This window comes from Theobroma cacao, chromosome 5 (genome assembly GCF_000208745.1).
Source record: "Theobroma cacao cultivar B97-61/B2 chromosome 5, Criollo_cocoa_genome_V2, whole genome shotgun sequence".
NCBI lineage: Eukaryota > Viridiplantae > Streptophyta > Magnoliopsida > Malvales > Malvaceae > Theobroma > Theobroma cacao.
In genome coordinates this window covers 22,131,205-22,189,554 of record NC_030854.1, presented here as the reverse complement: position 1 = coordinate 22,189,554, position 58,350 = coordinate 22,131,205, and the positions used below count along the sequence as shown (strand labels likewise).

Sequence of the window (58,350 nt, the reverse complement as noted above, 5' to 3'; positions counted from 1 at the left end):
CTTCCTTTCCTCTCTATTCCTCTCTTGTTCTTCCTTATGGCCGGCCAGCACTTAAAATGGGGTTTAAATGGGCTGACGTTTTATTAAAATAATATTATTTCATTAAAAAAAATACCATGTGTCACTTTCCCATTAGCCCATTTTTAAAATTTCATCCATTTGTTTCCAAATTTTCACCATACACTTGTCCCACATATCCATAGCTTAGATAAAATTCTCAGACTTATCCAAAGTCTGGGTGGAGTAATTTTTGAAATTTACACTTTTGCCCCCGTAAAAGTGAAAAATTACATTTTTGCTAAAAAAACTAAAAAATTGCCCATAGTCATATTTTTCATCCCTTATACTCATACCATTCTCCAATTTGTCAAATTTGATCTAAATTCTCTCAAAATCTCAAATTTTTTCCGTAGGTGGTAAAATTACGATTTTGCCCCTACACTCCAAAAATCACCAGAATTAAACTTTTTCACTTCCTATCATTAAATTATACTCCAAATAGTTAATCTTGATCAAAAATTTCACTCCGTGATCAAATTATTATCTTGGGTGGTAAAATGACGATTTTGCCCTTGAACATCAAAATTTTCAATTTTACCCCAAATGAACCCTCGAACTCCGAACAATCATTTTTAGTCATTCCTGGACTATAAAATATTAAATTTCATCCTACAATTCCTATTTGAACTAGTTCGAGGTTAAATCAACTCAAGTGTACTGTTAGGTACGATATCGGGGTTTCGTCTTTTCTTAAGTGCTTTCCTAGTATAATAACATGCCACTCAGTGCATGTATGTCATGACATGTATTTATAGGGTCGGGTTTTACACATACCATCCCGCCACACTCAGCTCATGTGCACTCTCTACACGCACAATGCAATATCATCATCATCAGCTCATGTGCACTCCCACACCGCACATAATTGGGTCATCATTAGCTCATGTGCACTCCCACACCGCACATAGCTGGGTTCTCATTATCACACAAAAGGAGCATCCAAAGCATAATATACCTATCAATATAATGTGAGAACGCATGAACTATTCATATTACACATTTCACAAGATAGAAACATTTCATCAAGGGCTTGTTCCCCAAGTATATTTTTAAAGCAAAAACAAATGAAACTTTCAAATTATTTATTTAAACATGTAGGCATTTCTCAAAACATTTTGAAATGCAAGTTCACTCACCAGTCTTTGTTGATGTTTTGGTGGGCTTTAACTTTGATTAATGTTTCGAATGGAGGTGTGGGGTTTCGTTGGAACCTATCACACACAACAACATTGCTATCAACCCAACTAGGCATTAATACCATTCCAAAAGCTATTTCCTAAATCAAGTTCTACTAGTCATCCCTAACTAATTTCCAACTACTACTAAATGGCTATTATTTGCACTACTCTAGTCACACTAAAAATAAATAAACAGCCTCAACAATAAAACACTCACAAATCTAATTACTAGACATTATCAACAACTAAAGAGATTAACCCTAACTCATACTCATCTTGATGGTCTTTGTAGTTGAATTCTCTTTCAAAATTCTTCAAGCTAATAAGGGAAATCACACACACTCTCTCTACACGTCTAGCTGGTGAGTGAATGTACTAAAGAAAGACCTTTGAAGGCTGTTGAGGTGTAAAAGTGGAACAGCATGATAAGCCCTATGAAGGAGTGGGCAAAAACATGAAACTTGGACTTTCTATGAGAGATTTATGGAGGATTCAAGGTTTTCTTCCCATGGAGGGTAAAGAAAACATGAAATGGAAAGAAGAGATGGATGGAAGAAGAAGCTGCTGGAACTTAGATATTTATATCTAAAGTTTATCCAATTCCTCATGTAAATTACCAAAATGCCCTTAACAAGGTCACTTTGTCTTCCTCCCATCCTTTGTGTAACCTTTTTACTCTTTTGACATTGAAATAAAGTCCATAATAGTCTAGAAATACTCGGGTTCATGAAAACCTAAAAATTTAGACCCGAGATGTAAAATGACCATTTTACCCTTATTGTGGAAATTATCAATGTTTCTATCTTCTTCATTTATTTTTTCATCATTCATTTATTCCTTAGGCTTACTTAGACCGTAATAACATTAAAAAACTACTTCCAAGAGCTCACCATGAGAAATAATGAAATTACCCTTGGTTCATGTTATCGCGTCTACTTCTAGTTACAAGTCTATGAAGGTCGAGATTTCACAATTCAAGGGTACTAGGTGTCACAAAATATTATCTCAATTTTCATCTAATTTATCTCAATACCATTGACCTATTTAATTAATTATTTCAATCATAATCATCAAATATTATATACACCATAAAGAAGTTAAGAATGAATAAACATCACATAATTGTCATATCAAACAATAAATTGAGAAATATCAACTAATAAAGAGAGTTTTCAAAGTACAAAAAAAATGATAGAAAATAAAATGAAAAACAAAATAGAAAGGAAAAAAGAAATAATACCTTAATGTAGTTTTGAATTTTGGATTTTTTTTTAATTTTTGTAAGAACAAAAAAAATCTTAGAATGATGATTTACAGAAAGGGAGAGAGGGAGGGAGTATTTGTTGAGAGGAAGGATCTTTTTGGGAAAAAATAACTCTCTTAATAAGCTGGTGTGTTTTTTTAAAAAAAAAAAAAGAGAAGAGAAAGCACCTAATTAGAGCTTATTTTTAAGCTTTTTTTAGATTTTATTCTTTAAAAAAAAGTTACTTTTTTTAAGAGCTTTTTACGAAATCCTATTTGGCTCAGCTTTTGCTTTAAGCAGTAAACAAGCTAAAAATAAGTCAAGCCAAATAGGCACTTAATATGTTGATAATAAATATGCACTATAATCCTAGTCCAATAAGAATTAAATGAATTAAACAATTTTCATTCATCATGAATTCCATAATTGATTAATCCATATTTATAAATAATATTGACATCTAGCAATGTGTCATAACTACCTAAATATTAAGAAAAGTTAAAGAGATTCAACTTAACCTTTTAGTGCTTAATCTATCAATGTAATTTAATACTTCATCATCCAATATACCTAATAAGACATAAAGCATGGTGTAGTGTCTATTCTATGTTTGTTTTCCTCTTTCTTTTTGTAAATGTAATGCATATCATCGATTGGGTTTTTTTTTTACTTATATCTCTTGCCATTAGATTTTGCTTTTTGTGTTTTTAGCCTTCTTTGTTCTGCTTCTAGTTTTTGCAGTTTGAAGATGTGAATTCTACCCAACTCACAAAAGGTGAGATTTGATTTATTTAGAAAAGCTTCAATTTTTTGTTCTTTTTTGCTATTTGTTTTCTTTATCTAAGAATTGTGAGATTGGTTTTAGTTAGTGGAGTTTCGACATAACTGGGTTTGTTTCTATTTGGATTTTAACAGTGGCTTAGTAGTTGTGGGTGGTGGAGGTAACAGTGAATGATTTTTTTTTGGTGATTTTTTGGTCTTTTGATAAAAAAAAAGAAAAAAAAATTAATCCACCAATTTTTTTTTCTAAGATTTATATATGGTGGCAAGTAGAGTTTGGGTGTGATTTTGGACAAATGGTTTAAGAGTGGTTTTAGGAAAAAAGGGTTTCAGTGTGGAAACAAACATAGGGCTCAAGAATGATTGATTGATAGAGAGATGTACACGTCAATCACATTTTTCTTTCATTTTCCCCCCTTTACTCAAAATTAAAAAATATGAAATAAATTAAAACACTAAAATATGTATGTGTTGGAGATAGGGGTGAGCAAATAGGACCCGAATCGAATAACTGAACCGAATCGAAATGAGTTTGATTTTCTCTGTTCGGTTTATTCGGTTAAAGTAATCCGGTTAATGTAATTACTTCGGTTCAGTTTTGATTAGAAAAATGTCTAACCAAACTAACTGAAAGATATTTTTGAAATTTTACCTAAAAAATTCTTAAACTAAATCCCCACTTCCTCTTTCTAATTTCTGACGTCTTGTCTCTCGTGACTCCCAATCTCCCATCTCCAGTTCTCCACTCTCCACTATCGTCTCTAGCCTTTTCTGGTTTCTGCCAGCTGTCATCCGTCAACGTCCGATCTTCACTTTCGCCCAATCTAGTTTCTGCCGATTGCCCTTTCTGGTTTCTGGTTTTTGCCTTCATCTTGAGCAAGTCCAAGTTTGTCTCTAATTTTTGGTTCGGTTTCTTGTTGCTACCGACTGCCTTTCCCTCATCAAGTGACTAGTAAGTTTTATTTATTCTGCTGCCACCATCAATAAAATTTGTTTATGTATCCAATGATTATTTATGTATTCTTGTGTTTCAAATGTGAGATGGTTGACATTAATTGTTTGTAGTTGTCGAGGAACGAAATGAGAGTTTTTGTTGCTTCAAGTTTGTTTAAATTGTTGCCAATTTAGCTCATTTTCTGAGTTCTTTTTTTATTTCTTCTTTTTCATATTTCTTGATGATAGTTTAATTTGGTTTTGAACAGATGGGGACCACAGCTTGAACAAGTTACTTACAAGAATCGCTAGCATCTCTACCTCTTTGAACAGGCAAACGTGTTTCCTTCATAGGGAATTTCTTTGTCTACCGAAACATGGCTTAGACTGAACGAAAGAACCCCCTCTTGTTTCATTTTGTCTGTTGTTTGATGTTCAGCTGTGTGGTTGTGATGTCTGTCAACCTGGATGAGCTGAAATTCATCGCACCCTCCCATTCATGGCGCTCTCCTTTGAGAAAAGGTTACTGAATTGATTATCCTATCATTATAAGTAAATGCCTTTGTGTTGTTGCGTATAGGTTTACAATTTTGTACTTGTATACATTCTAGATCATTAATATCTTATTATTTTGGAAGCAATTACGGTGTTGTAAATCATCCTATCACAATCCTATTTTATTATTTGTTTGTTTTTTCTTAACCCAATTGTGAATCAATGCATAACTCTGTTTTAGCACATCAAGCTTAAAAGCCATTGTCTTAAAACCTTAGACTTATAAATTGTATAGCTTTGTGGTAGCCTGTCCATTCAAAAGTAAAATGGGCCTGAAAATTCATAAGGCAAACAGAAATTAAAAAAAAATTATTAAGTTCGATTTTTGGTAATCGAACCGAACTAACCAAGTTAGCTCGATTTCGATTAGTTCGGTTAGTAATTTACTTCGATTCGGTTTCGGTTAGTTTTATATAAGAGTTCAGTTAGTTCGGTTATTAGATATTCAGTAACCGAATTAACCGAACTGCTCGTTTGCACAACCCTAGCCAGAGAGATTGTATGTCACATACATGCTTATCACTATTAGAATCATCATATTAATATATTATATAAACTCATCACTATAATACAACAAAATTATTATACTATGATGAAAGTATGGCATGTCATTTTGTCATGACTTACACCATCATGAAAAATGTAGTACCATACAATATTTACCATAAACGTGTTGTTTACCTATATAGATAATTTTTTTCTTATTTGATATTTCATGTAATGTAGGGACATTTTCATAATGTTATACATATTATTGGATTCAATATTATATAATAAAAATACTATAGCTAATTTACTAGTTTGGTTTTCAAACCTCAACTCCAACTGTTTTTTTTTTTTACATTATTTCTACTTACTATTGATCAAATACAAATTAGAGTTAGCTTCTTATATATTTACTATTTTATTTTGAGGTAGGATGGTGTCCAAGAAAATCTATTGAGATCCACTCAGGCTTGCCAAAAAATTTTTTGTTTAAGAATGATTATCAATTCAATACTATGCACAGTTCTTTTTGTAGACATCTATTGTTTTCTCAAATAATAAATAAAATATATAAATCACAATTAAAAAAAATTGAGACGCATGGTCTCCATAATCAACACTTCAGGTAACAAGCTTGCACAAAGCATTCAATGCCTTTCGGGGAGCCGGATTTAGGTTACCTCCGTAAATTTTCTTTGACTTGAAGGCCCTCATCTATGAAAACATGCTCAGAAAATGAGCATGACTTCACCTTTGATTGTCCAAAAATTTAGACAATCGAGTTCTTTAAAAACCCTCAAAATTTCAAATTTTGAAAAATGTCAGATTTAAAGAAAAACTAGAGAGACCAGATTTCAACAAAAAAAATCTCCATTTTCTAAAAAAAAAATCTAGCAACCAACCTAAAAAAAATCCCTAGTAGCCAAAAATCCAAACCAAAAACCCTAAAAATGTTTCTTATTTTTTGAAAACCTATAACAAAAAAAAATCCTAGTCTTTACCAACCAAAATTCCTAGCCATAATAAAAAACTAAACACAAAAAAAAAAAACCAAAGAAAAGAAAAAACAATAAAAAAATAACAAAAAAAAGAAAAAAAAACAAATAGGACATTGGGGGGGGGGGAGGGGGAAGGTTTTAAGGTTCGGCATTCTTTATTTTTTATTTTTTATCGTAAGGGAGAGAGGAAGTTTTGGGGGAGAAAAGGGAGGTTTTTTCTATGTTGTTAGTAGAGATCCGGCTTAGGGGGAGAGAGGGAAAGAAAAAGTTTTAGGGTTTGGTTTTAGGGAGAAGGTGGAGGAGTCGCAACTAGAGAGAGAAAAAATAAGAGAGAAAATGGAAAAGAGGAAGAAAATAGGGCTTTTATGCTAATGGTTTAGGTGTTTTAGTGTAAAAATGATGTCATTTTGGGGGGTATTCTGAAGCTATTACAACAAGCACCAAACGATGTGTTTTGAAGGCTCGATGATTTGCAACCAATGGGCCTCATTCTTAGACCAAGCCCATGTGTTTTTGAGCCTATTGTTTATGGGGTTCTTGTCAAGCCTAGATAAGGTAAATCTCTTGGGCCATTTTATTTCATGTATTTGGGTTATTGTTTTGGACTTTAATAGTTAGATTTTATGTGACTTGTTGTATTTGGAGACAGAATTGGAAGATGCTAAATGGATCCAATCTCGTTATGAACAATTGAATTTGATTGAGAGAAAAAGACTCGCGGCACTTTGTCATGGCCACATATTCCAACGAAGGATGATGCGAGCATACGAGAAAAAGGTTCATCCTAAGCATTTTCGAGAAGGGGAGTTAGTCGTCAAAAGGATACTCCATAACCAAAATGATTCTTGTGGAAAATGAATGTCGAACTAGGAAGGATTGTATATGGTGAAAAAGGCTTTTTCAAGAGAAGCATTAATTTTAATTGACATGGATGAAGGAGACTTGGTTAATCCAATAAATGCGGATGTGGTAAAGAAATATTATGCCTAAAAAAAGGTAAAAAAAAAGGGAGGGATTTGTGTTGAAAATTCGAAAAGGGCGACTCGAATCCAAAAGAGGTGGCTCATATTGAAAACCTGCAAAGGGCGGCTTGAAACCAAAAGGAGAAATGTAGAATGTAGATCTAAAGATGCTTGCTCAGATGAAGTACAAATTGAGTATGAAAAACACATTGATGATGGAGTCCGTCAACCTTGCAAAACAAAGAGAAGTCATGGAATCCATAATCTTCGGATTTGCTCAAGACATCAATCAAGGATAATTTTTGAAGTTAAAGGATCATACTGTTTACTCTAAATGGTCTTCTTGTTCATTATTTGAAAGATCTAATGATTGCTTTGTAAATTCTCCTTCTTTTAAGTTATTTACACTTTTATATATATGAAACTATCCTTTCCTTCTTTATTTCAAGCCTTGCTTTCCACCATTACATAATTCCACATGATGATTGTCATGGAAATGAATGATGATTGGTAAGGAAATGAACTAATTAAGCAAGAAACTACATTTGTTGTTCAATAAAAGACTTAATGATGAGGTAAAAAGAAAAAAGAACCTCAACATGAAAAAAGGTCAATTGTCAAAAGAAAGTGCGCCTAAGAGAAATTAAGAATTTCAACCAATGAAAAAAAGCACAAAAAAAGATGATTGAAAGTTGTAGTGGAAAGGTTGGATGAAGCGAGAGAAGGTTCAAGGAACCTTAATGAATCATAAACATGAAAGCATTCTATCATTTCAATTATGCATACATGCATAGCCATGCACATGATCATTTTCAAAACAAGAATCAAAATTAATGCATGTTCCAAGCTTCAAAAGTGAAAATTGACCCAACCTAAAGTGTTAAGGTTGTAAAACTTTGATGGAAGGATTTGAGTCTTTCATTTTCATAAAACAACCAATGAAGAAAGGATTTAAGCCTAATTAAGTTGGCACATGAGATTCCAAGCCAAATTTAGTTGACACCAATATGAGTTTAAAAATGATGTTAATCCAATTAAGTTGGCATTAGAGATTTTTAAATCGAACTTGTTTTGAGATAGGTCGAACCTAGATTAAATTTTGGAATTTCAAGTTTTAAATCGAACCTGTTTTAACATAGTCAAGCCTAGGTCAAGTCTAGGAATTTCAATTTTTAAATTGAACCTATTTTGATATAGGTTGAGCCTAAGTCAAGTTTAGGAATTTCAATTTTTAAATCGAACTTGTTTTGATAAAGTCTAGCCTAGGTCAAGTTTAGGAATTTCAATTTTTAAATCAAACTTGTTTTGATTTAGGTAGAGCCTAAGTCAAGTCTAGGAATTTCAATTTTAAATTGAACCTGTTTTGATATAAGTCGAATCTAGATCAAGTCTAAAAATTTCAATTTTAAATTGAACCTACTTTGAGATAGGTCGAACCTAGATTCAATCTAGGAATTCTAAGATTTTTTAAATTGATCCTGTTCTGATATAGGTCAAGCTTAGGTCAAGTTTAGAAATTTTAATTTTTAAATCGAACCAGTTTTGATATAGGTCAAACCTAGATTAAGTCTAGAAATTTCAATTTTTACGTTGAGCCTATTTGATATAGGTCGAACTTAGATTAAGTTTAAGAATTTCAATTTTTAAATCAAACATGTTTTGATATGGGTCGAACTTGGATCAAGTCTAGAAATATCAATTTTTAAGTTGGACTTATTTTGAGATAGGACGAACGTAGATTTAGTCTAGGAATTCTAAAATTTTTTAAATTGAACCTTTTTTGAGATAGGTCAAACCTAAATTAAGTTTAGGAACTTCAATTGCTTAAATCGAACTTACTTTAAGATAGGTCGAATACGATGTCTACGTCTTTGCATTATTCCTAATTCTCAAGAATATGCAAAGAAAGGCAATTGTAAACACCTATTTTTCTTTCTCAAATAAAAAATAATAATAAATAATAAATAAAATGAATAAATCACAATGAAAAAAAAATTGAGAAGCATTGCTTCCATAGTCAACACTTCAAGAAACATGCTTGCACAGAGCATTCAATGCCCCTTAAGGAGTAGAATTTGGGTCACCTCCATAGATTTTCTTTGACTTGAAGGCCTTTATCTGTGATATCATGCTCAGAAGAAGCATAATTTCACCTTCTGATTGTCCAAAAATTTAGACAATCGAGTTATTTAAGAACCCTCAAAATTTTAGATTTCAAAGAAGGCCAGATTGAAAGAAAAACTAGAGAGGCTAGATTTCAACAAAAAAATCCTCATTTTCTAAAGAAACAAATCTAGCAACCAACCTAAAAAAAAAAAAATTCTTAGCAACCAAGAACCCAAAACAAAAACCCTAAAAACGATTCTTATTTTCTGAAAACTTAGAACCAAAAAAAAAAAACAGATCCTACTCTCTATCAGCAGAAATTTCTAGCCACAATAAAAAACTAAACACAAAAACAAAAACCAAAAGAAAAGAGCAAAAACATCGAAAAAAAAAAAAAGAAAACAAGGAGGACAACTGAGGGAAGGTTTTAGGGTTTGGCATTCTTTATTTTTTATTTTTGATCGGAAGGGAAAGAAGAAGTTTTGGGGGAGAAAAAGGAGGTTTTTTCTAGGCGACGGTAGAGATATGGCTTAGGGGAGAAAGGGAAATGAGAGGTTTTAGGGTTTGGTTTTAGAGCGAAGGTGGAGGAATCGTACCTAGAGAGAGAAAAAATAAGAAAAAAAAATGGGAAAGAGGGCTTTTATACTTAAGGATTAAGTGTGTTAGTGCCAAAACAATACTATTTTTTGGGGTATTCTAAAGCTATTACAAAAGCACCAACCGCTGTGTTTTGAAGGCTTGGTGGTTTGCAATTGATGGGCCTTATTCTCAAACTTAGCCCACTTGTTTTTGAGCCTATTGTTTTTGGGTTTCTTGTCAAGCCTAGAGAAGGTAATCCTTTGGGCCATTTCATTTCATGTATTTAAGTTATTGTTTTAGACTTTGATGGTTGGATTTTGTGTGACTTGTTGTATTTGGTTAGGCCTATTATGTACCTTCATTAAAAAAAGATATAAAAATATGTATATTTTCTGAAAATATGATGAAGTACAAAAAAATATACTTTTTAGGTCCAAAGATTAGGATTTGCATTTACGAAAATATTGTCTTTACTTGTAAACGACTACCTTGATGATGAGATTTATTCGTTAAACTTGCGAATGTGAGTTTTTTGAGTAATTCTCTAGGTGAGAGAATATTTTCGGATCCCACCCATATGACAGGCAGATTCAAGAAATATCCTCAATAAAAGTTTTTTGTTTGGCATTATCCGGATTTTATGCCATGCATTTCATAATTGTATCACGTACACTTCACACTCGTAAAATCAAATAAACTGTTTAATTTGCTAATAAAATAAAGAATAAAGTAAATAAATAATAATTAAGAAAACATAAGAATAAAATCAATGGTTTAGGCTATAATAGGATAACATATAATTAAATGGTACCGTTCATGGAACAGGCATCACGAGGGTGCTAATCCTTCCCTATGTGTAACCGTACTCTTGAACCTAACTCTAAAAATTCACAGATCAGTTTATTTTCTTTAAATACACCTAAAATCAATTTAACACTCTGTCAAATAGAACAAATTTAATAGATGGTCAATCACACCTAGATAAAAAAGATTGATGGCAACTCCTTAAATTTTTCATTTCTAGCGGTCAGGTTCTGGACCCGCACGTTACGTACACTTTTTTGTAGCTTTTAGCTAGATACACTTAATGTGACTTATCCAATCACACTGCCTTTAATTTTTCTTAACAAGAGCAGCACTGCAAAACAAACAAGTAATACCCAACAAACAATTTATGGCAATTTTTTGTAACATTAATGTGCATATATTCAAACACTTCATTTGTCTATAAGCTTGAAATATGTTATTCTATTTTTTGTGAACATTACTTACTACTTTGGTAGTTTAAACCATTTTGTACTCATATTCCAACTTTTTATTTAACTTCTATAACTATTAATATAAAAAGTTCTTTACATCACTTCAAATAGTTCTCACAATTAGTACTCATAAAATAACATTTTTTTGAAGCAATGCACAGGTAACACACTAGTTTCAAAGTGTAAAAATCTCCACATAAAATAACCTAGTGATCTCAAGTCTAAGGATCACTAACATGACTAACATATGAGAATATTTTCATAAATACTTGAATGATATACTAAATGAAATTCTCATGATGGGTCATGTTCAATGAACTTTTTCTTGTAACAAGCATCCATTTGTTAATTCCAAATATCCCAATACTTTAATCTATGTAATCGATTGTTTACTTCACAAGTAAGAAACATAACATATGTTAGTCTCATGGTTTAGGAATAATACCCTATCATATTCCTTATAAGATAAAGTCTTTGGAGTAAATATGCTTTGCATAATAAAATGTGTTATAATTATGAAATCCTCACTGCATTAAAGCATTACTCCTAAATAGTTCCTATTTGATGCTTTATCAAGACAAGACATTGTTTCCTCATATTCAATAAGCTCATCTTCTCTGAGTAGTAAATTCTTAGTTCACAAAAAATCTCATTCCTCTAAATCTTTATGTATCTTACTTGATATTTGGAGTTTTACTATAAGTTTTTGACTGAGCATTTGATGCACTACTCATATGCTTAAGTTCCATAGGATTTTGATTTTATGACTCTTAAACCTGTCAAGCATTGCATTACTCCTACCATTTTTTCCTAGCAAGAACTCTTTCTTCTAAAAAATAGCATGTTTTAAGACAAAGAATCTTTACTTTTGTGCAGGGTGATATCTAATAGACATTTGAGGATATGCCACAAATTTTATGCATATAAACTATGCAATCCCAAACCATTAAAGTGTGACAAAATCATTTTTTGTATCTATCATATCCTATATGACATTTTGTCAACTTAATTTGCTTGGAACCATATTTAGGAGTATTATAACAATTTTTAAGAAATCAATATTTGTTCGTCATTGATAGATTGTCTATCAATAAATAACTTTAATATTAAGCATATTCAATTCCAACTTATGAGATATGTACAATTTTCAAATATAATTTAGAGAATAACAATCATTGTTCTAAATTCTAAATTGAAAACTTCATAAAACATCAACATGTAAATAAAGTTTCAAAATAACTAGTATGAAAACAACCTCATGGTTCCCAAAACAAAATAGCCCAATTCTTAAAGAAGATGGTCCCTGCAAGCTCATGCACCAACCTTTACACGTTATGCGATTTGAATGAGGATATCATTTTTGCTATCTACTATTCCTTAGCCTTTGTAATTTATCATATAAATGGGAGCTATGTTAGGTATCTCATACCTACAATAGATGTCATATGCTTAATCATTAATTTTACTTTAAGTTGAGGATTTAGTAATCTTCTTTTCCTTCAAGGTAGGTAAATTAACTTTATGGTTTCTTTTCCAATGACCCTTTTAACTGTAATAATGGCAAATATTTTTCCTTTTATCCTTCTCAATATCGCCAATAGGTTTTTTGGCCTTGGCAATATATCTTTTGCTTTCTTCCCTTTTTTTTCCTTATTGGCTTATTCTTTGATTTGAAAGATGAATGGACCAATGACACACTATTTTCTTTCTTGATGGATTTGTTAGTTGTGTATTGCACATTCAACAATTTGGGCAACATAGCTTACAATCTATTCATATGAAAGTTCATCACAAATTGTGAAATGTTGTTTGGTAAAGACTATAAAACTAAGTCAACACAAAGTTCAAAAAAAATGACAAAATCTAGACACCTTAGCTTTTCAATATAGCCTAGCATCTTCAAGCCATGAGCACTAATAGAACTACCTTTTACCATTTTACTGCAAAATAAATCTTTTGATGTCTCATACCTTTCAATATGACTTTGCTTATCAAACAATTCTTTTAAGAGCAAAATCATAGTTTGAGCATCCATGTTTTCATGATGTTTCTGTTATTCAAGGGTCATGCTAGCAAGCATGACATATGTTTCTTGATCATCATCATCTTTCTGAGTTTGATAGGCGTCCCAAGCTTCATCGCGAGTGTCCTTAGAAAGGACTAAAGAATAACATTTTCAAAGACATACGATTTCTTTTCGTGCTCGAGAACTATTCTCACATTGCAATACCAATCCAAAAAGTTCAATTTAATGAGCATATTAGCATCTATTATGCTATGAAGTAATAAGTTGTTACTCATTTTTTACAAGCTAAATTTCAAAGATTGAATGTATATAAATATTAAGCATTTGCACAATAGTAAGACAAGGCAATAATCTTATTAGTTACTCCCACTATTTTACTCAAAATAATATCCCATACTATTAAATCAAGAAATTCCTAATTCTTAGTGGGATAAGATCCCATTTAATATACCACAACCTTGAGTGACTTAACAAATATGATATACAATTTGATGCCTAGATTTGTTAGGTGACAACCCCTTGTCAAAACATATCCTATATGTTTCATCTAACGCTTGCCTCTAACATTATATGATTATGAGTGACTCATTCTATTCATATAAGTTAGTTAAGTAAGACCAACTATCATAGCATAAACATATTCTTGTTAAAGTCGACCTTGAGTGACTTAACAAACTAACGATAAAAGAACTTTGATTTTTGCAATGAACATGGAAGGTAGCTAATCCATGTTTGCAACGTGTACTTAATATAATTTATGAGGGATTTAAGTATGTATATTGATTTATTGGTGTTAGACTTGAACTACATCGTGTTTTGATTTGACAAAAATCACATGTCTTCTTGAACTTAATGTCAAGCATTAAAATTGTCTCAATTACATTTTTAGTCCCCTAAGGTTAAAAAATTGTTTGAAAAGCCATGCATCCTTATAAAACATCTTACAAGCTTTCAAACAATGCATTTTCAGTTAAGAAATCAAGAGCAAACATGCCTTGAAATGTTTATTTGAATATAAGTACAAGGCAATGAGAAAGTAGCTGGAGAGAAGCACCAAAAGGCTAAGGAAACCTCAAGATACAAGTCAAGAATCCATTCTAATGAAGCTCAAGTCAATCTAAAGGCTGAAAGAATGCGAAACTTGAAGATTATGAAGTTATAGTCAACCCTAAAGTGTTTATAGTTGACCCTACTTTAGAAAGATCAAGAAAATCAAGTTTTGAATAGACATGGTCGACCCTAGACCAAGAATAGTTGACCCTTATGAGTCAAAAGTAAAAAAAAAAAAAAAGTCAACTTTACACAGCTATAATTGACTATAAAGAAAGTATAGTTGACCCTAGCAAGTCAAAGGTAAAAAAAAGTCAAGATCACACAGCCATAGTCAATCCTGAGTGAGTGGTAGTCGACTATAGAAGGCTAGAATTGCAAAACACACATTCTCAAGAAATGGATCAACTAGAGAAAGCTTATACTCGACTATGGAAGCCTTTATTGAGAAATTTGAAGAACATAATCAACTCTAGGAGCATTGTAGTTAACCATCAAGCTTCAGCAACTACCAGATTTGATTTAAACTTGTGTCTAACGGCTTAAAATCTTACCTCAGCTATAAATAGATTCATTTGAGCCCTTTTGAAGTAGAGAAGACCTAAACCAAAGTTTCAAACCCTAGAAAGACTACCCATAAGCTTATCTTCACTCTCTAGCATTTTTTTATTCCATCAAGCTTTCAAAGTCGAATCTTTGCTCTACTCATGCTGCAATTTCTTCTCTCACTACACTCAAGCTAAAATCTTTAGCATCCAACCTTTGTGAGGCAAATCCTTGCTATTATTCCTTTGTACACACATCTTGTAAAGGTCCTAGCTTAACCTTGAAAAGCTATTTTGTAAGGGTATTGCTTCCCATTTAAAAAGTAAGAATCTTTTGTGGATTGTGTGGGTTATCACTTGATCCCATAAAAAGCCATTGTAAAGGTTATCGCTTAATCTTGTGAAAAAGTAAGAATCTCTTTATGGATTGTGTAAAGGTTATTACTTCCCAATAAAAAGCAAGTATCCTTGATAGTGGATTGAAATTCCTTGATTACCAAAGGAGTAGATGTAGGCATCGAAAAAGCCAAACCACTATAAATTGTTTGTGTCTCTTTTTAGTTTTCGCATTATTATTTATTGTTTATTCTTGACTTAGGAAAATAAATTTATATTGATTTATTGTTTTTCTTTTAGGAAAATATTTTTCCTTTACCTTTCATAGCTAGCATTTATTTCAAGAAAAATATTTTACTTTGATTCATTATTTTCATACTTAGTGATTTATTGTTGGAAATTTGTTTTTGGTGTTAAAAAACATTTTTGAATGAAAAAGGTTTGATTTTGATAAATAGATTTTTTAAAAAAAATTTTATAAATACTAATTCACCCCCTCTTAGTATATTGTTATTGAGACTTCTACACTAACAATTAGGTTTTAACATATTCATATTATTGGTTTCATCATCATGCATGCATAACTTTTAAAAATTGCATAAAATAAGTCTATTAAATGCATATACTACTGAATGATTGTGAACTTTTATCTAAATTAGTTTTCTCGAGCCATCAAAAGAAAACTAGTTGGTCATATCTTAGGTAATTGCATTCATAGGTTTTCATAAACCTTGGTCATAACTCCCTTGGTTTCTCCATTTTGCCTTCGTCTTCTATCTTTGGGATTTACATAAAATTATATCCTAATCTAATCTTTTATAAACTATATAACTTTTACATAATTTAGAAAAAAAATTTTGAGTTACATTTGAGAGGAGTAAGATGAGAAGAGAATTTTAGAAACTTGTAAAATATAACTATTTCAAAAATACCATAAAAAATATAACTATACATTCATTTACATCCAATAGGCCTAAGTTCATAATCATCACATATGACCATCCATACATCCATAATCAAACAATGAAATAAAACATATGTTCAATTCAAGTTATTGATCTTATATGTTTGTTTAAACTATTATTAGGCAAATAATTTGAAAATAGTGATTCAAAACCTTTAGTGCTAAAAGTTCTCTCTTCAAATTAGGTAAGTTACTAAAATCATTTTAGTAAAGTTTTATTTCTTTAAGAGATCAAGTCTTAATATCTTGGGACCATTAGCATGTTTGGTTGGGGAATGAAATAGTCATTCCACCTATTCTTAATCTTTCTTTAATATGTTATTTGGTTGGAAGGAATGACCATTCCTTCAAATAGTCATTGAGGGAGATGGGGGAATAGCTACTACCAAGGTTTTCTTGGTATTGGCTATTTCAAGATGTAAGGAATAAAGTAAAAAATTTAGTGAACAAAAATGGCCTTAATTAATTTTAATAAAATACAATTTATTCATTTTTTTTAATTTCTTTCTCTCTATCCAACTACCTTTCTCCTTCTCTCATTAAATTAAAATGAATTTGAAATTAAAAAGATTAAGTTTTAATTATAAATTATAAAAAGCTAATATTTTAAACTTAAAAATTAAATTAAAATTTTAATAATAAAATATCTTACAAATAAAGAATAAAATAAAATAATAAAATTAATGTTTTTATTATAAATTATTAACATTTTAAATGAAATATAGATTATTAATATTTTGTAAATTAAAATAAATAATCATATAAACATTTAAATAACAATGTTTTTAGTATTTTTAATAAAATATTAAAATAATAAATATTTTTAATTTAAAAATTAAATATTATAATAAATTATATTTTTTTCATTTATCACTTATTCCTTAGTTATTTTTAAAATTATTCCTGCCAACCAAACAATAGAATAATTTATAATAATAATAATAATTTATATCCTATTTCATTCTTATAAATCAAACTACATAATAACTATTCATTTCTTATTCTATTCTTACAGAATAATTATTCCATTCTCACTTTATTTTTTTTGTGAACCAAACACACCCTATGTGTTACTTGAAGTTGTCAATTTACTACTATTTGCCGCAAATGACATTATTCCTCCATTTAAATCATTTAAGGTTTCTTTATTCTCTTATTATCACGTGGAATGAATTTTATTTCATACCCCAAAGAAAAAAAAAACTTCATTCCAAGTATAAGAAATCTTGTGTTCTAACAATTGAGTTGGTTTATTGGTTTAACACGTCAAAACTCTGTACAAAATTTAAGTTAAAACATGCTCTGTGTCATTTATTATTATATAAAATGAATGCAATTGAGCTACTTCAAAAAGAGATTATACATCAAGGATTAAGCACTTATAAAAAAAAAAAAGTACTTCCTATCAAAGGTATTATCAAAAATAGAGTTCAAACCAAATACTATTGTTTTCAAGACCAGCCTTGAAACCTCTAAATTGAAATGTCAAGCATAAACGCAATTCCGCCAAATAGCATAAAAGGAATAAATGTAAAAGATTGATTTACCCTTTTATAAAAATAATCATAATTTATTATAAAAAAATTATATTCATTATAATTAAATTTTTTATTTTTATTTTATTTTAATTAATTGAAGTTTTAATAATGTTTTCATTATAATTTTTTCTTTTTTCTTTCTTTTTCGTTCTTCCTCACCAACTAATCAGGGACAGCTCAATAATCTTAAAAGCGTAAAGCAAAATATTCAAATGAGGTCTTTTTTATTGAAGTTAAGAAAAAAAATTATTAAAATTTTATTCTTCTAGTTTTTTGAGATGCAAAATTTCTAATTAAACTTTTATAATCGAATTCTTCTAATATTTCTTTAATAATTTCTAATTAATTATTTTTATTACTTGTAAAAAATTTATCTAAGTGCTCTTTTTGAGATTGTATTAAACTTTCAATTTTTCTTTTTTAAGCTTTGAATAACCAGATTCATATTTTCGATTTGATATATTCAAATATTTATTATGAAGTATATAAAATATTTAGTTATTGTAATTATCTTATATTTTTTACATGTCTAATATAAAATCAACAATCAAAATTTTTAATTTAAATAAATCAACTATCACATAAAATAAAGACAATATGACAATATAACAATATAATACAAACTCTAACTTAAAGTAAAAAACTATGCAAAGATTAGAATAATAATACTTAATTGTTGAATGTTTATTGCAAGCCGCAAATGAGGCTCATTGCTTTATGAAAATTATAGCATAACAAACTTTCTACGTATTTTTTGGAGGAAAATTGAAATTAAAGGATGAAAGTGCAAATGAGCAAGAAGAATTCAAAAATGGATATTATAAATTGAAAAAAAAAATTAGTTTTATATATAAGGAAAAATAATTGTTGAAAATATTAAATACATATTACGTTAGTTGATTGGAATAACAAAAATAGGTGAGAAAAAAATAACAGGTTGAAGATCATTAAATAAATATTACCATTAGTTGATTAGAAATAGAAAAAATAGTTGAGAATTAATAGCATTGTAAGAATTGGAAAGTGATAAACAAAGTGGAGATTTATTAGGCATATAATTTGAGAAATGAGAGAATGTCATTTTATTAATTATCTTTGACTTTTACATATTTTTAATAAAAAATAAAATAATTAGTTGAGAATTAATAGGGGTGTGAAAGTGACAAAAAATAAAAATATATTAGGCATTAGAGAATAAGTAAATATTTTATTAATTATCTTAATTTTTATATATTTTTTATATAATTAATTATATTATATTATATTATAAAAATATTAGGCTTTTTCAAATTTGAAGCCTAAAGCCTTTTGCTTGAGTGGCCTTACCCAAGGACCAGCCCTACAACTAATTGATGATGGGTGAATGACGCAATCTAGTCTCCGACCAAGCAACGCTACTAATGACTAGATTTGGCTAGTGGCGCTCCATAACATCCTTGCAACAAAGAGATTGAGTTGCTTAGACTTGAGCCAATGACGCGTCATTCTATGCAATGACGGAGTCAAGATTTCACGTTTAGAGAGGCGAAAACAATGTCTATAAAATAGTTTAATGCAAGTAACTTAAATAAAAAAAATTATATGAAAATTACACAAATAATTTCAATTATGTATTAAGTACAAAATAAAGATATTTTTTAATAATTATTGTATGTTGAGATTGTGCATCATTAATTGAGCTCAACTGTTTTTCATAGAAATAGAGTTGAAGGCATCTATCACCGAATCAATGTCAAAGCTTCGAATGATTTTCTTTGCAATGAGAATAATCAACAAATTTTTAAGAAAATCATTTGATATTTTATTACGAGTTTTGTTCTTAATGAGTTTTATAGCAAAAAATGCACACTTTAATCTTACAGTGGAAACTAGAAGAATTAAGACAAACCGGATTAATCTGTTAACAATGAAGTAAACTTTTGATATTGCTGTCTTCATCAACACTTGACATAGCTCAAAAAGTGCAAATATATTTTTTAAAGCCTGCTTATGAAAAATGTCAAGCTTGAATAAATTCAATTGATAGCTTAAATACATTTTATCATGATTAGTACAATCATCAAGTAATATTTATTTTCAAGGTTGCAAATACTTTCAATATCAAATGATTCGAAATCATTCTAAGGGTCCAAAGATGTGCTAAGAGTGAATAAACCAAACTTACCAATTATAATGATATGAAAATTGAGTTTTGTTTCTATTTGATAAAAAGAAAAGAAAACAAAAAAGGGTGGTTGTGAGGTTTTGGGGAAGTGGGGTTTGGAAATAATTCTAGTGCAATAGGTTTTTTTTAAGTTCTAAGTCTATTAAAATTAGTTGTTGACTAATTGTTGTAGGATATCTCACCAAACAAAAAATTATTATAGAGGTAAAATTATAAAATTCCAAAAATTAAAGGTACAATATAAAAATTTTAAAATTTTTGTAGAGGCAAAATATAAAATTTCAAAAAATAAAGATATGTTTTAAAATTTTAAAATTTTTGGAGGGTGGGGGCATTACTAGCCCTTTCCTCTCTGCCTCTAATTCTATGGCTAACGGTAGTAGATCTAGTTGTTTGGCTCCTTTTACCAGTCTTTCTTAATTGAATTTGGCCATTGGAAGTTCATTTTGTCACTTTCGACAATCATAGCTTTCTGTCAATATAATTTAGTAATCTTTTTAACCATGTGGTCGAATCTAATTGTCAACTATATACTTTCTCGTATGCTTAGGACAAAGTAATTGGATAATAAAATTTAAACAATAATTTAAATTTAAATTTAAATAATAAAAAACAAATATCTCAAACATCAACTTAAATAATTAAAAATAAATACTGAAATAACAACTTAAACAACATTACAAATTTACAATAACAAGGCAACAACATTACAAGTTTAATTGTCCTTAATTACATGAAGTTAAAAAAAATAATTAGTTTCCAAAACTATTTTAATCGTACAACTTCTTTTTAGGTATATATATCATGAGTTTATATAAACAAAAGTATATATATTATAATTAATAATTTTATAAGTTATAATTTTTTTTAATATTAACACAAAATAAAAAGTAAATATGTTTATATTTAAAGTATATATACTAAAAGTATATATATAATAATTATTATTATTATATTCTTTATAAATTAACACAATATATAAAGCATATATCTTAAAAGACATTGCAAGTTAATTAATAATAATAGTTTTATGAATTAATTTAATTACATATATAAGTTTGCCCTTAATTACATGAAATTAAAAAAAAAACTATATTCCAAAACTATAGTAAAACCTCTATAAATTAATACTTTTTGGACTATGAAAATTTATTAATTAATCAAGACATTATTTAATCAATAAATTAATAATTTATTAATTTATACATAAATTAATAAATAATTAGTTTATCAAGGTTTTTTTTATTTTTTCCAAAATATTGAACTTAATACATATATTGTGTATTGTGAATTGTGATTATACGAATATTATTTAATTACTAAATTACGAATTATTATTATTTGTAACGAGCAAATTAATAAGAACGCCATGAGAAATAACAGAAAAGATGAAATTAAAGACGATAATTCTATACTGGAACCTATCTTACACAAAGATGAAATCAAAGCAATAATCACATTGCATAATTTTTCTTACAATACGAGAACATTACGTCAGAGCTTCTTAATACACTAAGAAAAATTAGAGATAAAGTCTAAGAAGACATCAATTTTAAGAAGAAACAAGTAACATTGAAATTATATTTTATAAAAGTCTCTTAATTGAGTCATGTATATGTATAATTTTGATATATAAGGAGATTATTAAATTATATATCAAGTGAGACCTATGTGTTTTTTTCAAATGCATTATCTTATAAATTTAGTCAATTATTAATTTACTACATTGGTCCCAAGTCAGAATCGACTAAAAATATTATATAATTGAGATTATTAACTTATCGAGTATTAATTTATAGAGGTTTTATTGTATTCTAATCTCACAACTTCTCTTTAGGTATATATATTATAAGCTTATCTAAACAAAGACATATATATTATTAATTAATAATTTTATAAGTTATAATTTTGTTAAAGTTAACACAAAATAGAAATATGTTTATATTTAAATTGTATATACTAAAAGTATATATATAATAATAGTAATTATATTTTTTTTATAAATTAATACAATATATAGAGTATATATATTAAAAGACATTACAAGTTAATTAATAATTATAATTTTATAAATTAATTTAATTAATTATATGAGTTTATCCTTAATTACATGAAATTAAAAAAATAGTTAAGTTCTCACAATTGACAACTTCTCTTTAATATATATATTATAAGTTTATATAAATAACGATATATATATTATAATTATTAATTTTATAAATTATAATTTTTTAACATTAACATAAAATAAAAAATAAATATGTTTTTATTAAAAGTATACATATATATATATAATAATTATATTATTTTGTAATGTAATATAATATTTATATTATTTAAACATAATTAATAATTTAATAATTTTTTAATTTAAATATATTAATGACATCACATTAATAATTTGACAGACTATATTTCTTATCTATCCGTGAATTTCTAACAAAATGAATTGTTTGTAAAGTTTTAAATATTAATTTAATTATCTATTATATGTTATATAAATAATAATAACAAATTTATAAATAAGTATAGGTTCGGGTATCTAAGAAACTCAAAAATCAACATAATCGAATTTGAATATCGAGTATTTAAGAGATGGTATCCAACTCGATGCGGATAATAAAATTACCACTTGAATCTAGCTTAAATTTAATTATAAAATATCTTAATTCTATATAACTAGATCAGATATCCACAAGTATCCTATAATAGATACCCGTTGCCATCCATTCCCACGAAAAGAGGATACTATTTTTTGAAGTGTGATGGATTTTAGAGATTCAGAGGAGACAGGTGAAAAAACATTTTATGGTCAACAATATAATTTTTTTTTGAAAAAAAATAAAAACTTTTGTGAAAAAAATTTTGAACTTCGCATACCGAACCTTTCTTTTTCCCTACATTTCCCAGCCAGTAATGTCTAGCCGTCGAGCCGCGTGGCAAAGGGGAAATCAGGCCTCTCCCAGGTTTCTTTCTCCCTCGCACGTTTCGTTGTTTTCCTTCGTTTGGTCTCTGCCTCATTCCAAGTCCCTCTCCCATTGTTTTTTCTCATAATTTCTTTTTCTTTTTCCTCATAGACTATTTCCATGATCAAACAGAGATGATTACTAGGCGATGCTTTTGTAGCGGTGCTCCACGGCCATGGCTGTTTTTGGGTTTAGGTAACCCTGGCGATAAATATAAAGGAACTAGACACAATGTACGGCACATTGCCAAGTTTCTCATAGTTCTTTCTTTTCTTTTTTTAGCATTTTTAACAGTATTTAACTTCCCATTTTACTTGAAGCAGGTGGGTTTCGAGATGATTGACAAATTTGCTGAAACTCAAGGGGTTGAAATGAATACCCTTCACTGCAAGGCTATCTTTGGACAAGGTCTTTCATCTTCTTCAATTTCTTTTCTTTTTTTTTTTTTTTAAAAGAATTTCTGTTTTTTTGTGTATGTGAAATATCATTGCTCTTTGATGACTATCAGGTTTTGTGGGTGATTCAGCTGTTCTCCTTGCTAAGCCTCAAACTTACATGAACTTGAGTGGTGAATCCGTGAGCGCTTTGAACATATTATTTCTTAGTTTAGCATGTTCAAAGCATTTTCATTCCTGCGATTATTGGTTTCTTAAAATCACAATACAGAACCATATAACAATGATTAAATTTGTTTGCTACTGTTAACTTGCTTTTTTCATGTTTGATATATGAAGAAACAATCAAAAAATGCCTTCTGCACTAGCAATATTTCATAATTTATAAGACAGGGCTGGAATCGAGGATAATCATTGAACATTCTTATTTTCCATTGTTTTTAATTGAAGATTTTCAATGGCTTACTTTTGTTTGCCTATTGGTTTCTTTAATGCCTAACATTTCAGTGTCACAATCTTGATTTTTATAGAGACACAAGGCTTCTTGTTTGGTCATTTGACATGTTTAGCTTTTAACTCTGCACAACAAATTGGAAAAGTATTTGGCTTTTGCAGCCTTTCCACCTATATCCGGTTTTTGATGGATCAGTAGCCAATCCCTTTGCAATCAAGTTTTTCAATTTTTGTTTTCTAAGGAGGAGCTCTCGTATTTTGAGCTGCAACGTTCATGGCTTATTTGGTGCATCGCTGCATCATTGCACCTTTTATGTGCTTCTTTGTTTTATCATTGAGTTTTGGGGAAATTACAAATAATTCAACAAGTAAGACCTTATTTAGAAGTGTGAAATTTATTCCATTGTGTTGTAGAATAAGTGAGCAATAGAATTCTATGATGTTACCAGTTAACAAATAATCTTCCTTAAAAGTTAAGCTGGAAAGGGCAAACAATAACAATTCATCACTTTAATAAAGTGATGTCAACTTATATGGGTTAAACATCCTGATTAAAGATTGTAATTTAAAGAGGCTTATTTATTTAAAAGAAAAAGAGTTTGTGGGGGAGGTGGAGTGGTTAATGTAGTGGGAATTGAAAAAACTCCTCCATTCCTTGTAAATCTCTATCTTTTTTGCGGAAACTTGTAAATTAGTTTGGTCAGGATCTCAGTAGATTGTTTTGTATCATTTGTTTGGAGGATAAATGTCTAATAATTTTGTGGTTAAAAAGTTATTGACTGTAGTTCGATGATACGTGTGTGAAATTTCATTAATAGACATCATACTAGCAATAACTTGTGCTCTCTTTTGCAAATTAATTGTAGACTGGACCACTTGCAGCTTACTACAAGCTACCCCTTAATCGAGTGATTGTGGTAAGTTTTCCATTCCCTGGCATTTATGTCTCTCCAAGGTTTTGATACTTCATTATGGTTTTGTTTATCACAAAAGATAATTGATAACATTTCGTAGTTGCTCGTGTAATGTTTTCCTGTTGTAGTTTCATGATGACATGGACTTACCATGTGGAGTGCTTCGTCTTCAAAACAAAGGTGGTCATGGAAGCCATAATGGGTAAGAATAGAGAATATTATGTACTTAACCCTAAGAAAACATTATATATAGAGTTGCATTGAATTTCTTGAGTCCTCTCCTTATCTCTTTACAAAATGCTTTGTTGCAGCACAAGCAATGTTTCAACCTCTACTATTTCTTTTGCTAAACATTTGCTCCCCACCTCAAGTGGTTAAGAGGAAAGGAACAAGAGGGGGCAAAGACATTGATGTCTATGGTATATATCATTAGGTGAATCATATCGAGTAAAAAAAAAAAAAACTTGTTAGTTAAAAGTGGTTCTCTCTTTGAGGTAATTAGTTCTGAGCCTAGGCCTCAGCCATCAGTCTGTTCTTTGCCCTAGTTAGCATTGGTCTTGAGGTTTTCAACATTCTTCTCCACAACCATAGCGTAGCTAGACGGTAACAGGCTGCAAGATAGTGAAGTTCTGCCCTGTTCTCAGTCTCCAATACCTAGTATGTCAATACTGTTTAAGCCATTTCTTTAATTGCTGAATTGGTTACTGCTGATGTTTTTGTGCCGCTGGACCTAAAGTAGTGGTGCAAAATCAGTATGTTGCTTTTTGAATGAAATGATGCTTGTCATTTCCTCAACATGGTTCAAACATGTGTTTGTGCAGATAGATGTCTATAGCCACTGCTGGTGCATGTGCATGCTTCTTTGATTTTGTTGTTTATTAAAATCTTTGTAATACGAGTCTTTAAGATCTGTGTCTAATATTCACTGTAATGATCTTGATTCAAAGTTTGTTGTTGAATCTAACCGTTCTAGTTTTGCAACTAGTTTATTAACTGCAAGGTATCATTCATTTTAGCATCAAAAGGTGTGCTTGTTTGGTATTAGTTGTAACGGTAAGGTTTCAAATGTCAAGCAAATCAATGTGACTTAACACCCTTATATCAACAAAATATTCTTGGATACTGGATTGATATGTAATGAATATGAACGATTTTTTGAAAAGTTATGTCATGTTCAATTAAAGAAAAATAAAGGAGGAGAAAGAGGAGTAAATTTCTGAATGTATGAGCCACTATATTGGTATATGTCCATGTTCTCTTAGTTTGCAAGATGTGGGCTATTCTTGTATATTTATTTATGTATTTGTGGTGTGTTTTGTTTTTCTTTATTTTAGAAATGCTTTTCTTTTGCTTGTGGAAACTAGCTCAGTATTGATTATTTTACTAGGTTGAAGAGTGTAATCTATCATTTTCGTGGGAACAGAGAGTTTGCACAGCTACGAATTGGTCAGTTTGAAATCCAATATTACTTGATCTAGTTCATCTCTGCTCTATTTCTTCATTGAATAGTTTAATTGTCATGATTTGTTTGTTAGGTATTGGTAGGCCGCCTGGTCAAATGGATCCTAAGGCATTTTTGCTGCAAAAGTTTAATGCATCAGCTCGAGAACGAGTAAGATTTAATACACTGCTTGATCATGCTTGACTATAATTAACTTATTTTTAAGGTGTTCACATCTTGTTCTGAAAAAGTTTTATTATAATACCTGATTTTGCACTTAAACTTTATAAAAAAAATATAATTAATCCCACCTACTTTTATTGCTTTTTTAGTAAAGGCTATGTGCTCTAAATTTAGTGCAGTCAAGCCATGGGGGTTACAGGATTTGGAATATTCCCTTAAAAATTTGTTTTACTTGGCAAAATAATTAGTTAAATATGCTGAATAAAGTTAATATGCGCAAGAGGTAATTCATTTAAAAAACATCTTTTTTTCAGTTCTTCTATTTTTCTTTTTGTACTTCCTTGCTTTTCTTCTTCCTTGTCGCCAGTGAGCTCACCACTGCCAGACTTTGCTAACTGGCCAGCTCTCCCTTGCCAATGCTTTATTTGGCGGCAGCTTGGCCAAATATGTTCAAATTGAGGCCATTTGGCTGGTCTGCTCTGGATTGAATGCAGCGCCAGCCAGCTTAATCCGGTCTGTTGGGGCCATTTTGGCCCCAGCAGGTCGAATCTGGATCTAATCTGGTGAAAACAAAGGTTTATTCCAAAAATTATGAACTCAAGGACAATAGTCCTATACATTGAAAATTCTTGGCATAAATTTGCAGGAAAAGTATTTCCTTATAATTGAAACAAGTATTTTGAGTTAAATATGTATCTGCAATGCGAACTGATATTCCAGAGCTTTTTTTTCCATTCAAAGTGTGAGAATATAATTTTGATACTGATGAAGGAAAAGGGTTCTAGCATTGTGAGAATATAATTTTGATACTGATGAAGGAAAAGGGTTCTAGCATTGTGATGTGTCACCCTGTTGATGTGAAGTATGCCTTCTTTATTGACATGTAGATTAGGGGAAGAAACCATTTAGACGTATGCACACATAGATTCTCATATATAGGTTTACATGATCCTTGGTGTGTATCTCCTTTTGCATATGCATCCTTGCTTTGTAACATATTTTGGGTTTGAATCATTCCGCCTGTTATTCGTTGATCCCTTGGTCTTTAATTTGATTCCTAGTTTTCCAAAGGCATTGCTTTTAGGATAAAGACATTGTTTAAAACTTAAATGGATTAAGCTTAATAATAATTTGGAGTGTCATTTTCATTGTGTACTTTGCCTTTGTTTTCGGACAAGATTGATACTGCTTTGCAAGAGGGAGTCGATGCACTGAAGCTTCTGTTATCAAAAGAGTTTACAGAAAGTGCAAGACGCTTCAACGCGGAACAAAAGTATAAGCATATAAGATTGCAAACGATGTCAACTTGAGTAACATTGGGTATTATTGTCAGCTTTTGGGATCATCTGTACAAGCATGTCTTACATTATGATGGGAACGTGGTAGATCGTGAGACAGTTTTGTGAATCAGCTATTTTTCTTTGCTTTGAAAGTGAAGTTTGGGGCATATTCTTGTTTTGATCACAAAGCTGGCAATGTAAATAAAATTTAATGTAGGAAAATGTTGGACCTTTTAGTAGCAACGTTGAATGTCTTAGAAGTGAATGTAAAAATGCAATAAATATGAAAGCTAAAATGTAAATATCGCTTTCTCTAAATTCTCTTATGTTTTGTTGATTAGGGTCTAAATCATTTACGAGTCTTTACATTGAGAGCCAACACTTGCTAAGGAACCATTGCTAGGCGAAGTGTTAAACACTGAGATTATATTTTGGAATAAGTTTTTGCATTCTATTTCTACTTACTTGATGGGAACAGTAAAGTAAAAATAAAAATTTCATCCAATAATGATTTAAGGATTACTCGAGATTAGCATCATAAATCAAGTGAAAACAACTCAAAACATGATAAAGAACTAAAAATATGTATGTTCTTTCATATTACTAGGGAGATAGAATTTGGGTCCCACATGCATTTAGGAGGTAAACCACCCATGTTTTGATCACCTAATCTCTTTCCCACTCACGTAATAAGTGTGCCACAATTGTAACATGATACTTAGGAAAAATCTTGTATTCTTAACCATCTTCATTAACACCGTATTTACGTCACATGAGTACATATAAAATAACAAATGACATTTAAATAATTAATAATTAATCAATTCTTAAATTATATATATATTTTTACAAGGTCGTGGCATTCGACGGTTTGATCTTTTTTGCCTTTATCATGAGCACTAGAGATTCAAACTCTGCTTTATTAGAGATCATCACCCGGTGCATTCTTTCCCTCCTTGCATATTGGAAAATGAGACTTGCATTGATAGAATTATCTGACCTTTTACCAGAAGCATCCCCTATTGGCTATTATTGTAAGGGAGACAGAAATGGGAGTTATTCCAGTCCAATGCCTAATTAACAACCAGGAATCAGTTGATACAAGTGATTCAGCAAATTATTGCACATAGCAAGAACCTGGACCTTCAGGGGCAGCACGGCCTTGTCCGGCTAATGGAGCAGCTGCAACTCCTCTTTGATTCAGTAAACACCTGAAGTGTGCCAACCTTCCTGTTACTTGCCTTGGATCCTTTGCCAGCTCGTCATAGGGTGTCCACAGCCGCTCTTCAATTTCGATAGGGAAAGGAAGAATGTGGTTAGGGGGATGAAAATCAAGACAATACTTCAGCTTCGGTTTAGGTTTCTGAATTTTCAATAGAATTTAAAACTAAAGTTAATAAGGAGTCTCTATGCCATGTTACTAAGGGCATTCTTTCAAAAAATAAAGCATAATTTCATCCCGTGTTAAACAATAAAATTTAAAGGTGCTTCTAACCAGAAATAATTTCTGATAATAAAGGACTAATTACAATTACCTTTAAGCACAACAGAGACAAAAGCCAGTGAAATTAACTTCATATGCAGACATAACAAGCAACATATGACGATGACTCTACTAAAATGGATTCAGCCCCACCATATATTCCCACCCATGACTCCTACAGCCTATTTAACTGTCCAGAAGTCGTTGAAGTTGGTTGCCTGGAAGCTTATGACATAAATCACATCCCCAAACCATTTTAAATATTTTCTATTTTTTCAGAATTTCAAACAACTCAAGGCAGCATTTTTAGTCATAATTTAAAAAACAAAGAGTGCATGTTAAAAATTGCACTAGCTATATAGGGGTAAAAAGAAGAGAACAGAAGGATGGAAAGACCTATCATACTTGGCAGTTACTTTCCTGCGTAAACCTTAATGTACTGGTAGTTTTTCATTTTCCTGTAGTCTAAACAACAAGTATTTCCCCAATCTAATAAAATTCATCCTGTTCATGGAATAAGAAAGAAAGTATGTAAAATGTTTTTCAAAAACATTTTTTCCCTCTGAGAACTGAAGATACTCAATATTGCATAGGGGAGCTCCAGGTGCTGACCTAATAATTCCACCTTAGAATGGTGGAATCTAGGGTATTTGTATTTCTTGTATAGCAAGAACAACATAGTATGCAAGAAATCTAATGTTAAGATATTATATTAAATACCTGCAGCTGCTGCAGCACGTGGCCATATGGTTTGTTCAATATCGGAACCATCAATGCGTTCACCCCACATGCATACCTCCCCTCCAATAACTAATTTCTGTTGCTTCAAGTTTGTAATATTTGTGAGAGGCTCATTTGCATAGAATTCTTGCCATGTAGTGTCCAAGTGGTCCAAGTACCATTTGTCCTGGTTGCTTACAATGCACCTTAACCCAGATGCAACCACTTGTTGAGCAACACCACCACCAAGCCTGCCAAAGAAACCTTAAGCAAAAGTTTAACCCACCTGAAATCTTCGATCAAGCAATATATATTACAGCATTGACATGCCATCACTCCAAGTAAATTATACGCAGTATAAACAAGGAATCTAAAATTTTAAATGTTTCTAAAGTTAGACTGGACAAATAACCATTTGGGAGACCATTTCTAGATCCAATAGGTTTGACAAGAACATTGAGAGTAATGCTTTTTTAGCTCGAATGTTTTAACTGTTCTTTAAAAATTGAATGAGGTAAGAGTTCACACCTTACAACTTATAAAATTTCTAAAAAGCAGTTTAAATTTGATTTTTGTAAATCAAACCAATCCAGTCCGGTTCAACCTTTTACAGATTTTGGACCATATATAAGGTGATGGTTGTGTTCCAAACAGGACAAGCAATTGATCCCAATTCAACTGATAGAACCAGCTCGTCCAATCCTTTTTTTAAACAACTGCTGTATAAGAATGCAAAATATAATGCATGCACAAAGGCTCCACCTTTTACTAGACCCTTTTTAATGTCAATGGATGGGGGTACAACTAAAAATTAAGTTATCTAGTAGTACCCTGTCCTAGGAACAAGATGACATAGGTATTAACATGTTAAAAGCTAACAATAAAAATGATTGTTTAGCTCAAGTTTTAATTGTTTTATAACAATTAAGAGGATCATAGTTCAAATGACCCAACTTCCAAAAAAATTTCAGAAGTAAAATTGTAATCAAATTTGATTTTTATAAATTAAAACCAGTCCGTTAATTTGACCATGCCAATTCCAACAGGCCCTTGACCTAATCTAGTCGGCAGGTGTGCTTTGAACTGGATAAGTAACTGATTCCTGATGAACCAGTTGATACAATCCATAGTTTTAAACAGTTGCTGGAAATAATGAAAATAAAATGCACGCAGAAAGTCTTTTTAATTTTATTGTTATTATTATTTTTCTTTTTTTTTTTGTTAAGAAGAAAATGCACATGCACAGAAGCTTCAACTACCATCTACCAGACCCTTTTTAACAATCACTAGAGGGCACAAATAAGAATTGAGGCTTCCAGTACCATCCTGCCCCAAGAAACAAGTCATGGCTCAAAAAACATGCCCATGCTTTGCTCAGTCTACAAGATACCCTACATGCAATTGCACATGAATCATATTACACAAGCAACATTACTAACTTCTAATAACTTTTTGTATTTGGAAAACAATATTTCAACTTTATTAATTTTAAATGAAATTTTAAAACCATAAAAGTAGGAGTGTCAGCAAATTGAGCTACTCATGAGCTATTCAAGCTCAATTTGATGAATACTTGAGTTTGATTTGTTCACTATCAAGCCAAGCTCAAGCTGGTACCACTGAAGTAATAGCTCAAGCCAAATTCGAGCACAATATACAACTCATGTGACTTGCAAAACTCATCAAGTTTTCATGTTTTTTAATATGCACTCCATTTTAAATTAAATGTCTACTTTACTATTTTAGGATATGTCAAAATAATATCCATTTTCCAAAATGAAAAACACTTTTCCAATGCTTCCCTTCTTTGAATACTAATTCCAGGTGATCCCCTCTAACGTTTACAACTTTTAAGGACAAAAGCAGCAAATAAAAGAACATGTTTTATTCCTAAAATTTTGCGCCATTTGAAAAGTGGATATTCAATTTGAAATAGGAAGAGTATTATATATGTATAGATAAAATATGATATTATTTATTAAATTTTAACTTTTTTTGTGTTTTGAATTTAAACTTGAGCCCTAGTCAAGTTTTAAGTTTCTTACTTTATGTTAATGATAGTCAAGACTAATGGAGTTGAGTCTAAGTAGCTCAATCAGTAATTGAGTCGAACTCAAGGGAAAAAATTATAACTTGATCAAGATTGAGCCGAGCTCAAGCTTGGCATTGTAACGACTTCGCTCAACTCAATTACAACCCCACATAAAAGTGTAGTAAGACATACTTATTGTAATTCATACACATTTGTTGTTAGTGGTGCACAAGATTTTATCAATTAAACTGTCAATGCTATTTTTCCTACATGGTATTATTAGATAATAGAAAATTTTTAACACCGTTAACAATTGTCAATTGGAAAGTACAAAGACTCAATTTTTACAAATTATTATACAGGGGCTCAATTTTTACAAATTATTGTACAGGGATTAAATCCACCACTTTGATAGAGTAAAAGGACTAATTGCATAATTTTACCCTTATAAAATGATAAATTCCATTTGGTAGATTTAAGTTGCAATATGGTATTCTGTCTTCAAAAACTTCTCAACTTAAAACTACTTTTATATACAGTATAGAACTATAGAGTACTTCTCTGCAACGAAGGGGAAGAAAAACAGACAACATGCTTTGAATCTTTTTTTTTTTTGAAAAAAGCTCTCTTTGCAAAAAGAAGCCGCACCAGGTCTATAGAATGACATAATGCATAAAAAATTCTCCAGGTTTGAGTTATAAAGAGTATGACATACCAATTGTGAACCACAGTCTTCCTGCTCAATTTATTGCCAAAGTTGTTGAAGGTCTCCTCCCTGTTATATTCTATACGTGAATAGGATGTAAAAAATTGTTGTCTGACTAAATAGTCTTGAGGATGAATACCAGTTAACAATTTCATATCCATGGGACAAAGCTAAATTTTGTGCTCGCAAGACAAAGTACTGATATGCTTGAGATTCATTCATACCATTCTTTTTTAACCTGCAAACCAACCAGCAAAGAGAGTAAGAGGCCTTCTAGATGATATAGATTTTGGGAACACAATAAATATCATGCCACGATGAATCATATGGAATTAAATAAAAGAAGTTAAGAAGTATGACGTTCATGTACTAATTACAACAACAACAACAGAACAAGTATGAAGTAATTTAAGCAATGGCAGCTTTAGGTGGTACTGAATGCATCAAAGGAACGCAAAGGAAATTGATGAAATAGATAATGTTATAACGACAACAAACTAAGACTCTTCCCACGAGTTGAGGTAGGCTAAAATAATGTTACATCAAAAACTACTAAAAGATATGGACAGAAAACCTTCTCTTTCAACCATTCAATGGCATCACAAATTTTCCTAGGTGGACAATCTGAGAACAACAATAAGCAAGATAAATCTTTGAAAAAGAACAGTAGTAACATCTAATATAAATATATATATAAGACAACTTTTTGGCAAAAACAAAAAGTGTTATGTGCATGCCCTACCTTTCTGACATGAAAATAGCTTGAATATGTGCTATATGTCCTCTCATTAGCGAATTTGATTTAACTTGATCATATTAAATAAAAATAAAATATTCCAACTAAATTAGTTATATTTATTCCGTTTTAAATCTTCAATATTCTTACCGTGTACACTTATTTTGACTACTATATATTGGACTCCACTATGTGGGTTAGAATATGGGTTTGAAGGTATGCTTCACTATTTTTTCTGCATTTTATTTCTCTTTTTTTTTTTGTTTCTGTGAATAAATATTTGCTCCATTTATTTGTTTCATAAAGCATTCCATTTGGCTTTATTTGTACTACTGTTACATTTAGATTTGCTGTGAGTTTTGTTTTTTCATTTGGTTTATGCTTTTTTTCCATTTAGCTGTGCTGGATATTAGTTATGCTTAGGTCCAAAAGAGTGTGACCTCAATACATTTTTTTTTATGCTCTTATTCAAATATTTTTTTTATTTGATCAATTTCTTTGTTTCTTCGTTGGTCAATTACTTTTTAATTGTGTTTAAGGTTACTTTTCAATAAAAAATTTGTGTTTAAGGTTGATTAATTAATTTTTTTCTAATATTTGTGTTTAATTCAATTGTTTAATGTTTACTTTTCAAGTTTTTATCTTTTCTATTAGTTTCATCAACATATTTGTCAAATTATTATGTATTATATTAATCTTGACAATAAAGTTTCTTTTTCAATTATGAACTATAAACTATGAACTAAAGGTGTCCATGGGCCAAGCTACTCACCTAGGCCTGCAGGCCAAGCCGGCCCAACTTGACTGTTTTATTTTATTAATAAACATTAAATTTTTGTTTGAAAAGGGAGACCCAACATGACACATGGACATTTTCAAACTATAAATTATAAACTATGAATAAAGGTGTTTATGAGCTGAACTGCTCATCAAGCCCATGAGCAGGCCCAACCCGACCCAACACGAGTATATAATTATATTAATAAGTATTATATTTTTATATAATTTTAATTATAAAAATATTTTAGAATATTAAAATAATAATATAACATAATGTTTTATTCATTAATAATAAAGTAGTATATAAATGGACGAGTCAGACCAACCTTGGGCTTGATACTTGAAAAGTGAGGCTTGATTGATGGACACCTCTAATATGGACTACGTTAGCTATTAAACTAAAATACTACATGAAAATTAATTATGGTTTGTTATGAAAAAAATATTTAAAAAAGTATTTACAAAAATGTTTCTACTTTTCAAGTTTTTAGTCTTTTATGTTAGTTGATCAAGTTTTTCTCCATTTCGTTTTGAAAAGAAATTAATTTACATTTTTATCTTTCATCTTCACATCTAAATTAATTTTTGGTTTTATTTTCACATGATGGCACATATACTTTAAAAAAAAAAAAATTGAACAAACTTGAACAAAGCATACTTTCAAGTGTCATTATCAACTTGAACCAAAATATACTTTTAAAAGACTTAATCAACATTGAACTAGTTTTTCCAAAACCCTAAACCCCAATTTTTTGCGAAAGAAATGGTTTCAAAATTTTCAATTGAAGAAATGCAAAAGATGCATGAAAACTTATCAAAACCCAACGAAAATCACGTGGAATGTTCTTCTCAATGAAAACCCAGAAGAGTATGAGACCTAATGGAACCAAGTTTATGTTAATTTAAAAGAATCGATTGTTGAAAAAAGTTTGAGATTCATGACATTTACTTGATTTTATAAATAATAAATAAGATAAAAGTTACATATTTATCTTCAGTGTCAATTTTTTCACTTACTTAATTGAGATATACCAAATTGAAAAAAAAAATTGAGATATATAAATTATGGTTTCTTTATAAATTTGATAACTTATATTCTAAATGAAATTATTGATATATATATTTGAATTTTCATGCATCGCACCAGTTTAAAACTAGTTTCCATAAAGTTTGTAATGCAGAATAAACAAATAATCAGAATAAATAGTCATTTTCATTCAATGGCGCAATATTAAACTTCTTACCATTTGCTTATATGAGGAGTTGTGGTCCAACAACCTGAAATTAGAAATACAAGTGGTCCGATCAATAAACTATTAACCTGAAATTGTTAAGATATAAATGTAAAATGACAAACTTAAAATTATATAAAACATATTGTGAAGAATAATGTTTAGAAAATGATGAATAAGTCCATAAGATATGTGCCTCTTGCCCTCTTTCATAAGCTATGTTCTGGAGACAACTTGTTTGATATTGATATGATGAACCAGAGACCATTCTATGAAGACGAGAGTGCTAGCAACAATTTTTTACCTCTTAAGAGGTTACCTTAGAGCTTAGTCTAGAGAGAGTTTAGAATTTCAGTTAATTGTCATGTTACTCAATAGAGGTCTAGGTGATAAAGCCGTTGAAGTTAATATATTTTGCATAAGAATTATAATAGGGTAAAATACGCTGACCTACCCAAGTTTTGACCGTAATTACATGCAAGTCCATTAATATTCAAAATGGACAGTCCACCCCAAACGTGTAAACAGCGTTAATGGGTAAAAGTGAAATGTCTAAAATACCCTTCTTCTTCTTTTTTCCCTTTTTCACTATATTTTTTATTCTTAAGCCAGCCAACAGTGCTCACTTATACCAGTCAGCCACCTTGCCGCAGGATCAAGCTGTGGAATGCCAGATCCAGCTATATCTCCCCAGTTCACACTCCCTTAGGGGAGTGCGATCTTGGATCTGGCTGTGCTCCCCTCTCCCCCGATCGGCACTCCCATAAGGGAGGGGAAGTGTGGCTACAGCCTGAGAGATGCTCCCCTAGGGGAGGGGGAGCATTGAGATTGCGCTCCACCAAAGGAGCGTGATCTGCAGATATTCAGTTGGGTCTGGCATTCCACGGCCAAATCCGACCATTGGGTGACCGGCCAGCATAAGGGAAAGCCGCTGACTTGCCTAAGAGAAAGGAAAGGTAGGGTAGAGAGATTTTTTTTTTTTGAAAAAAAAATGAAAAATTAGTTTATATACTTTGGTAATTTTTAAAATTAATGAAGAGAAAAATTGTCCTCAAAATATTTCCCCATCATTAAATTAACAGAAACATCAACAGTTGACTAACAGCAAGACTTATGTGTCTAGCAAAAACATTCTTTTGGGGAGGACTGTCCATTTTTAATACTAATGAACCTGCGTGTAATTATGGTCAAAAACGTAAGGAGGTCAATGTAGTTTATCCGCTATAATATGTTCTAATTATGAAATACTCACTGTATCAAAGCATTGCTCCTAAACGATTCTTAGTCAATACTTTATCAAGACATAGCAATAATATAACCTAAGAAATTAGCATATATTATGTCTCTTACTTATGAAGTAAACAATTAATTTCATAGGTTGAAGTATTGGGATATTTGAAACTAATATAAAGATGCTTGTTACAATAATAAGTTCATTGAACATGACCCACTATGAGAATTCTATTTGATATATCACTCAAGTGTTTATGAAAACATTATCATGTGTTAGTTTTGAAAGTAATCCTTAGACTTAAAATTTTCAAGTTATCTTATGTGGGGATTAATATTTTGTGATATTAACCTAGGTAGTCCTAACCAAGGATATACAATAGAGTATACATTAAGTATAACATGAACCATATGAAAATATATAAATGATAGATACAAGATATATCAGCCAACGTGATTTAAGAGAGATATCCCATTGACTCTTAACATGACTTAGCTCAATCAAATCTTTGGCCAAAATTGAATTAAGATTCGAAAATGAGTTTTTAATATCATTAATGAGTTAAAAAGATTGCAAGATCTAGAATGATAAAGACAGACATAGAGTAGACACTAAATTGTGCTCTATATCTTATCAAGGTATTAGATGAAAAGTGATTAAAATACATTGATAAACTGAGTACTGAAGGATTTAGTCAAACCTCTTTTGACTCTTCTAAATATTTACATAGTCATGGCATATTCTAGATGTTAATCTTGACTTATAAATATGAATTAATCAATTACCGAATGGATGAAAAATGCAATATGATTGATTCACCTATCCCTTATCAAACTAATTATAATGCATATTTATTGCCACCATATGCAAAACCTAATGGGTCACAGATTAAGGATTTTAATGTAAAAATATAAAATTGGGAATTAAGTTGAACTTAATTGAAAAGAGGTATAATATAGACTTCAAGGATTTAATTGAATAAGTTCAATTTTGTCAAGGAAAAATGGGAATAGGATTAGCATATTTGCCTATGAATAAGATGTTTATGCGGAATTTTAAGGCATTACAATTGGCATACAAAACCCTAAGAAGCAATTGAGAATTGAGAGGTGAGATTTCAGCAGCCAAGCAACCCCTTATCCCTGGATATTGGTGGCTTCTAGTGTGATACCCTAGGCATCAATTTTGGTGTTGTATCCTTCAATATAGACGACTTCTTCTTTTCTTCCTCTTCCATTTTTGGTTTTTGGTTTCCCTTGGGAAGTGAGAAACCTGGTTAGCCTCATCCTAACTAGCACTAAATTTAGCAGCAAAAGCAAACCCCTAACCACCATTGGTATTATTCTATTTGAAGTATGTGTAGATCACCATTAGAAGCTAGACGCTTGGACAACTTAAGGTTTGCAACAACTTAACTCTGTGGGGAGAAGTTTTCAACATCTTTTTTGAATTGCCTATTGATTTCAACATTGAAGGCTTTAAAGTAAAAATTTCTACCAACTAGTTAGGATTTATTTATATTAAACAACTATTGTTGATCTTGCTTGAGGGAAAAATTTTAAATATCCGCTACACTTGATACTGATTTGCACAGCTTATCCCAACACTAGGAAGTCAAAATCTATCAACATACATAATATAGAGGCTAGGTTCCTTACAAAGTTGTCACTTAGGGAAACTATTCATGAGAATATAAAAACCCAAAATATCTAGAAAAAAACCCTTTCCATTTTACCATCTTTGTTAATTTCTCATTTTCTTCACTTTTTTTCTTTTTGGGGCCATTACCACAGCTTGGAACAAAGGGTCAACAGCTTTGGGCCAAACACAAGAACTTGAGAAAATATTATATTTTCGATGTCATATATTATCAGAGAATTTAGGGTATAAGGATCATGCAGCAGCTTTAGGTCACAGAATGTTCGTTTAGACTTTTAACATAAGCTTGACCAAAATACCTTTTCCATTCTGGTTGAACATTTAAAGCAATTGAAATGAGTTGATGTGAATTATGCTAATAGAAAGCAACAACTTCAAGAAATGCTAAGAACACAGTTTGAAGTATGCAACAAAATAAATCAAGAATATCTAAGTACTCCTATGAAAAGGTTACCATCATCTACCTCAAAGATTTTTATGAAGAAAATAATTTTATCCCAAAAAAAGCCTCAAACCAAAAATAATAATTAGCATGATAGACAATATCGATAATAATATCAGTAGGAATTATAAGATAGTATGATTTAACTTACTTGTATCAACTTCATCCCCTCCCAAGTGAACAAATTTAAATTTAAAGATCTTGCTGAAATCTGAAACAAAAATTCCAATGTCATTAGTTGAATTTCCTTTCATGTTGTTCTATATAAGAAAGAAAATATGCTGAGTCATTTCATAATAAAAGTAATGAATTGAAGGGAAAGTAGGGAGATCACCTGAAAGAATTCCATCTATTACTTTAAATGTAAATTCATTGCTGACATCAAGCGGCTGCTGACAGTCCTTAGATGGCCATAAAGAAGGATAACCAGTCCCCCTAAAGAATTAAAACCAAAGTTAATCCAAACAATATAGGAGAAGGCCAATATACAGCAAATAATTTTTGGACACACTCCATGACTTCCATCTTGCAATATCTGTATATTTGTGTTTGTTGCTTGCTTCTATATTACAAGATTTTGAATATATTTAATATGCAAGAGCTACCATTTTATTATAACTTGGGTCATCCAAACCACATAGATAGTTGGGTTTGTTGAAAATATATTTTAGTATAATTTGGGTCATCAATCTTCATAATTAAATGGAACATTTGACAAAACTGATGGTGGTGCTGTGAGCAATTGCTGTTTAGTTTCAATTCTCTTGTAGTAATTGGCAAGAAAACCACATATTATTGCATGCAACTTTCTCTCAAATTGCTTGTCCTGGTCTTAGAATTTCCTTCTATGTTTAAGTTGTACCATGACTTTTTAATAAGATAATTGAAACTATTCTTATTTCTTCTAGAAGAGATGAAATGATGCACTTTTTAGTTATCTAGTGAAGGAAAAAGGTGGTAAAACAAGCAGGATTCATCAACAATTCTCTCTACCCAAGATTAGGGAGTTGTTGAGTCTAGCTATCATGAGAACAACTGACAGCAAATGCAAAGCTGGAGAAGCTCAAAGAAGAAGTAGCCTCTAACTTCCATATACTAGCTAAAATAGAGAAGGAACAACCAATACCGCCACTAGCACATTGGATGTTCTGGGGATCTAAAGTTGCAAAATATCAGCTGCTGAAACTCCCAATTTACACCTAAATATGATCTTCAATTTTCCCACCTAAAAACCTTCCCTAATGTATAGTTAAATCCCCAGCCTTGATGTTTTGATTAACCATCAGAAACAAAATCAATTTTCCATAACTTTGATCATATCCCATCATTATCACTTCTGACAAAGGAGTAAACTACAAAAAAAAAAATGACCTTAATTTAGCTGAGCTTACTGCAAGTACATTTGGTTGTTGCTGCAAGTACTGTCAGCCAGCATTCATTCTTCAATAAAAAAGGAAAGATGTAACCCATAATCATTGCTAATTTTAAAGAAATTTCAAGATCATGCACTTTCTAGAAGTGTGCTTTTCACTAGTTCTTTTCACCTTCTTGGGGAAAGAAAGCATAGATGGGAAGTTGTGACATCAAAAAGTGTCAAGTTACCGGAATATTGCTACTAGTAGTTCAAGAACCATAGGACTACAATTAAAAACTATAGCAGTAAGTTATCAAGAATATTCTTCTCATTTGGCTTTTTCAAATATCCAACCATTATACGGCCTAAAATTCCCATGTAATTATTATTAAGATTTATCAAAGGGCTGTATATCTATCTATCTATCTTGAATTCTAAATAGCTGAAACTTACAAACTTACCTAGACCTTAATTCTCTTAGCCCAATTCTTCTCCTGCTTATGTAATAATTTCCATGTTCTTTACAACACATATTCTTTCAAATCCCACCCCTCCTTGTATCTGAGCCAGTATCAATAATCCTCGCACTATAGAAAACTCTCCTCTGCATTCTGCAAACCTAAAACTGTAAATTTATCCATTGCGCACAATTTTGTACCATGCATCCTCAATAAATTCTTCAGCATTCTCCACCTCAAGAGTACCTATGTTAAGGTAATCATAGTTAAATTACCAGCCTAAAGTCCTTGCTCAATTATCAGAAAGCTTAAGTTTTTACTTTTTGTAACTTTCATTCACTAAATAAGATATTAGAGCCTGATATCTCCATCATTTTAAAGAGCACTAATTAAAATTTCCAAACCTTTATGATAGGCACAAAAATTAGCATCTTCATATACTATAAAGTAATGCTTATTTGTCAAATAAAGCATATTTACTAGCAATAAGAAGAATATGCTTTAAAAATGGAGAAAGCCTGTGCTACCATGAGAGAGCATGTCCTGGAACATCAATTTCAGCCAATACATTTATTCCTCTTTTTTGAGCAAAACTGCAAAGATTAAAAATAAACATATCAAAAAGAATCAAAGTTATCAGAGTAGTAATTATTATTTGAATCCTGTGAGAAAGAGGTAAATCACATGCCTCACAATTTCAGCAGCATCAGCCACTGAATATTGTTCTGAAGTTGAATAAGCACCATTCCACAATTTGGGATATGAAGGTATCTCCAAAGGAAAAGACTGTGTATCTACAATGTGCCAGTGCAATACATTCTGTGTGAAAGCAAGAAACAGTTACTGCATTTAGGCTTAATATCATTCTGTTGTATTAAACAAATCTCCACTTGGTGAAAACAATCAGGAGGAGAAAAATATTCCAGTTGAAATTTGTTATTAATGCATTACATACCAGCTTTGCATAGGTCATGGAATCAATAACTTTCCTAATAACTGGCAATGGCAGATAGTGACGAGATGTATCTGCACATCAAAAAAGTCAAAACATTGTATTGAAACAGAAAACAGGATAAAAAAAAAAAAGACTTTTTTCTTGGTATAATTTTCTCAAACCCATGAAGATCGGCAGCTTAACTGCTATTCCATCTTTCATCTTGCTGGTTGCTGAAGATATAGAATTGCCAAAATGGGCAGTAAAACAATATATTTTAATTATAGCTAACAGCTAAAGCAAAATAACATAAATAAGCCCCTAATTATTTCAATGTAAGTCAAAAATAGATATCATAGTTTCAAAGGAAATCAAGACCATGAACCACTCAAACATGCTATAGAAGTGAAGCATCGCACCAATTAAGAGGCCTCGGTAAGAAAATCTTGGCTGATCAATGATAGTCCATGGGGACATGTGAACTTCAATGACCCTGCTTGTAAAGTTAAAATGGCATAATTGGCTGAATGTCTGCAACGTTGTATGACAAGCCACATATTTCTAAGAATTTTGAATTTACAATAAAGTCAAGAACAATGACAACGTAGCAACAAGAATTATACTAGCACTAACCTGAAGGCCATGTAAAGCACCATAAACCGTCGGCGCCTGCATTGTTTTGTAACAGGATTGAGTTGATTCTATAATTAGCGGTTAATTCAAATAAACTAGTGAATTTAAACAACCAATATTTTGGAATTTTGTCTAGCACACAACCTCATATCAAGCCTAACCTTTGGGTAGATACTTGTAATTTGCCTCTTGTGAAAGAGAAAAGAAAAGGTACTGGAAAGGCATAATCCTTCCGGAAAACACACCCATAAAGTTGGTGTATAAGGCTATGGTAAGTGATTTTATATGATGTGATGGAGTAGCAATCCATAAAATACTAATTTAAGAAAGGTCAATGAAAGTCCTCAGAATATCAAGTTAAAAGTCAACAATTACATTGCTCGGACGTAAATATAAAACTGGAGCCATTTCCTGACAGCTTAAAGATTTGTCAAATCGGTCACCCAACGATACTGACTTAACATAAATAATGAACGATTTGAAGGAAACAGAAGGAGGGGGTGATTCTGAAATTATTAAGTAGGTGTTTGTTGCAATGACTTATGACTTAAGTGGATGACACAAATGCACTTTGAGCACTTAGCTCAACCATATGTGATATAAGTGCATCCCTTCATCCAAGAGTTCCCAAAAATATAAACAATAAAATAAATAAATGAAAGAAAAGATGGCACAAATAGGATTGGTTAGGCCTACCACAAGATGGGCGTAAGCTGGCTTTTCTGGTGACGGGACCATCAATTTGTACGACTCATCAATGCCGTATTGTAGCTGCAACCAAAACCACAAAGGAATTACTCCAAATCAAATAAACATTAATCACCGTCTTAAATCAAAGGCTCCACCAATCGTAATAGTAACTTATAACTTCGTTATCAGCGTTTGCAGCATAAATCTTTGACCTGTGTCTTGTGTACAACACGACATTCTCAGACAAGGAAAGAACTTTAATTTGTATTCGAATATATGTCATCTCAAACCTTTTTCTTTTTAGTTTTAATTTTCTTTTGTTAACAGAAAGCACAAAAAAGAAATCCTAAAAATGGGTAATGGGTAAGGGGTGAAGTGATCATTTTTCTGGGAAAAAGGGGGTGAAGACAATAGAAATAGATAATAATAAAAGAGAGTGAAGGAGGAACCTGGTCCTTTGGAGAGCTAATAACTATACGCAAACCCTGGAGCAGAGGTTGATCATGCAATGCAGAAAAATTGGCATCAACAACATGATCCAGTGTGATGACAGCAAGCATTCTGTGGAATGCGTCTTTGAGTATCCCAGACGCATCCCCATAGCCGCTCCCCTCTGTGGAGAGCACGAAATCATTGCTCATGTAAAGATGGCCGCGGCCGTGACTCACCCACGCCGGCATTGGCCATATGTTCACCTCATCCTTCTCCACGCCCCCACGTTCGCTCCTCACCGGCAACGCATTGGCCAACACTACCGCCGCAGCCGCAGCAACAACAACAACAAAAAACGCTTCACTTGCCATTTTCCCCATTTGTCTCTGCAGAAGCAGACAATAGAAACAAATTGAAGTAATTATATCCTTGTTATTTGTGGCTTGCGAGTTGCAATTTATAAGACCCAAACCAACCTCTTGAGGGAGGGAGGCAACCAATATGTGTTATTGGCTGCCCACGGAATCACGAGGGAGATACGTTTCCCATTTTGCCCAATTCCTTTCACTTTCTGTCTTGTATTTATTTATTATTAATGCTTTCTAAGTAGGAAGGAGAAGGACCACCTTGGACCAAATATCATATCATACATAACTATAATCAGGAAAAAGAAAAGACAGAACGTAATCCGTTGCACGTGACCGGTAAAGCATCTCCAGCTACTCATCCTCTTATCATTCGATACCGTCTGTCTCTTTTCTTATCTTTACATGTCCTTTTCTAGTTGTTCCATTCTTTCTCCTTCCAAAAATACAAATCAATTACCACGTTTTTTTTAATTATTTTGCTATCCTCTCTGTCTTCCCTCACCTACGTCCTTTTCGTCCACAGGCGAGGTCGTACCTCATTTCCATGTATGGCTATGTTTTAGATATAAATGAGACAAAAAGAATGCATAGGACAGTTAGCTAGATAGGGCTATGGAAGGGGAAGGATTCGCCCTTCCAGTACATTCTGATTTTCATTAATTAAATTTAATCTCAAAGGTTTTATGCATCGGTTTACATTCAGATTTTATGTTATTATATTACACCATAGAATTTATTTTCACTAGATTCTGATTCTCATGTATTTAAGGATGCGTTTGGTACGAGGAATGTAAAGTCAGATTTTTTGTAATGTGCTCAATTAAATTACATTGCAGTGTTTGTTTTGTAACATACCATTGCAATATAAGATTGTAATGCAATCACATTGCAGCAAATAGATGTAATGTGATTACAGTCTAAAACTAATGTAATCACATTACATTGCATTTTATAATATCTTTAAAAATATTTTTACCAATCATTTTTTAAAAAAAATTACTCACAATCTGTTGAGTATTTTGTTGCCAATTTGTTATTGGTTATAAGAAATGAAGCTATCACATTAATGTATATATATAAAACGTATTAAGAAATAAAAAAAAATTATCTTTTAAAGAAAAAGTTAAAAATAAAATATACAATATAAGAAATTATATTAAAAATAAAAAAATGTATACTTGCAATAAGAAATGAAAAATACAATATATTTAATTAAAAATATTTTTAAAAAATGACATTATATAAAAATTAACAATAAAAAAATACATGTTAAATTTGTATTTTAATATATAATGGTAGTTTTGAAAATTAACATTACACACCCTATAAAGTATTTGTAAACAAACACTGCAATGTTATATTCTCTGCATTTTAATCATTATATTACTTATATACTAAACACTACAATGTTATCTTTTCTGCAATCATATTGCTTGCAATCACATTACCTGCAATCACATTACATTGTAAAGTATCAAACGCTACATAATATCAAGCAACAAATCATTGGGTTTCAAGCATTCATCTAAAATAACATTTTGCATTATTATTATTATTATTATAAACAATATAATTTATATAACTGGACATATATTTATTTAATAATTCACTCTCAACATATCTTCATGTGACTCAAATTAAATAATTTTTATCGTGGAAATGAGCAACATAAGATTGTATTGTTTTTCTTTTTAAACAATGCATTTAGATATGATTATTTTGCATACGACAAGATAATTATGATATAGAGTTAAACGAATTTGGGTGTAAAGTAATCATGTTTTTTGTCTTAATTATATCAACAGAGTTATGGGATGAAAATTTCGTATTTTAAATATATTAAACTCGTTTAATTTATTTAAGAATTAATTAAAATATATTTAATTAATTTATTTTATAAATATAAACTATAATAATTTATTAATTCTTTAAATAAATTTGTGATTTACTTGAAACTTTACAACTTCAATATATAAAATAATTTTTTGGAAAAACAAATGATTAAGGTTATCACGTGGGGGTGGGTGAGAATGCTTGTGCCCTGTAGCTACGCGTGCCCCATTAAAGAATGTGGCGCCCACTAGAAGCTCTGTGGATGCCTATATTTACGTTGAACCACCTTGATATTGATGTAATCATAGGTTAACCGCCCAGGTCGGGAGATGTAGTGGGTATGCCCGTCATTTTACTCTTATCTTTTATCCATATATAAATTTTATAATAACCAATCTGTTATATATTTTTATTAAATAATTATAAGTTTATAAAAGGAATTGATAAATACTAGCTCTTGTCATATACTTGTATTCCTTATTCGGGTTTCGAATATCAACTGCGGATTAGAGATTCAACTCCAAAGTGAGTTAGGTAGTCCTTAGCCTTACGCTAGCACTAGATTAGGAACTTGTTTGATTTAATTTTTTTAATTTAAAAGTTATCATAAAGTTTTTATAAAATATAATAACTTTTAAATTAAGATAAATTTGTTCGATAAATTATTTGATAAAATAAATTATATAAATTTTAATTTGATTAAAATTATCATAAAAAATATTTATGTTATTGAGAGAAAAAGGTATTTCTGTAAAAGATGACGTAATTTCAAAAAAATATAAGAGAAAGCTTTTATCTAAAGCTTTTTTTAAAATTTTTTTCTTAAATTTTGTTTTAAAAAAATCTATTTTTTTAAGTTTCTCAAAATTTTGTTTAACTTGACTTCTACTTTAAGAGGTAGATAAGTTGAAAGAAATCAAATCAAATCAAATCAAACAAATACTAAATTGGTTATTGATGAAGGAGACAAATTCTCAATTGGATGGGTTTATTTAATTATCTCAGTATTTATAATTTAAATATATGTTTTGATTATTAAATAAGTATTAAATGCGATAAATGCTTGATAAAAAGGTATTATCTAATGGTTTATATTTTAATAATACTGGAAGAGGTTAGGGGTTTAAATCCAATCAATTGCATATTTTTTTTGAAAAAATTATTTATTAATTTAATAGATTGAAATCAATTGCAATCTAGTTTTATTTAATTAAGTCTGGTTTAATGGAAATGTTGCCAGATTCTTAAGTGATTTGATATACACTTAGTCATTTTTTGAATAGAATATTTTGGATTTAATCAATCTAATTAATCAGTTGAGTTTGATTTTGACTACATTAATCAACTAACTTATCTACTTTTGTATCTTTAGGATATCTTTGAGGGGAGTTAGTCAATTGATTCCCTCCACTTGTTTATTGTCATAAAAAGTAATATGGATCCACCATCTCCTTTTTGGATGATGACAAACACCCCATTGTCCAGAGCTTATTGCCTAACAAATATTTTGTAATACAAATTATATACAATCAAGGGTGGACCTACCTTAGAGGGAGTGGTGTCATATGACACCACTCATTTTCTAAAATTGTTTACTTGTTTTACTGTTAATTTAGAGTTTTATGTAATTAATATAGTAATAAATCCATTACTTTTGTTAGGCAACTCTTTGCTGAATTCTCTCTTCACTCTCTTAGGTTTCCATCTTTCAAGTAGTGTACACGTATTACCTCTAGTTGGCAATGGCATACATATTTTTATGTTCAACCGTCTTGATATTGATTTAATGATAGTTTAACTCATGGGTAGAGAGAGGTGGTGGGTATAATGCGTGTCGTTTTACTCTTATTATTTATGCATATATAAATTTTATAACTATTATGTTAAAGATGTGTATTAAAGAATTAGAAAGTTAAAAAATTGATAAAATAGTAGTTCTTGTCATATTCTCTTTATTCCTTATTCTCAACATGGAATATTAGCTATGGATTAGAGATCCAACTCAAAGTGGGTAAATAGCCAGTCACGATAACACGTAGATTTAGTACTTTTGTATGTAATATGGTAACATGATACATAATTTTGCATGTTTGAATTTAGGTTAATAGTATTTCATGTATTAATTATGTTAAACCCATTAAATCCATCTAAGATACGTCTAAGATACAAATAGTTAATCATGTTATCGTGTATCTCGTATAGCTTATAATTCATCTATTGTTTATTTATTTAATCGTGTCATATATACACATTTAGTGTACAGTTAAGACTTATTTATTGATTCATATAAGTACTAATATTTTTATGATAATTAAGATTTATTGATTTCAAATTTTATTATATTTTATAAATATTATGATATTTATAATTTTTGATTGTAAATTTGAATAATAAAATTATATTTTACTTGTACATATTTTAATTTAAGCATTTTAATCATGTTAATTGTATCAATTGTGTGTTAATCGTATCAATCATGTTAATCATGTAAACAAATTATAAATCATATAAATTTTAATCATGTTAATCATGTTTTTGTTGGGGATTTAAATCATGCTAAGACAACTCATACGCAGCGAAATATTATTAAAATTTTAATCCCCAAAGCTATGGATCACTTTAATTGAAACTAATCTAGAAAAACCACAAAAGATATTTTGACATACCTGAAAGTCTACTTTCATTGGTGGAGTCCTCCTTGGCTTTTCGTTTTAACTTTTGTGCACCAATTAGGACTTATCAAACCACAGCAGCACAGTTGTCCTACCTCTAATGGTGATCCACACAATGATTTGCCGAAATCTCTTCACTAAGAGTGTGTGAATCCTTAAGCCGAAGTTTATGCTAGCCAACTCTCAACTTTGAGCTCTTTTGTGTTTCTCTCTTTTTGGCAGTGATCTTATCGCAATGCATGAGAAAATAAAATAGAACTCTTCTTTTTCTTCAAGAAGCAGCTAAGGGATTCTTTTATAGAGTTAATTAACCTAATTTATAACCAATAAGGATTATAATATGTCTTGGGCTAATTGGGCCTTTATTTAATACTCCATCAAATCGTATTTGATTTAGCCCAATACTTAATTGGATTAAGCCTCTATAAAACTAATTAGATCACATCCAATTGAACTCAAATTAATTTTGACAATACACCTTATGTGTGTGACCCATTAGGTTCCCAACATGTTGGCAATAAATATAAATTAATTCAATTAAGAATTTATATTTATATTTATAGATCATGAGCGGCATCTAGCAATACATCATGACCACCCAAATGTCAGAATAGTCAATATGATTTGACTAACCTTTCAGTGTACAGTATCTTAGTGTAATTCGATCCTTTTATCATATATTCCAAATAGATAGAAAGTCTGGCTCGGTGTCTACTTTCTAACTTATCCATATTAGTCCTGCAGCTTCTATATTGACCTTTCAAGATTGCCTTGGCCAAGGACTTTTAATCAATATAAGCTAGGAGCAAATGAGATATGTCCCCTTCAAATCACTTGAGGTGATGAATCCTTTCTAGACTACCCATTCATCTTCACATGCTTCATGCCATACCCAAAAGCACCCTATTTAAGTATCTGGTCATCTCCAGACCCGTAGAGGTGAAATCAAAGCATGACAATTCACATACAAGATGACCTGGTATCACAAGTTTAAGGATTACTTATACTACTGACACATGAGAGTATTTCCATAGACACTTGAGTGAAATACCAAATGGAACTATCATAGCAGGTCATGTTCAGTAAACTTGTTCCTTAACAAGCACCTACATACTATCCTCAAGTATCTCACATACTTCAACTTATGAGATCAATTGCTTACTTCTAAAGTAAGGAGGCTTAGCATGTACCAGCCTTTGAGCATTGTCAATGCCTTTATTCTTGACAATACTATGACTAGGAACATATTTAGGAACAAGGCTTTGATGCATAAGAATCTCATAGTTATAACCTTTATAATTTCTTTGCAAGGCCATTATGTTCCAAGGACTTTATCTACATAAGTCTCTCATAACTCTTTATAAATAAACTCATGGATAAAAAAATACCTCATACATTATATAAAATATCCATAATGTATTTAACATGAAATATGACTAATTAATATAGTGTTTTACAAGCACAAAATCGATTGGCTTACAAGGCTTACACTAATAATCTCCCACTAGCACTAAAGCCAATCTCCCATGTATCTAATACCAAAGCCTTCCAAGTGGCGATCATATTTTTGTTGGGACAGAACTTTGGTGAGAGGGTACTCTTTTTATATTAATATCACATCTTCCAATGATCTCTCTGATCAAGTGATAATGCCATAATACATGTTTGGATCATTGATAAGACCTTGGTTCCTTTGCTTGCGCAATGGCTCCATTGTTGTCACAGTACAAAGTTACAAGATCAACAATGCTAGGAACCACACCAAGTTCAGTTACGAACTTTTTGATCTAAACTCCCCTTTTTGCTGCCTCAGACGCGAAGATGTATTCAACCTCGGTTGTAGAATCTACAGTTGTTGCTTGCTTGGAACTTTTCCAACTAATAGCACCGCTATTTAAGGTAAATATAAATCCACTTTGCAATTTATTGTCATGCTTATCAGATTGGAATGCAGCATCTTCATATCCTTTAACTTGGAGTTCAGCCCCTCCATAGACCAAGAAAACATCTTTAGTTCTCCGTAAGTACTTAAGGATATTTTTCACAACAATCCAATGATTTTCACTTGGATTTGATTGGTATTTACTCATGACACTCAAAGCAAACGCCACATTTGGTCTAGTACATAACATGGCATACATGATGGATCTTATAACCGATGCATACGGTATCCTATCCATCTTCATCCTCTCATCTTGTGTCTTTGGACACATATCCTTTAAGAGATGAATGCCATGTGACATAGGCAAATGTCCCTTTTTGGACTCGTTCATGCTAAACCTCTTTAGCACCTTGTCTATATAAGTGGATTAGGACAATCCTAACAGCCTCTTTGATCTATCTCTATAGATCCTTATTCCTAGAACATAGGCCACTTTTCCCAAATCCTTCATGGAGAATTTTTTGGATAGCCAGATTTTGACAGTCTGTAGCATCGATATATCATTTCCTATTAATAGTATATCATCAACATAAAGTACTAAAAATACAACTGCTTGTCCATTTACCCTTTTGTAAACACATGGATCATCAAGATTCTTGACGAAATCATATTCTTTAATAGTTTTATCAAATTTAATGTTCCAACTCCTAGATGTTTGCTTTAGCCCATAAATGGACTTTTGGAGTTTGCATACTTTATGCTGATTCTCCTTGGATATAAAACCTTCAGGTTGTGTCATATACACTTCCTCTTGCAAATTCTCGTTAAGGAATGTTGTCTTTACATCCATCTGCCATATCTCATAATCATAATATGCAGTAATAGTAAGCAAAATCTTAATAGATTTAATCATGGCCACAGGTGAGAAGGTTTCCTCATAATTGATTCCTTCAACTTGGTTGTAACCTTTAGCAACCAACCTAGCCTTGTACGTTTGTACATCACCATCCATGTTAGTCTTTCTCTGAAAGACCCATTTGCATCCTATGGGTTTTACCCTTTCAGGTGCATCAACCAAAGTCCATACTTGGTTGACATGCATGGCATCCATCTCGAATTTCATGGCCTCTAGCCACTTATCAGAATCAATATTAGATATTGCTTCCTCATAAGTAGTAGGCTCTTTGTCAATTGGCAAAGCATCTCTTTCCATCATAAATCTATATCTCTTTGGAATTTGTCTCTGTCTCGTAGATTTACGGAGCACTTGTGTTTCTTGAGTGTTGGTTTGAGCATCCAATACTTCAACCGTCGACTCAGGTTCCAAAGGGATGTTAGTTTGTGGTTCTTGAACCTCTTCAAGAATTATTTTACTCCCACTAATCCCTTCAAGTAAAAACTCTTTTCCAAGAAAGTGGCATGTTTCGAGACAAATACCTTTTGCTCGGCGGGATTGTAAAAATAGTATCCTATAGTTTATTTAGGATACCCTACAAACTTGCATTTGTCTGATCTAGCTCCAAGCTTATCAGATGATGCACGCTTTACATAAGCCGTACATCCCCAAATCCTTGTATAAGACAAGTTTGGCCTTTTGCCATACCACATCTCATATGGTGTCTTATCAACCGATTTGGTTAGAACCTTGTTAAGAAGGTAAGCAGCAGTCTCTAGGGCATATCCCCAAAAGGATATCAGAAGGTCTGCCCTACTCATCATGGAACGAACCATGTCCAACAAGGTTCGATTTCTCCTCTCAAACACTCCATTGTGTTGTGGAGTTCCAAATAGAGTCCATTGTGATATAATCCCATGTTCCGTTAGATAATCTAGAAACTCATGACTAAGATATTCTCCTCCTTGATTCGATTTACGAGTGAGAATACTCTTCCCAATTTGTTTCTCAACCTCAGCCTTAAACTCTTTGAACTTTTCAAAAGCTTCAGACTTGTACTTCATTAGGTACACATAACCAAATCTAGAATGGTCATTTGTAAACGTAATGAAATATGAATAACCTCCTCTGGGTGGTGTGTTTAAGGGTCCACATACATCCGAATGTATTAGCCCTAGGAGCACACCTGCTCTTTCAGCCTTTCCAGTAAAAGGAGTCTTAGTCATCTTACCAAGGAGACAACATTCACAAGCTCTATATGATTCATAATCAAATGGATCTAGATAACCTTGTTTATATAACTTAGCTATCCTTGTCTCATTGATATGACCAAGTCTACAATGCCAGATGTAGGTTTGATTTGGATTATCTTTTCTAGCTTTCTTGACATCTATATTGAGCATTGGGCTATCAAGATCCATAACATAAAGTCCTCCATGACATGTTGCAGATCCATAAAATACATCATTTAGAATGACAGTGCAACAATTGCCCTTCATACTAAATTCAAAATCATCATTCTTAGCTAGGTATGAAACCGAAATGATGTTTTTGGTTAATGCTGGTACACAATAGCACTCTTTTAGCTCCAGCACTAAGCTCGATGGTAAAATAAGATCACAAGTCCCAACGGCAACTGCTGTAATTTTTGCACCATTGCCTACGTTAGGACTACCTCATTTTAACCAAGCTTTCTACTATACTTTAAAGCCTTTATGTCAGTACATAAATGCGATACACATCTTGAATCTATTATCCAAGATTTAGGATTGGCAGTAGAAAGATTAAGCTTAATCATATTTAAAGTTATCTCTTTACTTGTCAAGATTTCACCCTTCCATTTATTGAGAACTTTTCTCAAAGTGATATACCAGTCCAAACATTTTAGGTTGATGACATCAAGTATGCCAAGCAAAGTAGCAATTATTATACCCATTCTAACAATCTATAAATATAGAAAAAGTATTTGTATTAGCCTTTCATGTTATAAATCAATTTAAGACGAGGTATTAAATCTTACATTGATTCTCCCACTAATTTTTCGTAATAATAGCCTTTACTATTATACGAAAATCTCTACTAGGTATTTCTAGTGGGCTGGGACCCCTTTCGAATTATGACAACCTTAAGTGACTCAACAAATCACAATAAGCCTAATTGGGTAGATAACGTAGCTTATCAATTGCATCCACATGTAACTCCCAAATCAGTTAGGTGACAACTCATTGTGTAAATGCATCATATGCATTTCGCTTAACCCTGCCTTTAAGACCATGTGGTCAAGTGTGACACATCCGAACCACACAGTTTTAGTTGAGTAAGACCCACCAATAACTCAAACGTGCCCATGTAAAAGTTTGACCTTGAGTGACTCAACAAGTCTCCAATTAAAAAGGTAGCTTGGTTATCTTGTTATATGGTGGAAGGCAACTTAATCATGCGAAACATGTGACTCAATATTTTAATGAGGGATTTTTGTTGTTGCTTTTATCTTGTTATTTAGGTCTCATCGAATTTGGCATGCATAGCATTTATAATATTGCATAAAATAAATCTATCACATGCATACTACTAGGATGATTATGGAATTTATCTAATCTAATTTCCTTGAGCCATCGAAGGAAATTAGTTGGTCAAATCCTAAGGGATTACATACAAATATCATCATATATTGTAATCTTGTGATCTTCATGTCTCCTTGGCACCTTCGTCCTTCAATCTTGGAATTATAAAATTTTCTTCCTAATCTAATCCTATAAATTCTAATTACATATATGTAAAGAAACCTCAAGTTACATTTGAGGGGAGTAAGCTGAGAAGAGAATTTTACAACTCCTGAATAAAATAGAGGAAAGGCAGGGCACACACTCCCTATTTATAAAATAAATACCAAATACATTCAACCATAACCATCCATAACACATTATAGTGGTCTAAGTCCATAATCATCATCATATATTCATAATCATATAATGAACATATAAAACTTATGTTTAATTCAAATTGAAGATCTCATATGTCTTTTGGCAATAATATTACTCAACCTTTGAAGATATTAATCCAAATAATTTGATGTCTAGGTCCCATTAAATGTCTTGTGCCAATTTAGAAATCCTAGTCCTACTAGGAATTCAATTAAGCATAGACTTTGTAATTCTAAACCTTTTAGGACTATGAAATTTAAATTTGACCCTTATTCTCAATAGGAGTTCTAATCATATTAGAAATTTAATATTCAAAGGAATCCTAATCCAATTAGGCTTTCTAATGTTATTAGAAAATTTAATAATTCTAGTCCAACTAGAATTAGATCTTTATGGCCAAGAGTCCTATTTCTTTGCCAATTTGATTTTAGAATCTTATTTGGAGCAATCCTAAACTCTTTAGGATATATTCCATTACAATTAGGAGTCTAAATTCAGGTCACAACCAAATTAGTACAACTCTTAATTATATAGAGAAGAAATAGCACAAGCTAGTGTAATTTTATTGGGTCTGCATCACCTATGCTGTCCCAAATCCTTTGAAGCTCCATACTCCATTGTTTGCTGCGATTTTGGCACCAATTCAGAGACATCCCATGCCCCAAACATCATGCCAAAAAGCTCTCAAAACCTCAGTAAATTCGGAATACAAATAGCCATGATTTTGCAAGTCCTTGTCACACAAGAATACAATTCCAGCAAACTGTTTGTGCAGAAACATCATCAGATCACCACCCAAACGAGGTAATTAAATACTGTAAATTTTCAGAGGTTAAGATCATCCTCTTGACGTTCTACCCTCCAAAAATCACGTTCAAACTCCTTCTCTAAGTCCCTCAAAAAAATTTCCAAAACAGATCATGTTATGATGCCAGATTTTTCAAATTTGGATTCTTTTAAAACAAATCTATAAAATCTTTAAGGACTTATTAAATCTAGATTTTAAATCCATAAATCAAGACTTTATAGGCCTTTTTAAAACATAAATTAGTTTTGAAAAAATTCATTCAGAATTATTATAAATAATTTTTCAAACTTTGCATCAAACCGACATATAAACAAAACAATTTTTGTAATCTTCAACAACTAAACATAAAACTAGATTAAATCAATTAAAGGAGGCTCTGATACCACTGTTGGGGATTTAAATCATGCTAAGACAACTCATACGCAACGGAATATTATTAAAATTTATTCCCCAAAGCCATGGATCACATTAATTGAAACTAATCTAGAAAAACCACAAAAGAAATTTTGACATACCTGAAAGTCTACTTTCTTTGGTGGAGTCCTCCTTGGCTTTTCGTTTTAACTTTTGTACATCAACTAAAACTTATCAAACCACAGAGCATAGTTGTCTTGCCTCTAATGGTGATCCACATAGTGATTTGCCGAAATTTCTTCACTAAGAGCGTGTAAATCCCTAAGTCGAAATTTGTGCTAGCAAACTCTCAACTTTGAGCTCCCTTGTGTTTCTTTCTTTTTGGTTGTGATCCTATCTCAACGCATGAGAAAATAAAATAGAACTCTTCTTTTTCTTCAAGAAGCGGCTAAGGGATTCTTTTATAGAGTTAATTGACCTAATTTATAACCAATAAGAATTATAATATGTCTTGGGCTAATTGGGCCTTTATTTAATACTCCATCAAATCGTATTTGATTTAACCCAATACTTAATTAGATTAAACCTCTATAAAATCAATTAGATCACATCCAATTGAACTCAAATTAATTTCGACAATTCACCTTATGTGTGTGACCCGTTAGGTTCCCAACATGTTGGCAATAAATATAAATTAATTCAATTAAGAATTTATATTTATATTTATAGATCATGAGCGGCATCTAACAATATATCATGACCACCTAAATGTCAGGAAAGTCAATATGATTTGACTAACCTTTCAATGTACAATATCTCAGTGTAATTCGATCCTTTCATCATATATCCCAAATAGATAGAAAGTCTAGCTCGGTGTCTACTTTCTAACTTATCCATATTAGTCCTACAGTTTCTATATTGACCTATCAAGATTGCCTTGGCCAAGGACTTTTAATCAATATAAGCCAGGAGCAAATGAGATATGTCCCCTTCAAATCACTTGGGGTGATGAATCTTTTTTGGACTACCCATTCATCTTCGCATGCTTCATGCCATACCCAAAAGCACCTTATTTAAACATTTGGTCATCTCCAGACCCGTAGAGGTGAAATCAAAGCATGACAATTCACATACAAGATGACATGGTATCACAAGTTTAAGGATTACTTACATTACTGACACATGAGAGTATTTCCATAGACACTTGAGTGAAATACCAAATGGAACTATCATAGCAGGTCATGTTTAGTAAACTTGTTCCTTAACAAGCACCTACATACTATCCCCAAGTATCTCACATACTTCAACTTATGAGATCAATTGCTTACTTCTAAAGTAAGGAGGCTTAGCATGTACCAACCTTTGAGCATTGTCAATGCCTTTATTCTTGACAATACAGTGACTAGGAACATATTTAGGAACAAGGCTTTGATGCATAAGAATCTCATAATTATAACTTTTATAATTTCTTTGCAAGGCCATTATGTTCCAAGGACTTTATCTACATAAGTCTCTCATAACTCTTTATAAATAAACTCATGGATAAAGAAATACCTCATACATTATATAAAATATCAATAATGTATTTAATATGAACTATGACTAATTAATATAGTGTTTTACAAGCACAAAATCGATTGGCTTGCAAGGCTTACACTAATAGTTTTGTCGTATAAAATTTAACTAAACACAATTGATAAATGTGTTAACCATGTTGTGTTGTATGTTTATTAAATGTATCTGTGTATGTTTTTTAGATCCTGACATGAATAATTAATCGTGTTGTATTCGTGTTTATCCATTATAACTGTTAATACTCTATGTTTACATGATATGATTAAAATACAAAAGACATAAATTACCAAGTTTAACACGTAAGCCTAAAGGTTGATCTCATCCCTGTTACAGGAGATGCTAACCATCCCTATTTGTTCGAACACAATCTCAAACTAAGTTCTTTGCAACTTGATCAAAACTAAAGGTATGGTGTTTTGGGTTATCATGCTTAACCCAAGGTAATTATAAATGTGAGGAGGATCCTACCTTGTGAGGGATTTGCCCACTGTTTTAATAAGCAGACTAGACTAGACTAGACTAGATTGGTTATTGATGAAAGAGACAATTCCCAATTCAATAGGTTGATTTAATTATGTTATTATTTACCATTTAAATATATGTTTTAGTTATTAATTAATAAGTATTAAATGTGATAAATACTTTAAAAAAATAGACATATTAATTTTAGACATGACATGAAAAGATATGGAGTTAAACAGGATTGGGTTTAATCTTATGTGTTTTGTATCTTAATCTTGTCGAAACATGTCTAAGACATATTTAAACTTGTTTAATTAATTATGTTAATTGTGTTTAACCTGTATAAGTGGACACTGTTATCAACCTTTTTAAGTTTAGTAGTAAAAGATTATTGTATTATGGTAATAGATTTTATGGATACTATTTATGTTGAATTTTATTATATTTGATAATATTGTTATCTTGTTATCATTGTTTTTATAATTATTGATTTTAAATTTGATTAATAAAATTATATTTTAAGTGTATATATTTTAATTTAATCATGTATTAATCGTATTAACAATTAAATTGTGTTAATCGTTTAATCATGTTTTAATTGTATCATGTGTCATAACGTTTGAGTCTTGAAACTCAACTATTTGACATAATAGGAGTCGTCATCAATCTTTTTTATTTAGGTGTGATTGATCACCTAGATGAATATATTTTTCTAGGGAAGTCTTATACTTGACTTAAATTCATTAAAAAGAATAGATTCTAGTTTACAGAATAGACAAAGTTCGGAAGGTATTAGCTCCCTTACAATGATCACTTAAAATGGTACTGAATTAACTATGCGATATCTATTTTAGCCTTAGTAAGTGACCTTTATTTGGATATTCAAATTAATTTTCCTTAACCATTATTTTATTTAATCATAAAAATCCTTTGATATCAAAATGTTCTTTGAATACACCAATACTTATGGCATAAATCAAGAAAAATCTCTCACCTAAAAATTTTCTCGAAATTATTACTTATAACCTTCTCAAAATTTCATCATAAGAGAACTTTTACTTATTTATGATTTCTTTATTTATAAGTTCTTTTATTCAACTTTTATTATTATTATTATTATTATTATCATGCAAATACGTTTGGCAAAATCTTAGAAAATTTTCATACGTAGAAATTATCAAACCCTGCTTTGTAAAATAATTATAATGTCATTCACATGCTCGATAGAATGTTTGTATATTTAGGAAGTTCGAGAAATCGTTAAAAAACGATATTGCCCCTAATGATACCATTGAGTCGATTAAGCCTCGAACTAGTTCAAATAGGAATTTTAAGGTAAAATTAAGAGTTTCACAGTTCATGGATGACTCAAAATGGTAATTCGGAGTTCAAGGATCAATTCGGAGTCAAACCGGAATTTTCACTATCTAAGGGCAAAATCGTAATTTTTCCACTCGCGAACAAAATTTTAGATTTTGAGAGAATTTAGATCACATTTGACAAATTGGAGAATGGTACGAGTATAAGGGATGAAAAATATGTCTATGGGCAATTTTTCAATTTTTGGGGTAAAAATGTAATTTTTCACTTTACGGGGGGTAAAAGTGTAATTTTTAAAAATTTACTCCACCAAAACTTTGAAAAAGTCTAGAAATTTCATG

At 31.0% G+C, this 58,350-nt stretch overlaps 2 protein-coding genes and 1 long non-coding RNA gene across 8 annotated transcripts; 1 reads left to right on the top strand and 2 right to left on the bottom strand.

Moving 5' to 3' along the window:
• Positions 22,537 to 27,731, top strand: LOC18598701 (peptidyl-tRNA hydrolase, mitochondrial). 4 transcript variants are annotated; one of them, XM_018122325.1, is made up of 10 exons: positions 22,537 to 22,555; positions 22,673 to 22,728; positions 22,840 to 22,961; positions 23,052 to 23,136; positions 23,237 to 23,304; positions 24,443 to 24,493; positions 24,619 to 24,692; positions 25,878 to 25,936; positions 26,026 to 26,102; positions 27,293 to 27,731. In XM_018122325.1, exons 3-10 carry the CDS (start codon positions 22,863 to 22,865, stop codon positions 27,422 to 27,424), a joined length of 645 nt encoding a protein of 214 aa, XP_017977814.1. In that variant the 5' UTR covers positions 22,537 to 22,555; positions 22,673 to 22,728; positions 22,840 to 22,862; the 3' UTR covers positions 27,425 to 27,731. The 4 variants fall into 4 exon arrangements, with proteins under 4 accessions (XP_017977814.1, XP_017977813.1, XP_017977816.1 ...); XM_018122324.1 differs by lacking the exon at positions 22,537 to 22,555 and having other exon boundaries at positions 22,629 to 22,728; XM_018122327.1 differs by lacking the exon at positions 22,537 to 22,555 and having other exon boundaries at positions 22,630 to 22,728; positions 22,861 to 22,961.
• On the bottom strand, positions 28,183 to 43,501 carry LOC18598700 (beta-hexosaminidase 3). 3 transcript variants are annotated; one of them, XM_018121827.1, is made up of 15 exons: positions 43,393 to 43,501; positions 42,934 to 43,302; positions 42,491 to 42,565; positions 41,795 to 41,830; positions 41,581 to 41,692; positions 41,183 to 41,253; positions 40,916 to 41,046; positions 40,755 to 40,820; positions 38,750 to 38,850; positions 38,567 to 38,626; positions 35,096 to 35,129; positions 32,475 to 32,573; positions 32,345 to 32,404; positions 29,598 to 29,848; positions 28,183 to 28,678 (listed from the first exon to the last, which is right to left on the bottom strand). In XM_018121827.1, exons 2-15 carry the CDS (start codon positions 43,294 to 43,296, stop codon positions 28,512 to 28,514), a joined length of 1,626 nt encoding a protein of 541 aa, XP_017977316.1. In that variant the 5' UTR covers positions 43,297 to 43,302; positions 43,393 to 43,501; the 3' UTR covers positions 28,183 to 28,511. The 3 variants fall into 3 exon arrangements, 2 of the variants coding, with proteins under 2 accessions (XP_017977316.1, XP_017977315.1); XR_001928172.1 differs by lacking the exon at positions 43,393 to 43,501 and having other exon boundaries at positions 29,598 to 29,861; positions 42,934 to 43,386; XM_018121826.1 differs by lacking the exon at positions 43,393 to 43,501 and having other exon boundaries at positions 42,934 to 43,386.
• LOC108662092 lies at positions 53,880 to 55,109 on the bottom strand. The gene is made up of 2 exons (XR_001927873.1): positions 54,814 to 55,109; positions 53,880 to 54,253 (listed from the first exon to the last, which is right to left on the bottom strand). It is a non-coding gene; the product is annotated as an uncharacterized LOC108662092 (long non-coding RNA).

Coding starts and splice junctions, on each gene's coding strand:
- LOC18598701 (XM_018122325.1), top strand. CDS start 22,863: ATGATTACTAGGCGATGCTTTTGTAGCGGTGCTCCACGGCCATGGCTG. Junction 22,962..23,051: donor ATAAAGGAACTAGACACAAT/GTACGGCACATT, acceptor TACTTGAAGCAG/GTGGGTTTCGAGATGATTGA. Junction 23,305..24,442: donor TGAACTTGAGTGGTGAATCC/GTGAGCGCTTTG, acceptor AATTAATTGTAG/ACTGGACCACTTGCAGCTTA.
- LOC18598700 (XM_018121827.1), bottom strand. CDS start 43,296: ATGGGGAAAATGGCAAGTGAAGCGTTTTTTGTTGTTGTTGTTGCTGCG. Junction 35,130..38,566: donor AGGGGATGAAGTTGATACAA/GTAAGTTAAATC, acceptor TTCTAATTTCAG/GTTGTTGGACCACAACTCCT. Junction 32,574..35,095: donor ACTCCTCATATAAGCAAATG/GTAAGAAGTTTA, acceptor GTTGGTTTGCAG/GTTAAAAAAGAATGGTATGA.